Source organism: Camellia sinensis, chromosome 6 (assembly GCF_055761805.1).
Source record: "Camellia sinensis isolate YWXY chromosome 6, ASM5576180v1, whole genome shotgun sequence".
NCBI lineage: Eukaryota > Viridiplantae > Streptophyta > Magnoliopsida > Ericales > Theaceae > Camellia > Camellia sinensis.
In genome coordinates this window covers 160,177,251-160,249,339 of record NC_138966.1, presented here as the reverse complement: position 1 = coordinate 160,249,339, position 72,089 = coordinate 160,177,251, and the positions used below count along the sequence as shown (strand labels likewise).

Sequence of the window (72,089 nt, the reverse complement as noted above, 5' to 3'; positions counted from 1 at the left end):
AGAATAGCCGAGCCTATCGTAGTTACATTTTTGCATGTGTTGCATTAGGCATCCTTAGCATAGTTAGGATTCATGCATGTTTTCTAATTAGCTTCTTTCTTTGGCTCGGAGTACTCGGTAAGTCTTTATGCTTTAGCATCCTTGCATGTGTGTGAGTGACTTCCATGATAGCATGCTTACCATAAGGCTATGTGCTTATGTGATATAACTGCCTGAATGCCTGTGGGTGAAGGTTCGGTTGCTTGAATTGGAATAATTTGTCGAAACCCGTGTTTTAGCCTACTTGCGAGTAGCAAACTTCAATCCATTTTCAAAACAAACGGATATGCGATGCTTTGTTCCAAATTAGGCAATCTAGTCTATACTTGGATACTGTGCGCATCACAAAGTAATTCTAGGTTAATAACTGGAATAAGAGCACATGTGCTTTCAAAAACAAGATATCATGTTTAGTAGTGGCCGATTTTTGATCGGGCGAGCGGGGGTGCTCATGAAATGACCTTCCTCAATCGTACCCAAGTTCCCGAGCCGAGGCAACTTTGGTGATGACAGACACGTGGCCTTAGGCGCGAGTTAGGGTTTCCTAAATTTCCCAAAATAAAATATTTAGGTGGCAACTCTATATCTGGCAAAGCAATCCATGTTTGGCACTTCTTTCTAAAAATCAATTTTTCAAAACGATTTGCCAGATTTGGACTCTTTGGTGATTTATCGATCTTACATTGCACTTTGCGAGATTAGATTCAGAACCGTGATATCGAGTCCGAACTGTAGTGAGACCAATGAACAAAACGGGATTTTCCCTGGACGTTCGGGGACATCTACAGTTTTTGGCGACTCTGCTGGGGATTTAGAAAACTTGACTCGAACTCATGATATGTTGTTTTGATTACACTTATGTGTTTCTTTGCATTGTATGTGCATGGGTGCGCCTAGGACACCGTGTTTGCCATCTGCTATTCCTAAACAATTTGCCGGAGGCTCGCTTTGAGAAGCATGCCATAAGGCTGACCGGTTACGGGCTCTGCCACGATGGGAACACAAACCCCGATTTTTACCGGGGCACCCTTTTTGACCATTCGACCTAGTGCATATTCGGAATCCATAGTGACCATCGCAAACTAGGACAGGTTGCTCACCCGATTATAGGTTGTTTGAAACCGCTGCGTGCGTAGTGAAACCTTAGGTCCTGACAAAATAGGACAGGGAAACCCTATCCCAACATAGGGGTGTTTTGACTCTCATTTGTTTTCTATGTGCTTTTTGAGTGTCTTTACAGGAATGCACGTATCAGTTTGCAAGTTTGGGCATTAGGCCTGCGGGCACCAGTGTTTTGAGAATCAGTATATCCGCGGGTATCAGATTCAAATTTGGGGCAGTGATTTGGGAAATAATGACCAGTATTTGAGAACAGTATATTCAGCTTACACGTGCCAAGTGTGTGTTGTCATGCCAACTGTGTGTTGTGTTTATTTAAGCCGTTATGCTGTCTATTTCTGGTTGTTTATTTCCTTATTATTGCTTTATTTATCTTTTTTGCTAGGTAGTGTAGCACAATTGCTTCCAACCAAGCAGATATTTCCCAAGCACCCTGGACTAGAAGTCGTCGACTCCATCGATCTGAGGATCTGGTAGACGAACAACCAGGATTCTATTCTTTACCCCCGGTTGTCAAGCGGAGGTCAAGAAGACGCAGTGTATCGGTACCAAGATTTCCAGATCAGTGGTCCTTGAGCAATCAGGTTGAGATTTCCGAGTCTACTGCAGAGGTAGATATACCGGTAGTTCAGTTAGAATAAGGCAGTATAGTAGGGATAGAGGAAATGATCCGTCAACTTCAAGAAAGTATGAAAACTATGCAGGAGGACGCTGCTCGTCAAGCAGAATTTGCCAAACAACAGGCCGTTGTCATGGCCCAACAGGCAGAGCTAATTACCTGGCTACAACAGCAAACTGGAGCATCAGCTTCACACCAAGCTCCTCCCCCCACGAAGAGTTCCAATACCTGGGGAGACGGCGAATGACCAGAATGTCCAGGAGGATACAGACATCCCGACAGGGCCGGCTCCACCCCCAATTCTACCTCAACTATCCAAGGCACCCACTCCTATCAATCAACCGGATTCTCCCTTCGAATTCGAGGTGGACCCCACGGCATTAAAAGTGAGCAAGCTTGAAAAGCTATTCAAGAAATCTCAGGGTGTGAAGTCCATCCCGGACATCGAGGACGGGTATACCGACGCAGCCGTGACACTCTCGGACAGATTTAAGATGCCACACATTGACCGATTTGATGGATCTGGGGATTCGATGGTGCATCTGTGGTTGTTCTCAGACATACTAAGGCCGATGGGCCTCACCAGACTACAGAAGCTTTCTTTATTCGGCTGGACCCTGTCGGGTGTGGTGGCCATCTGGTACGCAAAATTGGAAGACGATGTTAAGAGGAATTGGGATAAGATGGCAGAGGCTTTTGTCGCTCTGTACTCCTACAATACACAGATCGAGATCACAACCCGTGATCTCGAGACGACAAGGCAGGAGCCTAAGGAGAGTTTTTCTGAATTCATAACCGCTAGAGGGCCAAGGCCTCGATGATGACCCTTAGGCCAACTGACAAAGATCAAATACGGATGATTGTGCACAATCTCCAGCCTAAGCTCATACAAAAAATGATTGTACTCCCCTTTCCCACCTTTTTAGATTTACATGAGATGGGGGTACAGATCGATGATGCTTTGAAGCAGGGTCTGATCGACAATGACAGAGAACAACCCAGGAGAACCTTCAACCGCAACACAAATGCATGCTCGAGCAGTGCTGCAACTACCAGAGCCTCGAAAGTATGCATGGTCACCCCTCCAAGAGCCCTTGCGGCTACACCATTCACCGATGCATCCGGTAACAACCCACAAACAACCAAATACCAACCTCAAGGCCAAAGAACCTTCACCCCATTATATATGCCCCACACCAAGGCTCTGGGGGTGTTAATCAGGAAAGGGCACTTGAAGCCCCTGGAGTTGCGGCCATTGCCAAATCCACTACCTCCCTCTCATAACCCGGCGAAGTATTGCGCCTTTCACCAACAACATGGTGACGATACTGACCATTGTTTCAGATTGCGTCACGAGACTCAGGATCTCGTTGACAATAGGGTGATTGTGCCCCCAGAAAAACCCAACGTCATAGCCAACCCTCTACCATCACACAACCAAGCTCCACCTCCCAAACGAATCAACTTTATCCAGACCGGGGTCATGTCATACGACCCCAGCATATATATCACCCCATCTCACCTACCCAAGTCAGAGGTGTTCCTTCCTGGCAGCACTAACTTGTGCATGTTGGACATCTCCTGAACCCAACCCGAACCAATGGTGGTGGCTGTCGAAGACAGAATAGGGATGATTTCGGAGGAAAGTGGTACATTGGATTCAGGGACTGAGGAATTGGGGAGCTTTGTTGAGGCGGTGTACAATCCGAGTGGCTACATTGCGTCAGCAGGTCAGATTAGGCCAAATGTGGAATTGCCGGTGGGGGCAGAAATTTGTGTACTACGGGGGGTAGACTTGATCAAAGGATAGATGACTTAGTAGTTCTGGAAGGGGACATTGCTGACCTTCAGATTTTCAACGAACAAGATCCGGGGGACATGACAGTCAACTGGTTCGATTTTGAGGAGTCAGCAGAGGTCATGGGGTGGCTTGACAACCAACCAGATATTGTTGAAAAATCTCAACTGGAAAAGGGCCTGTCAGGGGCAAGGACATCAATTGTGGTCGGAAGGGCTGGGGATTAGAATACATCGTCGGGGAGCGCCGGTGCCAAGAATTTCCTCGGGATTTGGGCATTTTGAATACAGGGAATGTTGAACAGCAAACTGTACTGACGTAGTTAGAACAAGAAGGAATCAAAGATTCTGAGAGAGCCAGAAAAGCCGAGGCCCCTGTGGGGACTGAACCTACTATGTACACAAAGATAGAGCGTGCTGCGAGCACCTGGGCGGAAAGTACTGCGAGTACAGGGATAGTTACAACGGAGCCGGATAGGTGTCTGTTGGCTGCCGATGGAATGTGGTGGGAAGACGATGATCTATGTCTTGCCTACACAGATGAAGATTAGGGGAGCAATCAACCGGACGATACCTGGTATATTGGCGAAGTTGACCATATGACTAGGAGTGGGCAGTATTTCAAGCCCCCGCACCTAGACCAACCAGAGGCGTCTGGAAAGGACAAGGAGTCGGAGAAGCAGAAAGAGAAGCTACTTAAGGATGCGGCTGTGCTGAAACAATTGAAAAAGATACAAGCAGACATCTCCATCTGGGGACTGCTTATGGCTTCACGTGTGCATAGACAAGCTGTCTTATCAGCAATGGACAAGGCCAAACTCTCAATAGACACCACGCCAGAACAACTGGTGGGCTTGGTTTTTCCGGGAGGAGGTTCCCTGACGATGACTTTTTCTGACAAGGAATTACCGCCAGAGGGCTCGGATCACAACAAACCTCTCTACATCTCTGTGGAGTGTAGAAACAAATGGATACCGGTGGTTCTTGTCGACACAGGATCCGCTATTAACGTGTGCTTGTCAAGGATGGCATATGCGATTGGATTGAAGCTCGCAGACTTTGTGCCGACAAACCAGGTAATAAGGGCATATGATAACACAAGCAGAGAGGTGATGGGGACTGTGAAAATTCAGACCTAGGTTGGTCCAGGATAACACGAGATTGACTTTCATGTCTTGGACATTCCCGCAACCTTTAACCTACTTTTGGGGCGGCCGTGGCTGCACCAGGTAAAGGCAGTCTCTTCCACCTTGCACCAGATGTTGAAATACCCCCACGGGAAGGGGGTGGCTATCATTTTCAAGAATTCGTTAATCTATCCGCGGCCAGAAGTGTCTACACTAGTTTTGGAAATCGAGCACGACACGGAGGATGTATTCCTATCGAGGTTTACTCTGGCTGAGGCCTAGGTCGTACAGAACATCTTAGCTGTTAATGAGGGGTTATATGTCAGCGCACAATCAGTGTACCTCATAAACAAACTCCAACACATCCCCGGGATGGGATTGGGGAAGAGTGGCCGGAAGGGCATTGCAGTATCGGCCGAAGTGCTGCACAACCCACATACCTTTGGCTTGGGTTATCTGCCCACCAAAGAGGATTGGGTGATGAAAGGTAAGGAGATGGCTGGGAGAGCCAGAGCGAAGCAGGCGGGGAAGCCTTTTGAGTTGATGCACCAACCGATCCAAGGTACCCTCAACAGACGCTTCGTCCGGGAGGGGGAGGACTTTCCATTTTGTGGCTTCCTAGAGCCATGGCTGAATGCCGAGAGGAGGCGCTTGCCGGGGTTTGAGATCTTCTTTGACCTGCAGTTATCCAGGGAAGATGTTGCCGAGGAGCAGATGGACCCATTAGCTGAGATTGAGCAGAATGAGAAAGTGGATTCTGAGAACACCGAGACTAAAATGGGGGTAGCACTGGCTTGTCTACTTTCAGATCCTCCGATCGTACAGAAGTGCTTGGGGGATAACTTCTCGGTGTCCATGATTGGGAATGAAACGACTGCGAGCCCACCATCAAACATTTTGGATGCATACATCGCACCCTCTCTCATCTGGCAGTACGAGGAGGGATTTTTGTCAAGCAGCACCGGGTCAGGTAGTGAGCCAGAATCTGAGTCCATCGAGTCTGTAGAGTCAGAATCAGGTTCCAGCTCGTCTGAGTCTGAGTCTGAGTCCGGTAATCCAGGGGGTGATAACATGGATACCACAGTCCTGTCTAGGTCGTCTTTTTCTTTCTCTTTTGAGTTTGTTGTAACAGAGGAATCGGACGATTTGGATGTGCTTAATGAGAATGGAATAGCTGTGGTTTCTGAGTACTTTTCTGTGCCTTTGATTTATTGTAATAATCAGGACTTTCAAAATTTCAATGAAAATGACGAGGAAGAAATTCCTCCGATTTTACAACGTCTAATTGATCAAGAGCAGGAGAGATTTGTTAAACCCTTGGTTGATGAAATCACTACAGTTAATGTGGGTATTGAGAAGGACCCGCGGCTGGTCCAGATTAGGTCGACGTTGTCTTAGGAGGAATGCGAGCGCTTAGTCACTTTATTAAAAGATTTCAAAGATGTTTTCGCGTGGCCCTACGAAGACATGCCCGTAATCGATCCTGAGATTGTACAGCACCGGATCCCTCTTGACCTAGAGGCCCGACCCGATAAACAGAAACTCCGAAGGATCCGTCCGGACTGGGCTCTCAAAATTAAAGAAGAGGTCACCAAGCAAATTGATGTAGGGTTCCTGTTGGTATCTGAGTACCCAACTAGGCTGGCCAACATAGTTCCGATGTTGAAGAAGGATGGCAAGATTCGGGTATGCGTGGATTTCAGGGATTTGAATAGAGCCAATCCGAAGGACAACTTTCCTTTACCGCATATCGACGAGTCAGTAGACTTCACAGCGGGGCATGCTTTGCTTTCGCTCATGGATGGATTCTCAGGCTACAATCAGATAGTGATGGCACCTGAAGACTGGGAGAAGACTGTTTTCACCACTCCGTGGGGGATTTATTGTTGTAGGGTGATGCCATTTTGGTTGAAGAACGCTGGAGCTACATATCAACAGGCCGCAACCATGATATTGCATGACATGATCTATAAAGAGGTCGAGGTGTACGTGGACGACATGATTGTCAAGTCCGAAGAAAGAGAGGGCCACTACACCGCCTTGCAAAAGTTTTTTCAAAGGATCAGAGAATTTCGGTTGCGGCTGAATCCTCAGAAGTGTACGTTTGGTGTTACAGCAGGGAAAATGCTGGGGTTCTTGATTACACAGAGAGGTATCAAGGTCGACCCTTCCAAAATCAAGGCCATCTTAGAAATGCCACCACCAAGGACTGAAAAGGAGGTGAGAGGCTTTCTAGGCAAAGTGCAATTCATAAGACGGTTTATCTCAAAATTAACCTTGACTTGTGAACCACTTTTTGGTCTCCTAAAGAAAGGAAAGAAGTTCCGATGGGACGGCCGATGCTAAGCTGCTTTTGAACAGATCAAGGAATACGTACAGAACACACCCGTGTTGTCATTGCCTAAGCCGGTAAAACCGTTAATTTTGTACCTTTCAGTGACTGAAACTATGATGGGCTGCATGCTTGCGCAAGAATCAGAGGATAAAGTAGAGAAAGCTATCTACCATCTGAGCAAGAAGATGTTGGATTACAAGACCCGCTACACTCCACTCGAGAACGCTTGCTTAGCCTTGGTATGGGCCACCAGGAAGCTACGACACTACCTGTTAGCTCACTCTGTAATGTTGGTTTCAAGATTAGATCCCATCAAATATCTCTTCGAGAAACTGGCACTTACAGGTAGGCTAGCTCGTTGGTTGCTTCTGCTTTCCGAATTCGATCTGAAGTATGTGACTCGCAAGTCAGTAAAGAGGAGAGCGGTAGCGGAGTTTTTAGCTAATCACCTAGTGGAGAGGGATGAAACAGTTGAGTACTTATTCCAAGACGATGCTATTTTGCATATCGAAGATGAGTTTTGGATGATGTATTTTGACGGAGCGTCAAACCAGTACGGGTATGGGATAGGGGTGTTGCTGATAGCACCCGACAATTCCCGTATTCCTCTAGCATTTAAGCTCCGGTTCAAAGTCTCGAACAACGAAGTAGAGTATGAAGCATGCATTGTTGGTTTAGAAGCGGCCCTAGAACTAGGGGCAAAACGGTTGGACGTCATCGGGGACTCGAACCTTGTTGTATCCCAAGCTAAGGGAGATTGGAAAGTCAAAGAAGAAAAGATGAGAATGTACCACCAGACTTTGGACCTGCTGATTCCTCGGTTTGAGAAGCTGAACTTTGCTTATCTACTAAGAGAAAACAATAGGTTCGCAGATTCACTAGCAACTCTATCTTCCATGATAGACATCCCTTTTGGAGTCCGGATGCGTCCGATCATCATTGACCAAAAGTTTGCACCGGCCTACGAGTCGATTGCTGGCATAGAAGAAGTTCAAGATGAGAACCCCTGGTATTACGATGTCTGGAACTTCTTGGAGAAAAAAGCATATCCGACAGGGCAAATGCCAAAGATAAGAGGGGAATCCGAAGAATGGCTGCTCAATCCATCATCTGCGGAGGAAATTTGTATAAGAGAGGTCATCTGGGAATGCATAAGCTGTGTGTTGAGGCTAAAGTGTCGAAGCGCCGCATGGAGGCCATCCATGGAGGAGAGTGCGAAGCGTACGTGAACGGGGTGATGCTAGCCCGAAAAATCCTCAGACAGGGTTACTACTGGTCCACCATGGAGGAGGATTGTATCGGCTTTGTTCGGCGATGCCACAAATGTCAGATCCATGCAAACCGCATGAACATCCCGCCGTCGAAGCTGTACAATATGACTTCGCCATGGCCATTTTCAGTTTGGGGAATCGATGTGATCGGGGCTGTCACTCCAAAAGGGTCCAATGGGCATGAGCTCATTCTGGTTGCGATAGACTATTTCACAAAGTGGGTTGAGGCCCAATCTTATGCGGTGTTGAAGGCGTCGCACGTTGCAAAGTTTATCAGGAACAACATCATCTGTCGCTATGGGGTCTCGAACGAAATTATCTCAGATAATGGTTTCCACTTCAAGAAGGAAGTGATTGACTTGTTGGAGAAATACAACGTGGCTTTTCATAAATCATCCACATATAGGCCACAGACCAATGGAGTAGTCGAGGCCACCAATAAGAACATCAAACACATTTTGCAGAAGATGGTGGAAACCTACCGGGACTGGCCAGATAAGCTGCCATTTGCTCTACGGGCTACCAGACTTCGATTAGAACTTCTACTGGAGCAACTCTGTATTCATTGGTTTATGGGGTGGACGTCGTTCTACCTATTGAAATTGAGGTTCCGTCATTGAGAGTGCTGGCTGAGTGTCAGATAGCCGAAACAGATTGGCAGCAGAGCAAATTTGAAGAACGCATGCTCTTTGATGAAAGAAGACTGAAAGCACAGTACCATGTTCAAGGTTATCAACGCATAATTGCTAGGGCTTTTAACAAGAAGGTTAAGACCAGAAATTTGAAGGAAGGAGATTTGGTGCTCAAAGACAACCGAGCTCCCATCCATAACCCTAGGGGCAAGTTCAGACCCAATTGGACCGGTCCCTACATCATCAAGTCTATTTGGTCGGGTGGAGCCGTCGTTCTGATGGACCTAGATGGCCTAGAGTTCTCACAGCCGATCAACATGGACAAGTTGAAGAAATATTACCCCTGAGAGGCTCGCTAGGCTGAAAACCCAAAAGGGCGACCTAGGCAAAAGTTAGAGCACAGAAAATTTGAAATTATAAAAACTGAGCTCACAAGGTTGAAAACCCGCAAAGGGCAGCCTTGGCAAAAGTTAGAGCGTAAAAGGTGAGGGTTAATACACGAGTGAACCTTAGCTAAACTACATAAGGCCTGATTCCCATCTTTGGGATACGTAGGCAACTTCCTCTTGAAGTCCAGCCATAAACTTTTCCCCGATCAACTTTGTCCATTTGATCATCTCGGTCATCTTTGTCTATTCAACATTCAAGAGCTTCGGTTGTGATCTCCGGTGCATTGCTATTTAGACTAGGGGCAACTTTCCAATTGCTGGGATTCGGGATTGTGCATCTCAGTGACAGATCTCAGGCATGCCCAGTTCTGATCCACATCGAAAATGGTTTTGAAAAGTTTTAATAAAAGTTGATTTTACTCAAATTAATCTTTTTACAACTTACATCATTTTTGGACCAAACGGAAAATTTTCAGTACCCACAACTTTCAATTTTATTGATTTCAATACAGAGTTCTCCTGCTCTTGCATGCAAATTGAAGTTGCTTTTCATTACATTCATAAAGAAAACTTGAAAGTTCTGATTAAGGCAAATAAATCTGGGGCATAGTCAGGTGTTTCTGCATCCTCTCCCAGAGCTGGTCGAAGCTTCTGATGCCAAGCTGGGCCCAATCTGTGCCTCTTCATTGAGCCAATCTATGCACTAATTAGACAAAGTGCAACTGAAAGTGGGAGCGGGGGCCAGAAGCTCTCTCGTCCTCATGCCGTGGCATACCGAGCTAGCTGTGCGCCTCGGACCGGAAATGCAGCTGGATACTCTATCCCCTCCACCGGGCAGATCTGATCATGGCCGAACTGGCGCTGGAACCGGAAAGGAAAGTAGAACACGCAGTGTGTCAGGCCAATCAACTGAATCTCGGTCTGCCGGGACATGCTGTAGCTCATTGCCGGCAAATTAAGCCAAGGAGACCGCCAAGCAATACGACCTGCGGACAAATTGCACATCCATTCGAACCACCATCCCTCATCAAGGGCATCGACTAGACGTCGTAGGAAGAAGTAGCTGCGAGCTGAGTATGCCGGGCAAGAGTCCACAACCTGCATTTTGTCCATCAACCACACTTGGGGAGGGATGAAAAATGAGAGATTAAAGAATAGAGAGGTGTATGTTGAGAGAAAAGTGAAAAAGGGTTTTTAGAGAAAAATCGAGCCTGAGGGTTGAGTAATGTGAGCAATATATATGTGAGATGGGGTGGGAAGCATTACCTGCAGCAGTAGTGGACTCCCCGCAAATCTGGTCGTCTCTCGGCAATGGAAAGCATCCAAGCCCATCAATGTCTCGTCCAATGACATGGCAATGCAGCTTTTGCCCTCCCTTAAGCCTTGGGCAACCTCGATCAACTGGACACTAGATCCACCGGAGCCTGAGGCAAGCAAGAAATGAGATAGCATGCACAAACAAAGGGCATGTTGCCGAAAGCCTTGCCAATGATGGTTACCGCGGTCACCGGCATAAAAAAACCGACAAATCAAACTCGGAATATCCAGCATTCCGTCACATATCAAGGATCGGGTGTCATGCATAGTGAGCCCACACATTCGCCCTAAGGCTTGGGCGTGGCCGAAGCGAAGTTGGGGCAAGATTTCTTCGTTACGCTCGGATTCTATCAAAGCTTGGAAATCTTCAAAGGTAGGACACACCTCTTGTCCGCCAAAGCTAAAGACATGTGTTACCGGATCCCAAAACTTTGTCGCGGCTTGGAGGAATGGAAGATGCAGTGGAGTGCGACTCAGCGTGAATAGTGCATTTATGCCGAAGCCCCGGAAGTTTAACTTTTCCGAGTCGTCTATGGTAGCAATCCAAGCTGTGAGATTTTGGATGAGAAACGCCTCCATTTTGATGCAAAACTGAGATGGAATGAAAGAACCACGAAGCTAGAACTTTTATAGAGGATAAGGCACTGTTTGGAGGACATGTGTCAAAAATATGGAGGTCGCCGGGCCAAGTGGTCGGCCGACCACTTTTTCTGGTCGGCCAGCCAGTTTTTCTGGTCGGCCGACCACCCCATTGGTCTCCAAGGCCGGAAGCTGGTTGGCCAGCCTTCTCTGGTGGTCGTCTATGGAGGAAAATTGGTCTTTGGTCTTTCCCTAGTCTCTAGAAGGCAGCTCCTAGTCTTTCCATGCGTTGGGAGTGTTGAAGGTCCGAGTTTATCTCTGTTTCAGATGCATTCCGTCGTCCGGTTTGTCTGAAATGCATTTGCTCATCAAGTTGTTGTTATTTATTTATCGAGTTGTTGTTAAGTTTGTTTATCAAGTTGTTGTTAAGTTTGTTTATCGAGTTGTTAAGTTTGCTTATCAAGTCGTCGAGTTTTGTACATCGAGTTGTTATTCTCTGTTTATCATCATTGTCGTGTTTTGCTTATCTAGTTGTAAACTTGCTGAGGTTTTGTTGTTTCTTAGTAAGTTAAGTTGTGTAGTTTGTTGTATCGGTTAACTACCTGATTTGGCAATGTACCATGCTTAATTTCCATTCAATCTCATTCTTGTGCAAAATGATGCAATGCGATGCTAAGAAAACAACGTACAACACTTTTTGAACAAAAAGCTGTTTCATTCCATCATGATCCTTTTGTTACAACAGGGCATAAGTTTTAAAGAAAATAAAACTCCCTAAAAGCAAATGTGCTACAACTACTAGTAATAAAAGAAAATAAAGCAGGAACATCTGCATCAGTGCTCTCAAGTGCAAGACTGAGAGGCCCTCTTTGTCCTCTTCGGCTGAGCAACCCCTGCGCCATCACCATCCGAGTAGGAGTCGCCGCCCTCGGAATCCTCCTCGGCATCGCCTCCACCCTCGGAACCGGATCCAGAGTCATCCTCTCTGCCTGCAGATCTCTCTGACTGAGGATGTGCAGACTCTTCCTCTGCACTGGACTCCGGATCATCTCTGATAGGTGCTCTACGCCTACCTCGGCTGCGAGTCGAATCCCCTCTCCCAGCTCCTCGAGAAGGCTGGGATGGCCCAGCCTGTAGTGGTGGCATCTGAAAAGAAGACAATTTGAATACATTAGCCAATATGTATACCAGATGCAAAGACAAGAAAGCTACATGGAATGGATGTATGCAGATATGATATATGAATGTGGTGTGTGTCGGATGTGCTCTACACATACAGTCAACCAATGTAGTGAAATGGTCAAATACAGTATGTCATCAGAAGTATGATAAATATAGGGAAATTGAAAAGTACCGAAACACCGACGACGAACAGCTGTGTCTCCCTCCGTAGAACCATGCCCGCGAGCGAGGCCACCACTCCAAGCATCCTATCCATGTACTCTCTGGAAGGCTGCAGATGTAAGTGCAAGTCATCAGTGAATGAATGAATATCTAAATATCTGAGTGATAAATCAAAACTGTAAAGCATACCGGTGGCAAGTTAGGGTCACTGACGTATCGATGATCAGGCAATGGAGGCTCCAATGGAATTGGGTAGGATGTCCCATACCGCCAGCCTGTCAGCGTGGTCGAAGGATCTGGCCACCCAACATGCTGATAAGTCGGGGGAATCTGTCCAGCCCTACCTCTCGATGTACCGGCCCTGCTAGTCGAAGGAGCATCTGTAGCCCGGGCTCGAGCTGACGATGACGCACCAGCAACCCTCCTCGTAGGTGTATGGATACCTATCAGTGGGGGCATCAAGTACGTATGGCGGTAAGTAGCGTACTCCCCTTCCTCCGTGTGCAGAATCGTATCTGTACCCAACATAGCGATGTCGACCTCCTCGGGAGCGAGTCCCTCAGTGGACCGCATGTCCTCTGGAGGTGCTGAGGGGATGCTCTGATCAGGGACACCCATCGTATGACGCATGAAGCGGTCCCCCAGAAACCAGGCCTTGCCAACCGACCCCTTAAATAAAGTCCTGTATAGAGAAGATGGCCACCCCCCAGGGAATCGGAAACGAATATCTCCTTCCAAGGGCGCCAAGGGCTGCCAAGTGATCTGCTAAAAACCAGTGCATGAGCTGATTAGATATCGTAAATATGCAAGATGAATGAAAGATGAAAACATGTAGAACTGAGAGTTCTGAATTACCTCGGTAGCCTGCACCGTATCAAAGAATTGCCGCAGGTAGGGTAGAGTCTCCCGAGCCCTCGGCCGGCACCGACCCTTAAATATGTAAGAGTAAGGAATCACAAGAGGCATCTCCACCTCGAGCTCCAGGGCTAGCGTCGAAAAGTATGCGTAAACCTATAGTTGTGGAAAACAGGGCAATAGCCATTAGGATATAGAATGTACAGAGAATACAGAATGCTGAATGCATAATACGAATACAGAATGAAAAATACAGAATGCTGAGTGCAGAATGTAGAATACCGAATGTAAGGTGTGCCGTGTGCAGTGTACAACTAATAAAAAAAACAGGGATGTAAATCAAGAGGGCAGAAAGTACCTCCCAGGCTCTCTACTAGCCACCAACAATGTTCCCTCGCCCGCAGGAGGTCGCACTCATGTAATAGTAAAGGGTAGCGAGGCCGACGCCACCTAAGTCATACTGGCTGACTTGTGACAAGTCCACTAACGCACTGAGAAGATATAGTCCAACTGTGTTCCCCCTGTTGGAGAACAAAGTGGTCCCAAGGAGGAACATCAAAAACCCTCGAGTGTACTGCTCTATCTCCTCGAGAGTCTCAGGCATAGTCCCCTTGTACTGCATGGGAAACTAGGTGTACCTGACTCTACCCGAGGATCTGTCGATCGGCGGGCGAGCTCCCAGCAAATGAATCCAAGCCGCCTCCCACTTGCCTATGTCTGCGTTGTAGGGGACCGGTCGACTGGCCACATCAAGGCCAGTCAGCATGGTAAAGTCAAACGGGGTCATCGTCATATCCCCGGTAGCCAAAAAGTGGAACGAGTTGGTGGGGTCCCACCATCTCTCCACAAGTGCCCCCATCAAGGTCCTGCTCGCCGGGTAACGTGATAGCCCCGCGCAAAAGGGTCCAAACCCTGCCTCGTCAACCATATGACGAACGGTATCTGGGAGCTCCGCATACCACTCCCTAGCGACGATCGAGCCATAGCCCCTCGTGGAACGGGAAGATACTTGCATTCAGAATGAACAGATGTATTCAGTTTCAGAATGAAATGTATGAGCTGCGTGCAAATGAAGTAGATGAACTGTGTGTTCAGAAATGAAGTAAATATATGGACTGCGTGTTCAGTATGAGCTGTGTGCAAATTAAATCAGATACTGTGTTATGGACTGCATGTTCAGTATGAGCTGTGTGAAAATCAAATCAGATGCTGTGTTATGGACTACTTGTTCAATATGAGTTGTGTGCAAATTAAAAGAATACTGTGTTATGAGCTGTGTGTTTTGATAAAGCAGTGTTCTGTTATGTGTTGCGTGTTCAAAATTGAAATGTGTGAGCTGTGTGTTTAGAATTGAAGTGTGTAAGCTGCGTGTTCAAAATGAAGTGAATGAATTGTGTGTTCGGAAATAAAAATTTATAAGCTGCGTGTTTAGAATTTAGAATGAGGTGCGTGCAAATGAAAATGTATGAGCTGCGTGTTCAGAATTGAAATGTGTGAGCTGCGTGTTCAAAATGAAGTAAATGAACTGTGTGTTCAGTATGAGCTGCGGGCAAATGAAGTAAACGGCCTGTGTGTTCAGTATGATACGTGTTCAGAAGTGAAAAGTTTGGGCCATGTGTTCAGATTTCAAAATTGTGGGCTGCGTGTTCACGACTAAAGTTTGAGCTGCGTGTTCAGATGTAAAAAATGTGAGCTGCGTGTTCAGAAATTCAAGTGCTTGAGCTGTGTGTTCAAAAAAATGCAAACAGAATGTTGTGTTATAGACTGAGTGTTTAGAACAAGCTGTGTGCCAACTCAATAGAATTCTGTGTTGTGAGCTGTGTGCTAAAATGAGCAAAGTCTGGTTATACATGAGCTATGTGCCAAGTGAACCGGATGGTGTGTGAATGTGTTCAGAATGAATAGATGAACATATATAGCGAAAATAGAAAATGCGTAAGGAAAGATAGAATACATTGCAGAAAATGTAAAGGTGAAGTACGTACCTCTCACACCTGATGTGAGAGATGAGACTCTGGATCCCGTAGTAGCAGATTCGCTGGTGCTCGTCGATCAAAGTTAGTGAAGTGATAGAAAGTGGTCGGAGATAGGACGTGCTCTTGAGGATGATACCTCTCGGGGTCGAAAGGCTGAACTCTCGGGTGCAGTGACATGATGTCTGGCTCACCCCTGGCATGCGGAGGACCTCCACCATGATGAAAATGATCTGCCATATGAAGAAATCTGCAAAAATGAGCAAAAATGAGCGAAATGAGCCAAAATTAGAAAAAGTCAACAAAAGTCAACTCTCGGAAAATGAAAAAGTCAACAAAATTCAACTCCCGAGAAAATTCCGAAATTTCGAGACAAACTTACCTCAAGCGATGAAAATGGAAAAAGAAGCTCCGAAATGAAATTTTAATCAGTTCAAAGTGAAGAGAACTGAAAGTTTTCACGAAACAACTTTGCGTGGGGCGTTGGAAAACGCGTATAAAGCGCAGATCTGAGGGAGAAAATGGTCTAGGAAGGAAGAGGAACTGATTTCGGACTTGGAGTTTTGAGCAACAGTGTTTGGGATGTGTGTGCTTAAAGATCTAAGCATGAAAAGACAAAACTGCCTCAGATTTAGCAAAGTGGTCGGCCGACCAGATTTTCTGGCAGGCCGACCACCCCCTTGGCAAAATCTGGTCGGCCACTAGCCTAGGTGGTCGGCGATCCTCCTGGGTGGTTTACCAAGTCCCTTTGTTCTCCCTGTAAATTTTGGTGATGGTTGGAGTCCCCGGCTCTCAAGAAAGTACAAGAAAAGTGCACTTTTTGGCGCGAAATGCCTCCGCCGGAACTTCAACTCAAGTCTTCGACGTATGGCTCGTCGTTACTCGCCAAGGGCAAGGTGTATCCTTTTTGAGTACGTTGCGACCCCTCTGAGAGGTAAATCAAAGGTCGCGTTTGAGTTACTCTCTTTAAAGCTTGCCCTTCTTTACTCAGCATTTTGTTTCAAGCATGCTTTTGAAGTTGTACTTATCTTGCGTTGTTACGCACACCGCTTGCATTGTTGTTCACATTTCACTAGCATTGTCATACATCCATAATTAACATGCGTCGTCACGCACATTTCTCTTGCATTGCTATGCACTTTTCTATCGACATCATACGTATCCGCGTTCGATATAGCGTTGAACATGTGTTGCTAACTATATTGTACCTGTTAAGTTTCTCTCTTTTACAGGCACGATATTGTATGTACAGTTCATTCGAGGCTGGTGCGACCAGACGATATTGTATGTACGGTTCATTTGAAGTTGGTGCGACCAAACGTACTGGACGGTATCGTATTCTCCGTGTGAGATGTAGCGAAAATTGTATAATTCTCTTACATTCTTACTGCATGAAATGTGGTTTGATTTGCATTCTTGCTTAAAACTGTTGCATTTATTGTGCATATTTGCTTCATTACAGCTTTCTTTGCATGATCACTTATGACTTTCGAGTTCTGTCAAAGAGGGGCAACTGTAGACACCTCATTTTTGACCAACCTTAAGACTCAGACGTCATCGATTGAGCGCTCAGTGATGGTGCATGTTGTGCTCGTTTTGAGGTTTCAGAGTTTCGGCTGAGAGCCTTACCCCCGGACCTCGGGACCCTTTTGTGCTTTGCCTCGGTTTACAAACCAGGTCTTGTTTTGCCTTTCCAAAGGGAGGGAGAGGCCTCGTAGACCATCTCTCAGTGGCCGTAGGCTACTTTTCCTGGTCGTAGGCCACTTTTCCTGTTTAGAGACCAGTTTTCGATTTTTGGAGCCGTCGGCCATGCGCCTCGATTCGGGACCGCTTAACATTCTCCGTTTGGCACGATTTTTGGTACACACCTTGTTTCCTCTCTCTAGAGGGACATTGTGGCCTGAGAGACCACCTTTGTGGTCACACGCCACTTTCGATGCTTAAAAGCATGATTTCGGGGCACCCAGCTGCGCGTTTTGACCCCCGAACCCTCGTTTTGCATCCGTCTTGGTTCATTTTTGGCATGGACCTTGTTTTCTTTGTTTGGGAGATGGTACAAGGGTGGGAGACCACCTTTTCTCCTTGGAGACCACTTTTCTCCCGCCAGCCGATTTTCTTGACAGGAAGCCATTCGCTTTGGTTTTTTAGCCACATTTGCTGGTCTCTCACCATACCACTAGCTTGCATTCAATTGGGAGACCACCAAATGGGCTGGCCGACCAACTTTTTTGGGGTTGAACCTTTTGAGCTGGTCGGCTGACCAAGGGAAGTGGTCGGCCAACCACCTGAATTGGTCGACCTGCCTCTCTCAGTCTTGTCTCTGTGAGTGTGTGCCAGCTGTGCTAGCTGGAAAGCACAGACTGGATCCTCCATACACGTGTATGGAGGATCTTGCGCCTTGGTTTTTAGCTTCTTGAGGAAGCCTTGGCTTTGTATCTCTATAAGAGAGGCCCTCCTCTTCCTTATACTAGGTTCTGAAGTAGGTTTGAAGCATACATTATATCCCTCTCTATATCTCACCATTTTGGCTCCAAAAGTGCATAGTTCTTGCCCCTTTTACACTATACCTCATAGCCATAAACTTCCACCATTTTTTTGAGGTCCTTGGAGGTCATTTTCAGAGGTTAAAGGTCTGGTTTTTGGGTCCCGAAGTTGCTGTCTTGCTGAGCTTCAAGGGTGACACACTTTTTCCCTCTTTTAAGCTTTATTTTGATCCATCTCTTAGCCTTATTTGCATGCATATTTGAGATTTGTTTTCAACTGAAAAAATTCTTGTTTTAAGGTCCTTTTGATGTTTGTTTAAGGTCATTTTGTTGTTAGGGGTTATCTACCCTCTTGCATGCTTCATTTTGCCTTGTTTTGAGCCATGCTCTAAGGCCTTTGTGTTGACCTTTGCTTGGCCTTTTAACCACTGAAATCCAGTGGATTTTTAGTGGTTGGTATGTGTTTTTGAGAGCCAAAATCAGAGAGGGGTGACCCTCTCCCTCCTTTTCTTGTTCACTAGCATTTTTGGCCTTACCAAGGAGCCTCCATTTGCACACCTCCAAGCCTTGTTTCAGGCCCTTTTCAGTGACTTTTAGTGCCTGCCTAGGCTCTGTCCAGAGTTGGTTTTGTCACCTTGGGTGTGTCTCTTGCATGTGTAGAATAACCCCTCTTATAGCCTATCAAAGGAGCATGTCATTCTTGCATGCATTGATCATGTTTCAGTGGGTTTTTGGGCTTTATTTGGCATGCCATGTCTCTGACTTTTTCTAGTTTAGTGGCCTCTTGAATGCTTCATATGCTTGCAGTGTAATCCATGTTCACTAGCTCACATTGCATGTTGTTTTGGCCCTTGATTCTAGCATATTTTGGCCATGTTCTAAACTGATTTTATTCATGATTTGGGCTGCCTTAGCTCTGTTTTGAGGTCCCATGGTTGAATGATGCTTTCCATGCATGCTTGTAGTGTAATACCCTTGCCTAGCTTCGAGTTTTGAAGCCTCTTGCATGCTTAACTTGAGTTGTTTCCATGTCTTGGCATTATTGAGCATGTTATTTCAGAGCTTATACTTGTGCCATATTCCCATGTTTTCCACTCTTTAAATGTGTTTGAGAGTTGTGCTTGTATGCCTCATTTTTGGGCTATTGCAAGTGCTTTATTTTTGTGCATTGCAAGCCATCATTTTAGTCCATTTTGCCACTGTTTTGGGTCTGCATAGGGACTGTTTAGGGTTGGTTTGGTCTTTTGGGCATCGCTTTGCATACCTCTAGTGTAATGCACTTCACTAGTTTCGGTAATTGTGCCATCCAACAGGCATCGGGTGAGTTGTTTGCATGATTTGGGACCATCTTGTATGCCATTTCAGAGCTGGAACTTGTGTCATTGTATGCCATATTTCATCCTTGTCATGCTTTGGTAGAGTTGCACTTTATTTCTTAGGTTTGGTCCCTTGCATTTGTGCATGCTTGTGTGTGTGTCATTGCCTTGTTTTCATCATGTTTGGCCACTGATTTGGGTGTGGCCGAGGCCCATCCATCTTGGTTTAAGTCCATCTTGCATTGTGTATGCCCTATAGTCCATGTGATCGCATGTTTGATCATTGCATTGCGTATGCCTCGTTCATAACATTGCGTATGTTAGTGCATTGTGTATGCATGCCCTATAATCCATGTGCATTGAGTATGCCATTGATTAGTTCATAGCATTGTGTATGCCATTTGCAGGCTTGCATATCATTCCGTGCATCTTCACATCACTTAGTTACATTGCATTTAGATCGCATGCTAGAGTTGCATTTGTCCATACATTGTTTGTTGAATTGTGTTTGGAATATGAGTTAGTCCAAACACGGGAAATGAGGAACGTTTCATACTCCAAGTGACGAAACGTGCCTCGATTCTCGGTCGTCGACACTCTTGACCATCCATGATGGAGTTGTTGGTTTTAGTTGCTTATGTGTGCATTCATGTCCCATTGAGTCGTGCAATTCGACTCCTCGGCCATCATGCATGGGGATGCGTGATTGATGGTGCGAGGATCGAGGACTACACTCCCTAGAGCTTATGCAATGACGGGGAGAGTGGTCGGGCACACATATGTTGAAAATACTTTGCCTTCTCTCTCTCTTGCCTTTGTTGCAGAAAAAGCAGAAACCAGGAGAATGAATTGGTCGGCCGACCAGGTTTTCTGGCAGGCCGACCACCTTTTCTGGTCTTCACCACCAAGGGTGGTTGGCAGGTGGTCTCCCCTGTCCATAGCTTGGTCGGCAGCCTTCCCACAACTTCCCTGGGTGGAGGTTCATCTCCTTGGAGCTTTGTGCAAGTTTCTGAATTCAATTGCAAACAGAGGTGAGACGGGGCATCGCGATTGATTTCCTGACGTGGCAACTTGAGCATGGATGCATCCTTATCATTCGGAACAGAGCTAAGGCAGTCCATTTCATGTAGCTTGCATGCTAATTTATTTGCTTCCTTAGTGTAATTTGTTAATTAATTAATGTCTTGTAATTTTTTTAGCTGTAATTCGTTATTCATTTCGGTTGTGTAATAACTAGTTTAATTAGCTTAGATTAGCTAGTTGGTTCTGTATTATTTATTCGGACCCTCCGCGAGAGGGCCAACTGTTGTAATAAGTGTGCGTGTGTGTGATGCATGTCTTCCAACCCCACGTCTTTCTCCCTTTTATTTACCAGCTTATGATGGTTAGTTGTAGGGCACGTTTCAATTAGCATCCTTATGCTCATATGTTTGCATCCATTTATCTGTTTTGCATGCACCGGGCTCGGCGCATCATGCTAACTGCATTATATTTCAATCCCAAGTTGAATACATGTATCGATTGTTGCATCTCATATGCCATTTTAGAATAGCCGAGCCTATCATAGTTACATTTTTGCATGTGTTGCATTAGGCATCCTTAGCATAGTTAGGATTCATGCATGTTTTCTAATTAGCTTCTTTCTTTGGCTCGGAGTACTCGGTAAGTGTTTATGCTTTAGCATCCTTGCATGTGTGTGAGTGACTTCGATGATAGCATGCTTAATATCCCCAATCGTACCCAAGTTCCCGAGCTGAGGCAACATTGGTGATGATGGACACGTGGCTTTAGGTGCGAGTCAAGGTTTCCTAAATTTCCCAAAATAAAATATTTAGGTGGCGACTTTATATCTGGCAAAGCAATCCATGTTTGGCACTTCTTTCTAAAAATCAGTTTTTCAAAACGATTTGCTAGATTTGGATTCTTTGGTGATTTATCGATCTTGCATTGCACTTTGCAAGATTAGATTCAGAGCCGTGACATCGAGTCTGAACTGTAGTGAGCCCAATGAACAAAACTGGATTTTCCCGGGACATTCTGGGACGTCTACAATATGAAGGTTTTGAGACTCGCCGGGAGGGGGGGTTGATTGAGATTACAACTGTGGGGAAGTAGTTCCAAAATACTCTTTGGATCCTATGGGACGCTCGTGATCCTCAGCTAGCCACTTGAAAAGGAATGAGCACTTCGGTCGGGGGTACCAGAATTAGCACTCCGACGGACAAGTCAGTATATACTCTCTTCGTTGCTTGGGTTTTAAGTTAACCATACTAGTTCTCACATACCTCTCTTTGGTTGATGTTTTTTTATTTATATCTCTTCTTGGGCGTTAGGGTTGGGCCCACCTTTAATCCACCGTGTAACTATTTTCTCGGCTCCTTTTGTTGCGAACTGCTCTTTATTCGGCTCCTCGTTCAACTGGTTATGCGGCCGATTAGGATACTTCTGGAATTATATAAGACGGGGCTGAATACAATGTATATATCTCGACTCTCCAAGTTCACTTATTCGGCCTCTTTGTATCCCCTGGTACTCGGCCCCCACAAATTGCCCCCCAAACACTTCACTAACAACAGTTAGCTAGTGTGTTTGGTTTCGAACTCGAAAAGTCAAAGCCGAAATTCGGCGGCTAACCTCATTCCAACGTGAATGTCAGAGCTCACACGACTTTCAGTCATGCTTCTTTCATTTATTGTGATTTAAAATTCTATTGTCTTTTCGAATGCATACACATTTTTGAATACTTGAAGCTCTTGGTGTGCCTTCCGATTCACCTCTGCAACCTTTTTTTATCCCTCATTGTCTTCTCCACCTCTTGTGAGTTCTCTTCCTCTCTACTTCGAATCCCTTTTCCTGGTTTGTTTTTAGTTTAACGTACTCTATAGACTGACGAAAATGGCAAAGCATTTGAAAGACCTCCTTTCTGCGGATCGAGTCTCCGGCTTTCGACGTCATTTTTCCACCCCTGATGACGTCCGTCTGTCACTTGTGACAGACAGCACCCTTGATATGGAGAGGGCTGATGAAAGCACAATCGTCTTCCCTCTCTTATCAATTGTAGAGGGCGGAGTCCGTTTCCCCCTTCACCCATTCCTTAGAGCCGTCCTTCGCCATTGGGGTCTAATCCCTTCCCAACCTAATGTAAATTTTTTTTGAATCATAATGGAAGTTATAGAGTTAAACCGTCGCCTGAGGATTAATCTCGGTATACCTGCTATTCGGCATTGTTATGCCTTGGCCAAGTCTTCTGGCCTGCATGGGCGCTATTTTCTTAGGGCCAAAGACACCGACCATCAATTAGTGACTATGTTTTCCAACTTTGGCAAGCGAGTCGATGATGTCATGGTCGTTGTCCGAGGTAACTGGAAATTCGGCGAAGGTGAGAACCGCCTAGATCCTATTCCTAGACGGAGAGGCAAACCAGGTGGCCACATAGCCCTTTGCGTTAATTTTTCTTATATGTACTCGGCTTTATCTTTGCGGTCTCATGGTCTTACTCGTGCAGGAAACGCTTTGAAGAAAGTTTTGGTTTCAACCGACGACGCTGTTCTTGCGAAAATTAAAGTCACGCTCCAATACTTTGGTTGTCGAAGCCTTTAGAAACAAGGAAGGGCAACCCACATTCTTCTTTGATACGAGCTGACGTATACAACGTTTTCGGCAGCAGAAAACATCCCAGTTCCGAGGGGCGAAGAGTTTCTTACGGCCCTTATCTTAACCAACTTAAAAAACTTGAGGCAAGTTGGTTTGGACGTATTCAATTCGGAGCAGGCGCAGGTAGCTGAGGAGGTCGCTGAGTTGCCAGACCAGTCTGAAGCCGAAGTAGACGAGGCTTTGAAGTTGGCCTTTGAGGAAGCCGACCTCAATTCATCCAAACCTCCGTCCACCTCAGGCCAAGGGGACGTTTCCTTCGACGACATCTTTACAGGTTTAGAAGACCTTCCCAGCACGTAGCTTGAGAACATGGCCAGGTTGTCACTCGCTTAACTTGACAAGAAGAAAAATGTCGAAAGAATGGCCGCCCGGTGGAGAACAAAGGCCATTCAATCAGAAATTCCACCCGCTGCCGATGCTGAGCCCTCCCTACCTGTTGTCGAGGGGGAGATGGCTTAAATCCAAACGGCCGAGTCGGAGCGGGTAAAGCAGGCGAATCAGGAGGTTGAGCCAAAGGGAGAGAAATGCCCCGCCGAGGAAGAAGCCGAGTCCGCTGAAGAGCAGGTCAATAAATGACCACGCATTAAGGAATTGAATTTGGTTTTTCTGTTCACTATTCAACCAAAGATAAGGAACATGCTGATTTCCTCTAACGCCTCAGCTTTAAAAGACCTGGTTGTGGCCTTGAGCATGGCCTCTTCAATCTTCCTGCCAGCTGACAGAGCCGTATTTCGGGCCGAGCCAGATCTGCTGTCGATCACGTTAGCGGCTCAGTCGGTTTTATTGGTACGTTCTTTATATGCATTCTTCTGCCTAAATACATATATTTTTAATATTATTTAACTCTATTTCCTTATTTTACAGACGGTGGGCAGGATAGCCAAAATAGGCCACCGTCAACATGACGCTATAGAACAGATTACCTTACTAAAAACTGAAGTTGAAAATGAAAAGGGCAAGGCTGTGGAAGCTTCTCAAAGAGCCGATTCCGAAGCGGCGAAAGCAGCGGAGGAACGTGCCAGGGCGGACTCTGTGGCCGAGAGTGCGAGAAACTCCAACCAGTTAACGCTGGCTGTTGAGGATAGGGCAAAAGCAAGTGAGACGTGCTCCAGCTAGCCAAGTAGGTGATATCCAAGTTGGAAGCTGACTTGGAAGAATCGAAGAAGGCGAAGGTAAAAGCTGACTCCGAGGTTTCCAAAGCGTTCCAGGCTGGACAAGAAGCCTCCTTGGAGAGCTGTGCGGATGAAGTGCCCAAATTCGAGAACCAGGGCTTCAAACATGGCTGGCTCAAAGCCCTTGCTGTCGCGAATGTGACATTGGTCCAGCCGATTCCATTCGAGTAAGTGGACGTTGAGCCCCTGACGTCTGACCCTGAGGATTGACTAGGGTGACATTTTAATTTTTGCTAGGCATCTTCCATGCAAGGTTGTAGGCTTTTTATTTAATAGATTTCTGTTAGTTGAAGGTAGTTTTCAAGTGTAAAATGGCTACTATCTGTACTCAATTTACTAATGAAAATTCTCTTTGCTTGAAAACTTCCTTTGCTCTTTGCTATTATTTGTGCTTAATTTTTGCTATTTTAGATAAAATAACTGTTGTCTACTGTGCTTGCCAGCTATCGATCCAATAGGATGTAGGATTACGAGGTGAGTGAATTAAACATCCCTGAACACCTGTCGATTGGATAACTATATCTTGGCAATTTAGTAATTTATCCGTCGTTCAATTTATCCGAACAAGTGAAACGGCTCAGGGCTTCGTCGTATGGCCGATTAGCTTCATGAATCTGCCTTGCCCCAGCCAATGTATGAACTGGAAAGGCCGAATACTATTAGTTCATGGAGTGGCTGTGGCACACGTAGATCAGCATCGGGCTTAGATATTTGGCCGATCAGATTAATAAGTCTGCCCTTGCCCCAGCCGATGTATGAACTGGAAAGGCCGAATACTTTTGTTCATGGAGTGGCTATGGCACGCGTAGATCGGCACCGGGTTTAGATATTTGGTTGATCAGATTAATAAATCTGCCCTTGCCCCAACCGATGTATGAACTGGAAAGGCCGAATACTATTAGTTCATGGAGTGGCTGTGGCACCCGTAAATTGGCACCTGGCTTAGACATTTGGCCGATCAGATTAATAAATCTGCCATTGCCCCAGCCGATGTATGAACTACAAACACCGAATACTATTAGTGCATGGAGTGGCTATGGCACACGTAGATCAGCACCGGGCTTAGATATTTGGCCGATTAGATTAATAAATATGCCTTTGCCCCAGCCGATGTATGAACTATAAACGCCGAATACTATTAGTTCATGGAGTGGCTGTGGCACGCGTAGATCGGCACCGGGCTTAGATATTTGGCCAATCAGATTAATAAGTCTGCCCTTGTCCCGGCTGATGTATGAACTAGAAAGGCCGAATACTATTAGTTCATGGAGTGGCTGTGGCACGCGTAGATTGGCACCGGGCTTAGATATTTGGCTGATTAGATTAATAAATTTGCCCTTGCCCCAGCCGATGTATGAACTATAAACGCCGAATACTATTAGTTCATGGAGTGGCTGTGGCACGCATAGATCGGCACCGGGCTTAGATATTTGGCCGATCAGATTAATAAATCTACCCTTGCCCCAGCCGATGTATGAACTATAAACGCCGAATACTATTAGTTCATGGAGTGGCTGTGGCACGTGTAAATCGGCATCGGGCTTAGATATTTGGCCAATCAGATTAATAAGTCTGCCCTTGCCACAGCCGATGTATGAACTGGAAAGGTGGAATACTTTTCGTTCATGGAGTGGCTGTGGCATGCATAGATCGGCACGAGGCTTAGATATTTGGCCGATCAGATTAATAAGTTTGCCCTTGCCCCAGTCGATGTATGAACTAGAAAGGCCGAATACTATTAGTTCATGGAGTGGCTGTGGTACGCGTAGATCGGCACGGGGCTTTTGAAGTTTAACATTAATGAAATCGCCTCGGGGGCACTGCACCCGTTAAGAATAAATGAGGAGAGTTCTTCGTGCCCGTAAATCCTATTATTGTGTTCAGACTCAATTTAAACCAGTCTGTTGAGGAAGGTTAGATAAATGCGAATGTCAAGTAGACTATTCTTCAACAGCAGAGGAGAAGGGAGGACATTGGCTGAGCTAGATACAGAGATGAATCGCAGTGGCGAGCCTATGCGCACAAGAAGTAGGACGTCGAGGGAACGGGAAAAACGTTAGTCCCCATGTCGAAGTAGATCACACAGAAAGGAAAGACAACAACGGGGAAGCTCCCCTCGACCGCAACCGGGAAGTGAATCCGATGCGACAGTATGACCGTTGAGTTTTGCGGTTTTTGTGGGGAATAAACCGATGATGGAAGCGGATTCAATTGTTCATGACCCAGGTGTGGCAGTCAAGTTCGCTCGACAGATTTTTCCACCAGAAGTCCAGCAGTCAATGGTTGGTCAACAGGATTTCAAAGTTTTTCGAGAGGGTATCCATAGAGCAGTGAAAGGGCTGTATACCGCTTATGAAATCAGTATGCGTCTATGCACCGCGTGGCGGGAGATAGAGCAGAAGAACGAACGAATTCGAAACTTGGAGGCTCGCACGGAGAAGGTCAAGCGTGAGCTAAGGAAGGCAAAAACTGCCGAGCCGCGTGCGGCTGGCCAACCTAACCCAGTCGTGGAGGAAAGGGTGACCCAACGACTGATAAGTCATGCGATTGCCGATCGAGATATGGAAAACATGTTTGCAGTAGAGACTAAAAGGTCCAGGGGTTATGAGAAACGTTTCCACGACAGCTGGAAAGTCGGGATAGACAAGACAAAGGAAAAACTCACCAAGGAAGTATGCCGATGTGCGAATCGGGGTTTTAGGCACAGGTGGATTAAGGCTCTCCAAGTAACAGAGGCTCTTCGAGAAACAGGCGTTGAATCGGCATCGCCGTTATACCAACGTCACCACTTTCCCTTTGGCACTTTCAAAATTGAGAAGAGCGATGACGAGGGTGATGCCGAATAAAATTGAACCTATTGTAAATGGTCCAACACAGACTGGCCGCGAATTACGTATTTATTTGTTAATTTAATAAAACACCCTGTTTTAAATGTTTGCATGTTTCAATTTATGTTTATACATTCTGAGTCAATCGGTTAATGTAACAAAACACTTCATTTTGAATGCTTGCATGTTTCAACTTTTGTCAACAATGCGTGCTTTTAATCGTAATATTCATGAGAAGCGTGCCGAATCCAGATTATTATTTGGCCCAAGCGCGTAATGCGCGTATGGGCACTCCGAATTCGAAGTTTTATTAGGCCCAAACGTGATATCCATGAAGGGTGCTCCGAATCCGGAGTCTTATTCAGCCCAAACATGACCTGCACAGATGGGGCTCCGAATTCGGAGGCTTTTTTTATCTTGGCCAATTGTGATATCCACGAAGGGCGCTCCGAATCTAGAGTCTTATTCGGCCCGAATGTGACCTGCATGGATGGGGCTCCGAATTCAGAGCTTTTTTATCTTGGCCAAACATGATATCCACGAAGGGTGCTCCGAATCCGGAGTCTTATTTGGCCCAAATGTGACCTGCACGGATAGGGCTCCGAATTCAAAGGCTTTTTATCTTGGCCAAACATGATATCCACGAAGGGCGCTCCGAATCCTGTGTCTTATTCGTCCCAAATATGACCTGCACGGATGGGGCTCCGAATTTGAAGACTTTTTTATCTTGGCCAATCGTGATATCTATGAAGAGCGCTCCGAATCCGGAGTCTTATTCGGCCCAAACGTGACTTGCACGGATGGGGCTCCGAATTTGGAGGCTTTTTTATCTTGGCCAATCGTGATATCCACGAAGGGCGCTCCGAATTCGGAGTCTTATTCGGCCCAAACGTGACCTGCACGGATGGGGCTTCGAATTCGGAGACTTTTTTTTTTTATCTTGGCCAATCATGATATCCACGAAGGGTGCTCCAAATCCAGAGACTTATTCAGCCCAAACGTGACCTGCACGGATGGGGCTCTGAATTCGGAGGCTTTTTTATGAAGAGCGCTTCGAATCCGGAGGCTTAAACCAGAAGACTTTTGAACTGAATTTCGCAATGAGAAAATAGGAAACTTTGCATTGCAAAAGTGAAATCTGTACATGGTGAACCATTCAAAAAAAGTATCATGCCCAACAGGTCGGGTTTAATGATAGAATTTACGCAAGTGCGTTGAATTCCAAGGTCGTGGCAGACTCTTCCCAGACATGTCTTTGAGCCGATACGCCCCTACTCCCGCGATTGAGTCGATCTGATAGGGGTCGTCCCAGTTAGGACCCAATTTTTCATCAGCTGGATTCCTAGCGGCTGGAAGCACTTTTTTCAGGACCAATTCACCTGGCATATAGCAGCGTAGCTGAACACGTTGATTATACGACTTTTCAAGCTACTGCTGGTACCGTGCCCGGGATGCAAGGCCACTGTCTCTTCATTCTTCAATGAGAGTCAAATCCAAGGCTAGCATTATGTCGTTTCGGCCCATATCAAAAACTTTTGATTTCAAGGTTGGGAGGCCGATCTCCAAGGGGATGAGTGCTTGCGTTCCGAAGCACAAAGCAAACGGCGTTTCCCCAGTGAACTGCCTCGGAGTAGTGCGATGAGCCCATAACACACTTGGCAATTCTTCGACCCATCTGCCTTTAGCTTTCTCCAACCTCTTCTTGATGCCGTCCAAATGGATTTGTTGGAGGCTTCAGCTTGGCGATTACTCTGTAGATAAGCCGGGGTGGAAAAATAGGGCTGAATACCATACTTATTGCACAGTTCTCGGTAGACACCGCAATCAAACTGTGTGCCGTTGTCTGAAATAAGTGCTCTTGGAATGCTGAATTGCGTTATGATATTTCTCCATACAAAACGCTTCACATCAGTATCTCGGATATGCGTTAGTGCCTCTGCTTCTACCCATTTTGTGAAATAATCTGTCGTGACAATAAAAAATCGCTTGTTGCCCGAGCTGCGAGGCAATGGTCCGACGATTACAAGTCCCCATTGGGCGAATGGTCAAGGACTGATTATAGAGCTGAACTCTTTAGCAGGCAGATGGGTTAAAGTAGAAAACTTCTGGCACTGTTCCCATTTCTTCACATAACATTTGCCATCGGCTCTCATTCTCGGCCAATAATACCCCTGTGTCACAGCTCGATGAGCAAAAGAGCACTCCGCCAGAATGGGCACCACAGCTACCTTCATGTATTTCAGTCGGGAATTCCTCAACTTGATCTGGATGAACGCATTCTAGGTATGGACCAGAAAGGGACTTTTTGTAAAGCTTTCCTTGCGGATCCAAGTAGTATCGCAGGGCTTTGTTTCGCAGCTTTTGCGCTTCTTTCTTATCCGACGAGAGCTATTCGGAAGATAGGAATACATCAATGGAGTCCATCCAACTCGGTCTTGACTCTATGACATTGACCTGGACTTCCTCTGAAGAGCCAACGCTCGGCTTAGGGATGAAACCCACTTCAATTGTCCGTTTAATCTTTGAGTTAATGGCGGAGGCTAGGCAGGTCAGGGTGTCTGCATGTGTGTTCTGATCACGGGTTATTTGGTTCAATTTATGTTGGTCAAATTATGCCAGCAAGGAGTTTACCGTTTTCATGTAGGCTGCCATACTGTCGTTTTTGGCCGCATACTCCTCCTTTAGCTGATTGATCATCAGTTTTGAATTGCCAAATATAAGCAAACGCCGAGCACCCAGAAGATGTGCGTTTCGTAAGCTGGTTAGCAAGGCTTCGTATTCGGCCTCATTGTTCGATGCTTCGAAGCCGAGTTTGACGGCCTGCTTGATTATTGCTCCGTCGGGAGCCATGATCACTACTCTAGCCCGACTGCTCTATTGGTTGGATGATCTATCACAATACAATTGCCAAATGTTCCCAACATAAATTCTCCAGTTTGGCTTAGCTTGAATTTGACCAGACTCGAAGCCGGCAAGACCCCTGGTGAATTCGGCCACAAAATCAGCAAGTACTTGCCCCTTGATTGAGGTTCTAGGCAAAAACTGAATGTGGTACTGGCCGAGTTCAAGAGCCCACTTTGAAACGTGCCCTGATGCTTGTGCACTACGGAGTACTGACCGGAGGGGGTAATCCGTTAGTAACCCAATGGTATGCCCCTAGAAGTAATGCATCAGTTTTCTTTCTGCCATGATGAGGGCTAGGATGAATTTTTCCAACGGAAGGTAACGTGTTTCGGTGTCAACCATTGCCTTGCTCACATAATAGACTGGTCGCTACTCTTCAGGCTTTTCCTTTAACAGTACGATGCTGACTGCCCGGTCAGAAACGGCTAGATATAAAATGAGCGGGTCACCTGCCGATGGTGTTGTCAATAGTGGAACTGATCGGAGGCAAGTCTTCAGACCATTGAAAGCGGCTTCACACTCAGAGGTCTATTTGAAAGCTTTACCCTGTCGTAGGGTATGAAAGGATTGTCGGCAGCTATCTGTGGAACGACCGATGAACGTGTTGAGTACGACGGCCATCCCCACAAACTTTTAAACCTCCTTGCCCAATCGAGGGGGGCCGAGTTTCAGGATTGCTGTGATTTGCCTCGGGCTGGCTTCGATTCCTCGGTGGTTGACAATGTAGCCAAGGAATTTTTCGGATACGATCCCAAATGCACATTTGGAAGCGTTCAGTGTCATGAACCAAACCCGTCCCTAAAAGTTTGGTCCACGACCGGTCTGCACATAGGCCTCAAAACAGAATTTTAAAATAATATTTAACCAGATATGGGGCCTTAGGCGAAAGCAATATCAATAAAAGACAACATCCATTGCGCTTGTGCATACATGATGGTTTAATTGGATTTAAGCATTACAAATATACCTATACAATCACAGATTTTATATAGATCTCACACACTCTTACATAAGACTTAATAATTTATAAGACTCCCAACAATAAATTAAGGCCTCCACGTGGAGACATACCCCAGGTGACTTGGCAGACAAGCGAACCCCAGTACAACTTTAGTGTCAATCCCCGATGACTCACCTATAGAAATATACATAAAACAGAATGAGCACGGCTCATTGAATAATAGCCACTTAAAAAAGTTAATTGAATAAGAAAAACCTTAGATAAAATAAATAGACAGATACCAACCATGCACAGGTCTTATCCATAACTACATTTCAATACGGTCTCAGGTTCACATATAATATAGCACGGCCTCGGGCCCATATATAATACAGAACGACTTTAAGCCCACATATATGATATAGATCGGCTTTAAGCCCAGATGTGATACAGAACGACATTAAGCCCACAGATCTTACAAAACGGCCTCTGGCCCACAGATAATACAGAATGGCCTCTGGCCAACACATAATACAGAACGGCCATAGGCCTAACAGATACAGAACGGCCATAGGCCCAGATGTCACAGATTGGCCATAGGCCCAGTTCACATATGTATGGACTCAAGAGGTGTCTCGCACGGATTCTAGAGGTGACTCGCACTGCAGCACTTAGTTCCGTACAACACTTTGTTCCATACCAGAAATCATTAGGTCTTAAAGACTGAACAATTCATATCATGTCATAGCATAAACGGAACGAATAAACAGAACCGAATAACTCCAGATTCATCAGAATACCATCTTGCGAATAATAGAACATTAATAATAACTATTACCGTAAGGCACATGTATCACTACAGTACTATTGATAGAGACAGAACCATTCACATCATAATGGCCTCGGGCCCACTTCTATTAATAGGGACAGAATGACCTTTGGTCCATATCAATGCCATTATTCAAACATATCTATTAATTTAATCGAAGCACAATATCGATGAAATAGGCCATTCACAATCATCAATACATAAATCATAATCATAGAAGTAAGTGAAACGTAACATTACACTACTATTACTCACAGTGATCGGCTCCCGGTAGTAATGGGACGATGTTCTCGTCTCGACCTACAAGTACAGTGCATAACACATAATATGAAATTATACTCAATCCTTTACTTATTCTCTTTGATCATTCAATCAATTATCCATAGTGGTACCAAAGCTCATTATTCCTTAATAAGTTATAATCCATGTCTCTGAAAATAGGAGAAATCGATAGGAAATGGTTGAGGTGAAGAAATGGTACAAAACTGGTTGACAGAAAGTGAACAGTCGTCACTAATTTGGGCATAACTATTTCTGTATTTAGAATTTGGGAGTAGGACCACTGCCATTGGAAACTAGACTTCCGGTGCTTGATTTTAGGCTCAAGAATCACTCAAAACGAAGTCTCGAGGCAAACGATATGCTTATTCAAAGTTGGCGGAACAGAGCTGCCTCCGGCAGGTGCGGGAAACAGAGTCGCACGTGCGGCTCTGGGCAGTTTGCTGTCCGAAAATGGCTGAAAAATGGGGACTTCTCATTTTCAAAATCAAACCTCAATTTCATGTAATTCAAGGCCCAAAACTCTTTAATGCATGATAAGTTTCACATCCTTAGCTTCCATTCCAATTTTTATCTTCAAAATACTACTCAATTTCTCAATCACAAGAACAAGATTATGAATTAGAACACAAAAACATAAAGTAGCCATGGTTTGGGGTTTAAAACTCATTTACATGGGGGAACCCTCTTTAACCTCTTTAAGAGCCATAAAACCCCTACAAGAAATTAAGTTGTAACATAAATTCATGTTATGGACGAGGATTCAACATCTTATTACTTGAAGAAACAAAACCCTTACATATAATCATAAATAACCCAAGAGCTCATTCTTTAGTCTCTAATCTTCAAGTATTGAGAGGGAGGATCTTACCTTAAGCCTTCACCACCACCTATTCTTGTATAACCATGATGAATTCAAGCCAAATCCTTGATTTCTTCATCATCCTCAAGGTTTTTCTTCTTCTCTTGCTTCTCTCTTGCTCTCTCTCTAGATTTTTCTTTCCTTAGATATTTTCTTGGCTCAAAGGTTGAGTTGAACCACTCCTATAGCATACCTATCTATATATATATATAAGCTTCCACAAATAGGAAGGGCCAAACACGCCCTTATGAATCGTACAAAATTAAATTTCAATTAAACTTTCCAGATGACTCTAAAAATTGTGCTGATCATAAATATGTCCTCTGTTCTGGTTTCTGAAGCCTCTAAGGCCTTCAATTTGCAGTATCAAGTTAACCACCCAAACGTGCATTAACGAATCAGACAAATTAGATTTCCAATTAATTTTTTCAAATAGTTCTAAAAATTCCCATTAACATACCCAATTACTCAATTTTGATTTCTGAACCCATAAAGGTCGGTAATTTCAATTTTAAATTTGTAACTCAACAGATAATGCTTCAATTCCAATAGATATAATTAAATTAAAACACATCATCTCATAGTTAAATAAAGATGACTTCTTATACGCATTTTGGGGTCATTACATTCTCCCCACCTTAAAAAGTTTGGTCCTCCAGACTTGATTTACCTTAACACGAGTTCGGTTCATAAATTTCGGTTTCCTATCATAGTTCAGTCTCGTCTTGGAGGTTCAATATCCCTCAATCCTTGAACAGTTCATAATTCCTACACAATCAATTTCAATGAAGTTTGTTCCAAGGACCACAATTAATTCGCCATTACTGGCTAATCCGTAACCCAATCGATAATAATGCTCAAGTAATCAGAATGAGACTTATCAGTTCGGATCAGATTTCTAACAGACTCCAAATAACAACTCAAATCCCATAACAAGGAATTACATGTTCAGAGTAAATTATTAGTAAAATCAAATACGGATCAAACCTTAATGGTCACAATTCCCAAATTACAGTAAGGTGCAATCATTTAAAATCCACGTTTGCTTGGAAGATCTTAAAGTCAACATCACGACATCAAGCACAAAATACATTTACCATAAAGCTATTATATTCTTGTTCCATATTTAGTAAAACGTTCCTATCATGGACAAAAACATTTTCCAAAAATATGTAATACATAAAGTTCATCAAACCTTTCATAATTACACACAATATGTTGTTCAGAGACATTACTCAGAAACTTATCAGACCTTTCAAAGATTATCAGATGATGGAATAATTCCCTAGAGCATTAAACTTATTTAAACTTTGACAGAACAATCTCTGATCCAACTTATAACAGATAAGATAGAATGACGCAAAGTTCAACATAGAGCATTCATCAAGCATGCCACAATAAATTATTAAATGGAAAACTCATTCATGCATAGTAAAATATCTCTTTCAGAAAACTTGTCACATCCTGAACATTCGGAGTTTCGTAGCATATCTAGTCATTTTGGGGAAATTATTCGGAAAGCTTATCATATCATAAATATGTCGGAAGTTGATAGCATTTTTATCATTTCAGAAAATACTTATCATATAAAACATTTCGTAACCAAAATATAGATTTCATTAAACATCGTATAGCATAGCCATTTTCAAAATCATTTATACAAAAGTATCTTTGACAAGGACATTACTCACTTAGGTCTATAGTCAACTCACACAAGGTCACACATTATTCATCTATGTCGGAAATACCGAATTTAATTGATGGTATGACATCTCTAAATAACACGGATCACATAAGTTTCATTCCAATGATCACTCATTTTCAGATCACAATAAAGGAACAAGCCTTGAATTAATTCTCATACAAATATTTCATCCTTAATCAATAATGGTGAGTTTATGATAACAATACGTTAGGTTCAGAACAAAAACGCATCAAAACAAAATTACGTCTTTCAGACAAACGTCACTCCACAAAAGAAACGCAATTTTCTTTTTATTCACATTCATTCACAAGAATATATGTTCAAACTAAAAGGAGGAACAAAACTTCACTTATCATCCCATAAAAAGATTCACAACATGACCTCCTTTTCACCAATGATCCATTTCAATAACCCAAGTAATTTGATTAACAAACATATCATCTCACTACGTTAACAATGCCCATTCGTATTCTTACACGTTGTAAGACAACATAAGCATCACCTCATTCTTACTACCTTTTCCTCAAGCCACTAAATACAAATTAGCTTAATACATAAGCTCATACCAAGTCATTTAACTCCATGGTTCAAGATTTCAGATAATATTTCCATCGCCAGCATACACATCTCAATTCCTTGAACATACACTCTATCTCTACAATGAACGTCCTCAACACCGCCCATATTCTAGTCAAAATTTCAATTTCCCTGCATCAAACTTCCGTAAAATTCCACTGAATACTACGTGATCACAGATCATAATACTTGTATTTATTAACATTCCATTTCATCCCCACTTCTAGAGTCATAAGATGCAGACTGTTAACATATCACATATCATTCATTAATTATTCCATAACACATAGTTTCGCATACCTAGTCATAACACACATAAGCATACAAGGGTATGAGTGGGGCAATCCCTTTATCGCTACTTCTTATATCAAATCATTCTCAAATGCCATTCTCGTTATTAATCATTGTATCTCTCAATTGCCATACACTTCATTGATTCACAACATCCTCAGTTTCCCCAAATTCCGCATGGTCTAATTTCACATATAACACAGATAAAAACTAACTTTAATTTGTTTTCATATTACGTTTCCACGAACATGCTTATAATTATCAATTTGAGTAGCCAAAGAACACCGATAGTCCACACCTTTCAAAACTTTAGCCTTATGTAACCCATTCTCATTTCATAACAAATATTCAATTCTCCTTAAACACAAAACTCAGTCTATGAAACAAAACATATGAATCTTCTTTTATTACCCCAAGGTCTATGAGAATTCTCATTCTTAATCTCAATACCCAACATATTGTACGAGCACACATACATCTTTTAAAATGCACATCATATCCTTTCGTTACTAGAAACATGCAACTTAAATGCATTCTAGACACTCTAATGCTCATGGACGCGTGTGTGAGATCTTAACTCGTGCTCTGATACCACATGTCATGCACCAAACCCGCCCCTAAAAGTTTGGCCCACGACCGGCCTGTATATAGGCCTCAAAACAGAATTTTAAAATAATATTTAATCATATATGGGGCCTTAGGCGGAAGCAATATCAATAAAAGACAACATCCATTGAGCTTGTGCATACATGATGGTTTAATTGGATTTAAGCATTTAAATACATTCCAAATATACCTATACAATCACAGATTTTATATAGATCTCACATACTCTTACATAAGACTTAATAATTTATAAGACTCCCAACAATAAATTAAGGCCTCCATGTGGAGACATACCGCAGGTGACTTGGCAGACAAGTGAACCTCTGTACAACTCTAGTGTCAATCCCCGATGGCTCACCTACAGAAATATACATAAAATAGAATGAGCAAGGCTCAGTGAATAAAAACAACTTAAGAAGGTTAATTGAATAAGAAAAACCTTGGATAAAATAAATAGACAGATACCAACCATATACAAGTCTCATCCATAACTATATTTCAGTACGGTCTCAGGTTCACATATAAATCGGGCCCATATATAATACAGAACGACTTTAAGCCCACAGATATGATATAGATCGACTTTAAGCCCAGATGTGATACAGAACGGCTTTAAGCCCACAGATTTTACAGAACGGCCTCTGGCCCACAGATAACACAGAACGGCCTCTGGCCAACAGATAATACAGAACGGCCATAGGCCTAACAGATACAGAACGACCATAGGCCCAGATGTCACAGATTGGCCATAGGCCCAGTTCACATATGTATGGACTCAAGAGGTGTCTCGCACGGATTCTAGAGGTGACTCGCACTGCAGCACTTAGTTCCGTACAACACTTTGTTCCATACCAGAAATCATTAGGTCTTAAAGACTGAACAATTCATATCATGTCATAGCATAAACGGAACGAATAAACAGAACCGAATAACTCCAGATTCATCAGAATACCATCTTGCGAATAATAGAACATTAATAATAACTATTACCATAAGGCACATGTATCACTACAGTACTATTGATAGAGACAGAACCATTCACATCATAATGGCCTCGGGCCCACTTCTATTAATAGGGACAGAATGACCTTTGGTCCATATCAATGCCATTATTCAAACATATCTATTAATTTAATCGAAGCACAATATCGATGGAATAGGCCATTCACAATCATCAATACATAAATCATAATCATAGAAGTAAGTGAAACGTAACATTACACTACTATTACTCACAGTGATCGGCTCCCGGTAGTAGTGGTACCAAAGCTCATTATTCCTTAATAAGTTATAATCCATTTCTCAGAAAATAGGAGAAATCGATAGGAAATGGTTGAGGTGAAGAAATGGTATAAAACTGGTTGGCAAAAAGTGAACAGTCGTCACTAATTTGGGCATAATTATTTCTGCATTTAGAATTTGGAAGTGGGACTACTGCCATTGGAAACTAGACTTCCAGGGCTTGATTTTAGGCTCAAGAATCACTCAAAACGGAGTCCCGAGGCAAAAGATATGCTTATTCAAAGTTGGCTGCACAGAGCTGCCTCCCGCACGTGCGGGAAACAGAGCCGCACGTGCGGCCCTGGGCAGTTTGCTGTCTGAAAATGGCTGAAAATTGGGGACTTCTCATTTTCAAAATCAAACCTCAATTTCATGTAATTCAAGGCCCAAAACTCTTTAATACATGATAAATTTCACATCCTTAGCTTCCATTCCAATTTATATCTCCAAAATACTACTCAATTTCTCAATCACAAGAACAAGATTATGAATCAGAACACAAAAACATAAAGTAGCCATGGTTTGGGATTTAAAACTCATTTACATGGGGGAACCCTCTTTAACCTCTTTAAGAACCATAAAACCCCTACAAGAAATTAAGTTTTAACATAAATTCATGTTATGGACAAGGATTCAACATCTTATTGCTTGAAGAAACAAAACCCTTACATATAATCATAAATAACCCAAGAGCTCATTCTTTAGTCTCTAATCTTCAAGTATTGAGAGGGAGGATCTTGCCTTAAGCCTTCACCACCACCTATTCTTGTATAACCATGATGAATTCAAGCCAAATCCTTGATTTCTTCATTATCCTCAAGGTTTCTCTTCTTCTCTTGCTTCTCTCTTGCTCTCTCTCTAGATTTTTTTTTTCCTTAGATATTTTCTTGGCTCAAAGGTTGAGTTGAACCACTACTATAGCATACCTATCTATATATATATATATATATAAGCTTCCACAAATAGGAAGGGCCAAACAGGCCCTTACGAATCGCACAAAATTAAATTCAATTAAACTTTCCAAATGACTCTAAAATTTGTGTTGATCATAAATATGTCCCCTGTTCTGGTTTCTGAAGCCTCTAAGGCCTTCAATTTGCAGTATAAAGTTAACCACCCAACTGTGCATTAACGAATCAGAAAAATTTGATTTCCAATTAATTTTCCCAAATAGTTCTAAAAATTCCCATTAACATACCCAATTACTCAATTTTGATTTCTGAACCCATAAAGGTAGGTAATTTCAATTTTAAATCCGTAACTCAACAGATAATGCTTCAATTCCAATAGATATAATTAAATTAAAACACATCATCTCGTAGTTAAATAAAGATGATTTCTTATATGCATTTTGGGGTCATTACATTTAGCTTCATTCCGTACTTGCGTAAAATGCCGAATGCCTCTTCCAGATCGGCTAGATGAGTTTGCTCTTCTTTGGACTTGACCACCATATCGTTAATGTATACTTCCGTGGTACGGTTGAGTTGCTCTTTAAACATGGCAGTGACTAGTCTTCGGTATGTTGCCCCTGCATTCTTCAACCCAAAAGGCATAACCTTATAGCAGTAGGTTCCTCTTGGGGCGAGGAATGCAGTTTTGTCTTGGTCTTCCAAGTGTATGGCAATTTCATGGTAGCCTTTGTAGGCATCGAGAAAGTTCATACGTTGATGACATGCTGTGGCGTCTACGAGTTGGTCTATCCTGGGGAGGGGAAAACAATCCTTGATACAACACCAAATTCATCACATCATGAAGCTCAATTTCATGAATTACTTACATGCATGCCCCAAATTACACCAAACTTGTTTCCAACATAACAATTTCATGTATTCAAAACTCATACTCTTATGAATTGTACATGCATGTGAGATATAGCTCTCATTCTCAATTTAAATGATGAAGAGATGATCAAAAGCATGAACTTCAATCAAGATTCAGCATGGATCATGTATTTCAAGCTCAAACATACAAATTCATGGCAATTACACACATGCATGCATCCTATGACTTCAAACTTATCAATTACAACACAATTCTTGTTCTCGATCACTTATTCTCTTTGAATTTACTTAATTACAAACTGAAACCCATGAGCCAAAGGTTGATTACTCACCTAGGAGCTTTAATTCTCACAATTGTGGTTAAATCTTGAACCTAGCCTTCCCAATTCACAAATCTTAAGCCAAAATGCACGAAGATGTTTTCTCTCTCTCTCAAAGTCGGTTCTCTCTTTCTCTAGAGAGTTGAATTCAGCCAAAATGAATTAAAAGAGAGTAATTAAGTGTATAATGGCCCTTTTTATAGCCCCACTCAATCAAATTTAATCATAGCTAATTAATAGCACTTAATTAATCGTTCTGAATCTAATTATTTTGATCCAAATCAATTTTCAATTAAATTTCACCGTAGGCTCTAAAAATTACGCTAATCACAATGGCGTAGTCAATTTCGATTTCTGTGGCTGATAAGGCCTTTAATTTACATTCCAAAGAAAAAGTCAAACAGATTTTCCTACGGTGAATAGATAGAAATTCAAAACCACATATATTCATATAATGGCACTCAAATCATATCAAACACATAATCACAATCATAATTAAGATTAATCAGCATAATACGGGACGGGGTTATCACAGGCGAAGTGGAAATGAATGAAAGAGAGGTGAACTATTCAAAAAATCTTTAAAATATCTTGTTTAGAGGTTTGGAGTTAAAGAAATGAAGAGGAGAGGGAAGAAACCAAGTTGGAGAAGAAGATGGGCATGAATCGTTGAGAGAGAGTCGACCAGTCCTCGCTAAATCGGGCCTATCCATTTGTATACTTGGATTTAAGCTATGAGGTCACCACCGTTGGAAATAAGACTTCCGGGGCTTCTTTTTACACTAAAAAATCTCCTAAAGCCAAGTTCGGATGAGGGAGATATGGTTGGTTGAAGTTGGGCATCAAACCGGTTAGGACCAAAACTGAGTAGTCTTCACTAAAATAAGAATAAATTTTTTCACACTTGGAATTTTAATGTGAGGCTGCCACCATTGGAAAGCTTACTTCCGGGGCTTCAATTTAGACATAAGAATGATATGAAAAAGAGTCCAGATGAAGGAGTTATGCCCGTTTGAAGTTGGACCTGCAGAGCAGAATTTACAGTCGGCCACGTAAGTGGCTGGTCGGCCAACAAAGTAGCAGGTCGGCCAAAAAGATGGCCGGTCGGCCAGAAATGTCCAGAAAATTCAGATATTTTTCAAATCTTTCTTCTCCAGTTGTTACACGCTGCTCCAGATATTTTTAAATCAGATATTTCGACCAAATGCTCTCTTTTTGCTATATATGGAGCCATATCACTCATTTTGGAAGGGAGAACAAGTTGACAAGTTTGGGAGCTTCTCACACTAAAACTCTTTCTGTCTAGAAGATTTGTGAGCAAATTCTTCCCTCTCTCTAGAATTCTCTCTCTCCCGTCTTGTTTTAGGCTTGAAAGTGAGAATTCCCTACATATTTGCATACACTTCCTTAACCAGAGTTGATCATCTTTGGGCTGAGGTAACTTGGGACTTCGTTTGAGCTCCAAAAGGTGGTTTTAACTCAGGATTAGGGTTGTTTTGGCTGCTGTGCTTCAAGGTAACCTCTTATCCCTTTCAAGCACTTTGTGCACTACTGTTTTGCCACCTTTCTACACTGTTTTTCGAGTGGTGTTGAACTACAAAAACCTCTGTTTTTTATTCCTAAAAATAGTGGTGTAATAACCTGACCCTCGTACATGTTCTCTGTTATATTTTCGGATCCTATTTTGTGATTTTGAATGCTTATTGTGAAATCCTATGAGGAATTAAAGTTAAGTAAGTGAACCATATGTTTATGGATGTCTATCTGTTCAACAAGAAAAGTATCTGTTACATTAGAAGGTTTGAATCAGAAATTGGAGGCCTTAAGGGCTTAATTATCTGAAATAGATTTTATATATGTGATTAGCATAATTTTTGGGTAATATTAGGCATTTTTGGGAAATTTCAATTTCGGATGTTTAAATAATTACTTTTTGTCTTTATTCAATCAATATATCTATATATATCTATAAGCTTCTCATAGAGCTAAAGACTTAAGACCTACCTCATAAAATGTTCTCTCGAAGTAAAGTGTTGAGAGGAAGAACAAGGAAGCCTTGAGAGGGATTGAAGCTAAGGTAAGCTCAATTTCCCCTAGTCCAATCCTCTTCCCCAAGGTGAAATAGGAAGTTTTGATATAGAATGATCTAAATTGTGATGGAGATCTTGGATGTGTGTGTGTGTGTGTGTGTGTGTGTGTGTGTTGAAATTTTGGTATGTTAATCCTATCATCATGTGTTTCCTTCATTATCTAGTTGGAATTCATTATTATGAGCATGATTTTGTGTATCTATGTTATGTTATGTGCATGTGAAGCTAAGAACCTCAAGACATGGAAGTGTGCTTACGAGTTTCAACTTTTGGTCCATTGAATTGAGTTGTGTGCATGGATTTAATTCAAGCTAGAGTGTTGTATATTGTTCCTTAAATTTCATGCTTTTTGAACCATAATTTGGCAATGAAAAGATCCATTTTAGAGCCTTGCAAACACTCCCAAAAGAATGGGATTTTGATGCAAATTTCGGACCAAAACAGGGGAATCGCCGCACGTGCGGGAGTCACTGCCGCACGTGCGGCAAATGCTGAAAATTTTGGGTTTGGTTCTGCTTAAAAGGCACGTGCGGGGGCATTCTGCCACACGTACGGGGGAGTTTGCCGCACGTGCGGGGCTCACAGCCGCACGTGCGGCCCATGCTGAAAAATGTGGATCGCTCCGTTTTACATGTAGAACCCTCTAATGTTGTTAGAATATGTATTTGATGTCTTTTAATATGTATAAATTCCTTCGAAGTAAAACGAAACAAAATGTAATTTGATATGAAAAGGAAACTAAATTGTAAAGGTTGAATGTGTGCAGGGCACACTCCGGGAGGAACAAGCACATCATCGCAACACTGTGAGTAGTAGTATCATTATCCGCTTTACATATGGCTAATGATTTTCATTAGCATTTTGTTTACGCAACTACGTTAATGTTTCAAGTATGCAACTATGTTAATGTTTCAAGTATGTTTCAAGTATGTAAAGAAAGAAATGGGAAAGATAACATACCTTCCTTCTATAAGACTCTGGGCCTACGGCCATTCAATATAAGTTGTTATGATATGAAACAAAGTGCTACACGGAACTAAGTGCTACGACGTGAGCCACCTCTAGAATCCGTGTGAGACACCTCTTGAGTTCGTATAAGTATATTCAAGGGCTTAATGCCAAATTATCCAAGGGCGTAATGCCACTCTATTTAAGGGCTTTATGCCGCCATGTTTAAGGGCTTTGTGCCACCATGATTAAGGGCATCATGCTACCATGTTCAAGGGCATTATGCCACCATGTTCAAGGGCTTCAAGCCATTATGATTTAAAATGTGATATGTCAAGCTGTTATGTTGAAGACTGGGCCTAAGGTCGTTATAAGATGAAAATAGAATCAGGCTAACTATGCGACCTCTGCACTTCCATATGTACTGATATATGTCATGCTTCAAGTTGAGCATTGTTTCATTTATGTATTACTATTCACTGAGCCCGGCTCACTCTCTGCTATGTCTGTTTCTGTAGGCAACCAACCAGGTGGTCAATCCTAACCCATGACGCCCGATTTCTTTTTTCAACCTTCGTGTATCCAGGCACTTACGAGGCCACTTATTTTGTGAAGTTTATTAAGATAATTGGCTTATTTCTTGACTATCCTTCCAAGGTTGAATGTATATAACTTTAATAGTTTTATACATGCCCGATTATAGGGCTGGGTCTGTATATGTGTTTGTGTATAAGTACTGCTAAGGAATATTTTTGGACTTTATCGGCCTATTATGGTGCATGTGATGTATGAGATCCTGGCACAATGGAGTTTGTTTGGTTTAGTATTCTTTTAATATTTTGTGCTTCCGATAAGGCCCCATATGCTATATATACCAGGTTATATGTCTGTTTTTGAATGGGTCATGCCCGAACTTTTAGGGGCAAGTTTGGGGCGTGACAAGTGGTATCAGAGCACGAGTTGCTATCTCACACACGGATCCATTGAGCTTTAGGGTGTTTAGAAAAGCTTTAGGCATCTTGCATGACATCCTGAAAGTATATGAAAGAGCGATGGCAACGTTAAGTCTACTCTGATAATGCTAACACTTTTGAACTATGTCTATTGTATATAAATGATTGTTGTGCAGGCTATGGTGAGGACAAGGACAGAGGATGTAGAAGATGCTACTTCTGCACGATTGGATAGAATGGAGAGAATGATTATGGAAATGGCGGAGACCCTACGGCAACAACAGCAACAGCCACAACAACAACTACCACCACCAGTACCTCCACCTGTAATGCAAGATTTTCATGCTGAAGATCGAACCATTGCTCTGACCAAGGAGTTTAAAAAGATGCAACCCCCATCATTCAAAGGAGGGATAGAACCAATGAAAGCTGAGGCATACGTGTTGGGAATAGAAAAACTATTTGAAGTCTTTCCTTGCACCGAAGCTCAAAAAGTGCAACTGGCTGCCTTCACACTTGAGGATGAGGCGCGGAGATGGTGGATGCTTACAAGGATTACACACCCAGGATTAACATGGGAAAGATTCCTAGAACTGTTTTATGACAAGTATTTCCCTCAAAGCATGCGAGATAAGAAGGTAACAGAATTCGAAACTCTCAGACAAGGGAACAAAACCGTCGCCGAATACGAAGCCCAATTTGCAGAATTAGCTCGGTTTGCACCTCATATGGTGGACACGGATTATAAGAAAGCACGTAAATTTGAAGGGGGATTACGGAGCACTATCCTGGATAAGGTCAACATGTTGAAGTTACCCACTTACGTTGATGTGTTGGAGAGAGCTGTTATAGCGGAAGGGAATCTCGCTACTCAGAGTCGAATTTTAGCATGGAAAGGGAAGAGGCAAAATACTCAATGGTCGAAGGGGTCACCTACTCCACCAAACAAGAAGCAGACTTTGGGGAGTTTAAATACTTCCACCCCTAGTCAGGAATCAATACCGACTTGTCCGGAATGTGGGAAGAAGCATTGTGGGACGTGCTATCAGAAGTTTGGAGCCGGTTTTCAGTGTGGTAAGACAGGTCATTTGATCAAGGATTGCCCTCAAAGAAGTCAACAGAGTAATAATAGGACCACTACAAGTTCAGCGGGGTTTGCACCAACTTCCAACACCAAGACCACTGCCAAACCTACTAACAATAAAGACACTGTGAGGCAAGGCAGGGTGTTCGCACTGGTTCCGGGAGATGTACAAAATGCGGCAACGGTGGTGTCAGGTATATTTATTGTTCACGATCATTTCGCTCATATATTATTTGATTCTGGCTCCACCCACTCTTTTGTGTCGAAACTATTTGCTCCTAATTTAGATAAAACCAAAGAAAAACTGTCTTATATGTTGTGTGTGTCTTCACCCTTGGTAGACCCTATAATTTGTGCTTCTGTATATGCTGCTTGTGAACTCCAACTTGGGGTTATCCGGGTATATGCCAATCTGTTACCTCTTGATATGGCCTATTTTGATATTATTCTGGGAATGGAGTGGTTGGGTGAATATGGTGCAACTATAGATTGTTTGACTAAACAAATTAGTTTCCACCCTCCGGGACAATCAGAGTTTACCTTTCAGGAACATGGAGTGACTTCTCCACCTTATTTAATTTCCGCAGCAAGGGCTTGTAAATTAATTCAGAAAGGGTGTCAGGGGTATTTATGCAGTGTTCTAGAGGGGCAAGTGGTGAATGGGAATATTGACATGATCCCAGTTGTCTGTGAATTTTCGGATGTCTTTCCAGAAGAATTACCAGGGCAGTTAATAGACCGTGAAATTGAGTTTACAATTGAAGTAGCACCGGGAACTCAACCCATTTCTAAGACTCCGTATAGAATGTCGCCAGTTGAGATGAAAGAATTGAAAATGCAGTTGCAAGATTTACTAGACAAAGGATTTATCCGTCCGAGTGTATCTCCGTGGGGTGCACCAGTTTTGTTTGTAAAGAAGAAGGATGGAACACTCCGGCTTTGTATCGATTACAAAGAACTTAACAAAGTCACAATCAAGAATAAGTATCCATTGCCAAGAATCGATGACCTATTTGATTAGCTTCAAGGGGCACAAGTCTTTTCCAAGATTGATCTACGGTTTGGGTACCATCAATTAAAGGTCAAGGCTGACGATGTTAAGAAGACAGCTTTTCGAACCCGGTACGGTCATTATGAATTTTTCGTTATGCCCTTTGGAGTTACTAACGCCCCAACAGCCTTTATGGATTTGATGAACCGCGTCTTTAAGTCCTATTTGGATGAATTTGTGGTGGTCTTTATTGACGGCATCCTCATTTATTCAAAGAATGCGGAAGCTCATGAGACCCATCTTTGCTCAATTCTTCAAACCCTCCGGGAAAAGAAATTGTATGCAAAGCTAAAGAAATGTGAATTCTGGCTACTCGAGGTGGCATTTCTGGGGCATATTATAACAAAGGAAGGAGTTTCTGTTGATCCACACAAAATTGAGGCGATTGTGAAATGGCCGACTCCTACCAATGTGACCGAAGTGTGTAGTTTTATGGGGTTAGCTGGCTATTACAGGAGATTTCTTCAAGATTTTTCCAAAATTGCCGTGCCACTTACACAACTGACTCGAAAGGGAGTCGCGTTCGAATGGTCAGAAGAGCGGGAATCTGCTTTCCAGGAATTGAAGACGAGGTTAACCACGGCTCCAGTTCTGGCTTTACCGTCTGGTACCGAAGGGTTTGTAATTTACAGTGATGCGTCCAATAAAGGATTAGGGTGTGTGCTTATGCAAGGTGGTAGGGTTATCGCCTATGCTTCGCGACAACTTAAACCCCATGAAAAGAATTATCCCACGCATGATCTTGAGCTCGCGGCGGTAGTTTTTGCTTTAAAGATATGGCGGCATTATTTGTATGGCACTACTTGTGAAGTGTACACCGACCACAAAAGTCTCAAGTACCTTTTTACCCAGAAGGAATTGAACATGCGGCAGCGTCGGTGGTTAGAGTTAATTAAAGACTACGATTTACAGATCCATTATCATCCTGGTAAGGCCAACACGGTTGCAGATGCTCTTAGTTGGAAAAATATGGGAGATTTGGCTAACCTGGTTACGGAACAAAAGGAATTGATAAGTGAGTTGGATAAAATGAATGTGGAGCTTGTGATACATGGACAGGAGGTAGTTTTAGCAGCAGTAATGGCCCAACCGATTTTACTTGAAGAAATCAAGTTACATCAAATGGAGGATGATACTCTAAAGAAGGTATGTGATGAGTTAGAGGCAAAACCAAAACTGGGGTTCAGTTTAGTGGATTCGGTCCTCAAATTCCAAAATCGAGTATGTGTCCCCAATGTGTTGAAGCTTAAACAGAAACTGATGGAAGAAGCACACACTTCAAGATTCGCAATACATCCAGGGAGTACCAAAATGTACCGAGATTTGAAACAAAATTTTTGGTGGCCAAGTATGAAGAAAGAGATCGCGGAGTTCGTCTCTAAATGTTTGCAATGTCAGCAAGTGAAAGCGGAGCATCAGAGGCCAGCAGGGTTACTACAGCCCCTTCCAATCCCAGAATGGAAGTGGGAACATTTGACCATGGATTTCGTCGTGGGGTTACCACAGACTCCTCGAGGCATGAATTCAATATGGGTCATTGTGGACCGATTAACTAAGTCCGCCCATTTCTTACCTATGAAGACTCAATATAATACAGACAAATTGGCAGTAATTTATGTGAACGAAATTGTAAGGCTGCATGGTGTACCGGTCTCAATTGTGTCCGACAGAGATCCGAAGTTTGATTCCAGATTTTGGCAGAGTTTACAAGAAGCCATGGGTACCGAGTTAAAGTTCAGCACAACTTTTCATCCTCAGACTGACGGGCAATCTGAAAGAACGATACAGACTCTAGAGGACATGCTCTGAATATGTGTGCTAGAGTTTTAAGAAAGTTGGGAAACCCATTTACCGCTCGTAGAGTTCGCATACAACAATAGTTACCACTCAAGTATTGCAATGGCACCCTATGAAGCTTTGTATGGAAGACCGTGTCATTCTCCCGTATGTTGGGCTGAAGTTGGAAACAAATCCTTGCTAGGGCCTGAAATTGTTCAGTTAACAACTGAAAAAGTTAAAGTTATTCGGGAAAGATTAAAAACGGCTCAAAGTAGACAAAAAAGTTATGCGGATAATCGACAGAGAGATTTGGAATTTGAAGTGGACAGTCACGTCTTTATAAAAGTTACTCCGATGAAAGGCCACCCAAGGTTTGGAAAAAGAGGTAAATTGACACCCCGTTATGTTGGTCCCTTTCAAATTCTGGAAAGAGTAGGTCCAGTAGCTTACCGAGTTGCTCTCCCGCCAAATATGAGTCAAGTACATAATGTGTTTCATGTCTCTATGCTTCGAGGGTATCTTGCGGATCCGTCTCATGTTATTTATTGTCACCAAATTGAGCTAGATGATAAGTTAACTTATGAGGAAAAAGCAATCCGCATTTTGGACTGACAAGTGAAGCAATTACGAAACCGGGAAATTCCAATGGTAAAAGTGGAATGGCAGGAACATTACGGAACCGACGCAACTTGGGAAAGAGAGGAGGAAATGCAACACCAGTATCCGCATTTGTTTCTATCCTAAGGTAAAACAAGTTTGAGGGACCAAACTTATTTAAGGGGGGGAGAGTGTAATAACCCGATCCTCGTACATGGTCTCTGTTATATTTTCGGATCCTATGTTGTGATTTTGAATGCTTATTGTGAAATCCTATGAGGAATTAAAGTTAAGTAAGTGAACCATATGCTTATGGATGTCTATTTGTTCAACAAGAAAAGTATCTGTTACATTAGAAGGTTTGAATCAGAAATTGGAGGCCTTAAGGGCTTAATTATCTGAAATTGATTTTATATATGTGATCAGCATAATTTTTGGGTAATATTAGGCATTTTTGGGAAATTTCAATTTCGGATGTTTAAACGATTACTTTTTGTCTTTATTCAATCAATATATCTATATATATCTATAAGCCTCTCATAGAGCTAAAGACTTAAGACCTACCTCATAAAATGTTCTCTGGGAGTAAAGTGTTGAGAGGAAGAACAAGGAAGCCTTGAGAGGGATTGAAGCTAAGGTAAGTTCAATTTCCCCTAGTCCAATCCTCTTCCCCAAGGTGAAATAGGAAGTTTTGATATAGAATGATCTAAATTGTGATGGAGATCTTGGATGTGTGTGTGTGTGTGTGTGTGTTGAAATTTTGGTATGTTAATCCTATCATCATGTGTTTCCTTCATTATCCAGTTGGAATTCATTATTATGAGCATGATTTTGTGTATCTATGTTATGTTATGTGCATGTGAAACTAAGAACCTCAAGACATGGAAGTGTGTTTATGAGTTTCAACTTTTGGTCCATTGAATTGAGTTGTGTGCATGGATTTAATTCAAGCTAGAGTGTTGTATATTGTTCCTTAAATTTCATGCTTTTTGAACCATAATTTGGCAATGAAAAGATCCATTTTAGAGCCTTGCAAACACTCCCAAAAGAATGGGATTTTGATGCAAATTTCGGACCAAAACAGGGGAATCGCCGCACGTGCGGGAGTCACTGCCGCACGTGCGGCAAATGCTGAAAATTTTGGGTTTGGTTCTGCTTAAAAGGCACGTGCGGGGGCATTCTGCCGCACGTGTGGGGGAGTTTGCCGCACGTGCGGGGCTCACAGCCGCACGTGCGGCCCATGCTGAAAAATGTGGATCGCTCCGTTTTACGTGTAGAACCCTCTAATGTTGTTAGAATATGTATTTGATGCCTTTTAATATGTATAAATTCCTTCGAAGTAAAACGAAACAGAAAGTAATTTGATATGAAAAGGAAACTAAATTGTAAAGGTTGAATGTGTGCAGGGCACACTCCGGGAGGAACAAGCACATCATCGCAACACTGTGAGTAGTAGTATCATTATCTGCTTTACATATGGCTAATGATTTTCATTAGCATTTCGTTTACGCAACTATGTTAATGTTTCAAGTATGCAACTATGTTAATGTTTCAAGTATGTAAAGAAAGAAATGGGAAAGATAAAACACCTTCCTTCTATAAGACTCTGGGCCTACGACCATTCAATATAAGTTGTTATGATATGAAACAAAGTGCTACACGGAACTAAGTGCTACGACGTGAGCCACCTCTAGAATCCGTGTGAGACACCTCTTGAGTTCGTATAAGTATATTCAAGGGCTTAATGCCAAATTATCCAAGGGCGTAATGCCACTCTATTTAAGGGCTTTATGCCGCCATGTTTAAGGGCTTTGTGCCACCATGATTAAGGGCATCATGCCACCATGTTCAAGGGCATTATGCCACCATGTTCAAGGGCTTCAAGACATTATGATTTAAAATGTGATATGTCAAGCTGTTATGTTCAAGACTGGGTCTAAGGCCGTTATAAGATAAACACAGAATCAGGCTAACTATGCTACCTCTGCACTTCCATATGTATTGATATATGTCATGTTTCAAGTTGAGCATTGTTTCATTTATGTATTACTATTCACTGAGCCCGGCTCACTCTCTGTTATGTCTATTTCTGTAGGCAACCAACCAGGTGGTCAATCCTAACCCCTGACGCCCGGTTCCTTTTGTCAACCTTCGTGTATCCAGGCACTTACGAGGCCACTTATTTTGTGAAGTTTATTAAGATAATTGGCTTTCTTCTTGACTATCCTTCCAAGGTTAAATGTATATAACTTTAACAGTTTTATACATGCCCGATTATAGGGCTGGGTCTGTATATGTGTTTGTGTATAAGTACTGCTAAGGAATATTTTTGGACTTTATCGGCCTATTATGGTGCATGTGATGTATGAGATCCTGGCATATTAGAAATAGCTCAATGGAGTTTGTTTGGTTTAGTATTCTTTTAATATTTTGTGCTTCCGATAAGGCCCCATATGCTATATATACCGGGTTATATGTCTGTTTTTGAATGGGTCGTGCCCGAACTTTTAGGGGCAAGTTTGGGGCATGATAGTTTGAGCCTATTTTGTGTTAGGGAGTTGTCTCTCCCTTTTGTTCCTTGGCTTGTGAAGCCATTTGTGCTACTCTTGAGGCTTTTAAAGTCAATTTTTTTTGGCCCTTAAACCACTGAATTCCAGAGGAATTTCAGTGGTAGAAAGCTTGTTTTGAGGTCCAAAATAGAAGGGGTTAGCCTCCCCTCCTTGTCTCTCTATGCCGTGCCTTGTTTGCATTACAAAGTAGCATGTTTTTGTGACTCATGTTAGCTTAGTTCAAGCATGTTTTTGGCCATATTTTAACATGTTTAACCTCTGATTTTGGCTGGTTGGGTCACCCATTGCTTGCTCTTAGTACTTGTAGTGCAATCATGCTTGTTAGCCTAACATGCTTCATGTTCTAGCCTATTGATCTAGCTTGTTTTGGCTTAACTCCAGCATATTTTTGCTATTGTTTTAGCATGCTTTAACTCTGTTTTGAGTGGTCTTGGTCCTTTGAGGCTTGCTTTACATGGCTATAGTGTAGTTGCCTTGACTAGCTTTGTGTTTTGAGGCTTCTAGCATGCTTTGCTTGGGTTGTTTGCATGCCATAACATCATTTTGTATGTAATTTCAGAGCATATAACTTTTTCACACTCTCACATATTCCACTCGTTAAGTGCTTTTGAGAGTTGAGCGTTATGCCTTGCTTGCGAGTCAACAAGAGAGCATGTTTTTCTTGTCTTTTGTGCTTCAATTCCAGCATGTTTAGGCCACTAATTTGGCATGTTTTAGCTCTTTCTGGAGTTGGTTTGGTTGTTTGAGCTTTGTTTTGCATGCTTCTAGTGTAATACACTTCACTAGCTTTGATGCCTTTGCCTTAAACATGTTGTGCATGTGTTGCTTGCACGGTTTAATGTCATTTAGCATCCTATTTCAGTGTTGAAATGTATGCCATATCACTCCATTCTTCAATTGTTACTTTGCTTTGAAAGTGACTTCGGACCCTTTGTTGGTTTGAGAGTGAAATTGAGGCATTTGTGCCTAATGGTTTAATTCCTTCGGGAGTTCATTACCAACGACATGATGTCTCTTTCATGCTCAAAATGCTTGTGGTTCAAGTCTTCTTTCCAATTAGAGAACTATCACTTTGGACTTAATCAATTAAAGGGCTAATCGGTATTTTAAAATGTGTAAACAAGAACCAAATCAAGTAAAACATGCAAGATAAGCATGTTATGTAAACACAAGAAATGAGGGATGTTTCATACTCAAAGTGATGAAACATGTCACATTTCTTAGTCCCTGTCCCCCTTGATTGTGCATGATAGGGTGGAGGCCTTTCGAGTCTTATGTGTGCATTCATCAAGTTTGTACAACCTTGGTTCTTTGGCCACCATGCATTAAAAGTGCTTGGTTGGTGGCTTGAGAGCCAAGTGCTACACTTCTTTGAGCTTAAGATATGATAAAAAGGGTAGTTGCACACACATTTCCTTACAAATACACTGACATGCCTCGATTTGTGCTCTGTTGCAGCAAAAAGAAAAATTTAGGGAATCAATGGCCGACCGGCCACCAAAGCAGCTGACCGGCCATTAGTACTGGCTGATTATCACCAATCATGGCCGATCATTCCTCAGCATGTTCTTGAGATGGGTCAGAAGCAATCTGGAGGATTGGCATAATTTTCAGAGGTCCAAAGATGTGCAAACAGAGGCATCTTGAGGCAAGGCAGTGGATTTTCAGGAGGAAGCAATTGAGCATGCATACCTCCCTCGCACGCGAGGCCATCTTTACCGCTTATCTAGCTAGTTGTAGTTAATTGCATGTGTTGTAATTAATTAGTTTAATCTATATTGTAATATTTTGATTAGCCTAGATTAGCTAGTTATTCAATTCAATTTGGTTTGTAATAATTAATTACCTAGAATAGTTAGTTAATTAGTTGGTTTGTAATAAGTAGCTTAGTGTAGCTAGTTAGCTTATTTATTCAGACCCTCTAGTGAGAGGGCGTAATGTTGTAATAAGGGTGCGTGCGCGTGTGCATGTCTTCCAACCCCATTTCATTCTCCATTTTACTTATCAGCTTTTCAATGGTTAGACTAGGGCATATCTCGATTAGCATACCTTATGCTTTGCATGTTTGCATCATTCATTTGTCTTGCATGCATCAGGCTCGGCGCATCATTCAAGCTGCATCGTATTTCAATACATACATGAATACGTATTTCACAGCATGTTATCAAATGTTGCATTCATATGCCATTTTAGATAGCCGAGCCTATTTAGCTGCATTTTGCATGTGTTGCATTAGGCATCTTAACATAGCTGGGATCATGTATTGATTTCTAACTAGTTTTCTATTTTGGCTTGGAGTACACTATAAGTGCTTACGCTTTAGCATCCTTGCATGTGTGTAAGTGATTGCCATGATAGCATGCTTGCCATAAGGCTGTTTGCTTAATTTCTATAACTGCATGAATGCCTGTGGATGAAGGCTTCATTACTTGAATTGGAACAATTCATCAAAATGTGTGTTTTAAGCCCACTTGGAGTGGCAAATCATCATGTTTTAAGCCCACATTGTTTGGTGGCAAATCCGCATTTCTAAGCCCACTCGAGGGTGGCAAATTCAAACCATTTTTGAAAACAAACATTGAATTATTTTGTTTCAATTTAGGTGATTTAGTCTATACTTGTATGCTGTGCGCATCACATAGTAAATTAGCTAAATAACCGGAACAAGAACACATGTGTTTTCAAAACAACATATCATGTTTAGTAGAGGCCGATCCTTTGATCGGGCGAGCGGGGGTGCTCATTTCAGGACCTTCCCCTCTCGTACCCAAGTTCCCGAGCCGAGGAAACTTTGGTGATGACGGACACGTGGCCTTAGGCACGAGTTAGGATTTCCTAAATTTCCCAAAAACAAAATATTTAGGTGATGACTCTGAAATCTGGCAAAGTAGTCCATGTTTGGTGTTTTTTGATTAAAATTGATTTTCCAAAATGATTGGCTGGATTTGGACTATTTGGTGATTTATCAGTCTTATATTGCACTTTGTGAGATTAGATTCAGAACCATGATAGGAGTCCGAACTGTAGTAGCTATGAACCCAAATCCGCACCCTCTCCGAAAGGGGGGGCGCGCGGAGGAAGTTCGGGCAATCTACAACGAGATGGTTTTACCACGGTCGAATAACAGCACAACCGAGCTAACACTAGCCTTTCTGACACACCCAACGCGGTGTTTTCATGGGCAATGCCTAGCTCGGCCCTCCGTCCACTTATACCTCGGTTCAAAAACACTCAAACCGAGCTAATAGCAGCCATCTTTGACCAAACTAATGGGGCCAAGGTACAAACTTCATAGCCCATTCACCTCGGCCCATAGCTCGGTCCATTCCAATATCTGGACCTAGCTCGGCCCTAGTTCACATAAATCACCCTCTCAATTGCCCCTTAATTCGAGCTAAATGTCCAGGCCTCCAACCGAGCTCATTTGTTACCGGGCTACCGATTTGCCCGGTCCAGAAACGTCTTGTCAATTGCCCTGCATGCCGTTCCACCTCTCAAGCACGTCTAAATCATTATCTATTCTCTTGGACACGTGGTTTGCTCCCACTAGTCAAGGACACCTGCCACAGCCGTCTTTGTACCACGAAAATTTGAACAGTCCCACCTATTCTTGTGCTTATACAAAAACCCAACTTTTGAATCAAACACTCCTACTGTTCATCTTCTCTCCCTCGCCTCCTGAGTCTTCATATTCATGACCATAGCACTTGTAAAGCTCATGTTCTAGCTGGCATCCTTACTATTTTGGTCTTCGTTCTTTCATTTTAAATCTGTAAGTGGCTCAACCCCTTTCTTTTTTGTTTGTTCCGTGAGTATATATATTATACAAATATATATACATATGTTTTTCAAAACGCATTCCTGTAGTTTCACATAAACGGGTAAGGACCACCAAATCCCCAAAAACCACATGCCTAGACCTCAAACATACTTTAGTTGGATTTTCAGTCAATCTAGAATGCGAGCCTTTGATCCAAAATAATACCACGACCGAGTTAGGAACTTGTTTGTGATAGGTGTGCACTCGACCGAACTAGTAAACCCCACCCATTAACTGTGATAACTCTGGTCCGTATTATGCTAATTAATCTTAATTATGATTGTGATTATGTGTTTGATATGATTTTTTTTTTAGGTCTCCCACGGTATCCCCAGGTTTTTTGGACCCAAGACTAATCCGCCGAGGAAGCTGTCGGGCGTATATGCGGGGTCCTCTCTCAAGGGGGTTTGCTGCATCCACAAAGATTTGAACTCGAGACCTTTGGTTAAGTGACCCAAGTCCCTTTCCACTTGGACCAACCTCCATTGGTTGTTTGATATGATTTTGAGTGCCATTTATATGAATATATGTGGTTTTGAATTTCTATCTGTTCACCGTAGGAAAATCTATTTGAATTAGCTATTCTAGAATTTAAATTGAAGGCCATATCGGCCACAGAAGCCAAAATTGACTATGCCATTGTGATTGGCATAATTTTTAGAGCCTACGGTAAAATTTAATTGCAAATTTATTCGGACCAAATTAATTAGATTCAAAACGATTAATTAAGTGCTATTAATTAGCTATAATCAAATGTGATTAAGAGAGCCTATAAATAGGCCAATATACACTCATCTTTCTCATTTTGTTAAACTCAAGATTGAAGTCACACTCTAGAGAGAGAGGGAGAGGCCGACTCTAGAGACAGAAGAAGGAGAATTGTGCAATTTGGCTCAAGGCTTGAGAATTGGAAGTTAAACTCAAAGAACTTGAGTGTTTGAAGCTCCTAGGTGAGTAATCAACCCTTAATTCATGAGTTTGAGTTGTGATTTTGTGAATTGAAGATTAAATGGTAAGTTAGATCATGAATTGAATTGGTTAAGTTGAAATTGAAGTCCATGTGTTCATGCATGAAGAGAATTGCTATGAAATTACATAATCTAGCATGTAATATGTGAATTATGAAAAATTGAACATTGAAGCATACATGCAAGCGTGGTTTTGTTAAGTTTCATGGTTATAAGTATCATTGGTGCTATTTGAAATAGAATTGGGGTCAAAGACTAACATGCATGTTGAAATTGATAGAGATATTGTAATAACCCCGACCCTAGATTAACGTTAATTCGTGCTTAGTTAAGCCTAACAATAATCTAGGAAGGATTTGGAACTAATTTGCATGAGTATTGCATGATTTTTGTGTTTATATCTGTTAGGCGTAGAAATATCTATTCATGCTTTAGTTTTGAATTGCGAATTGAAAGCCTTATCGGTGCCTGATTTCGAAATTGATTAGTGCGATGTGATAGTTAGAATTTATGTGACTTTATGGTAGATTTAATTTAAATTTGATTTGGTATGATTAAATAAAGCTAAATTACATTAGTTGGACATATGTACCATTATGCCACTTAGTGGCTTGATTTGGAGACCAACCTTATTACACTTTGAAACATATTTCCTCAGCCATTTTCCTTGTCAAAACCGACTAGAGAGAGACCGCTAGGAGAAAATAGGATTCATCTAGAGATTTGGCTTGGAGCTTAGGAGAATTGAAGAGGCTTTGCAAATTTGAGCTCCTAGACTTGGAATTCAAGGTTTAAGGTAGGAGATTTCCCCTTTCAATTGTGAATTTAAGATTAATTCTTGCATGGTTCATGGAAGATTAGAGCTTAAATTCAAGAATTGATTGTAAATGTTGAATTAAGGCTTAATTCATGCATGCATGGACATATTCTTGGATTTTGGAGATGTTCTTCATGAATTTCCACATGCATGTCCACATTTTTGTTATAGTCCATGAATTCATCTTATTCTTGAGCTTAATCTTGTTTTGGATCATGTTTTGGAGCATTAGAGGTCATGAGAAATCATGCATGTTACATTTAAGTTATGTTCTTAGAGTTCATGTTGATTTTGCACAAATTGGTTTACTCTTGGGCCATGATTTCTTGAATTGAAGCTTTAAACATATTGTTTTATGGGTTACCGAGTGTTTTCCAAAGTTTTGGCCCAGAAAAATGAGTTTTGGTCAGTTAAGGGTCGAGTTTCATGTTTAGAGGTCAATCCAGATTTTCCAGAAATTTGACCCACGCTCGAGCAGGGACTTTTACGCTCGAGCGTGAAGCCTGAGTACATGCACTTCCGCTCGAGCGGCGAGAGTCACGCTCGAGCGTGAAATGCGTATACCTAGAAGTTTGTGTGTTTTGCAGTCCGCTCGAGCGGGGGAATCAACGCTCGAGCGAGAGTCTGTGTCACACTCTCGAGCGGGGGTCGAGCTTGAATTTCATACATCCAGCACTTTTTCTTAAGTTTACAGTACGCTTGAGCGGGGAAGTCCACGCTTGAGCGAAGCTTCATATCTCCATGTCCGCTCGAGCGGGGTAATCCACGCTCGAGCGTGGACCTTATCTTTAGCAAAATTTACGAAATGTTTTCCAAGGCATCTTTGGATCCTCATTCCATCCTAGGCATTCCTAGGCCACGTTTAAGACTCTATAGTGAGGACTTAAGGTTGGAAACATACTAAGAGCCGACGACGTAAGTTTTGTACAATTAGAATGTGTGTTTTAAGTGTGTATCTGTTATGTGTTATGTAGGTTACGTGCCACGTGCCGTGTGATCAATCTGCTCCGTCTGTCTGTTTCCAGGCCAACTGTGAGTAATAATTTAGTAAAGCTATGTTCAACTGTATCTATTTTCTGTTTGATAAAACAAGATTTGTTTTCCGAAATGATATGTTCTGTACAATGAATGATTGTTCAATTTCTAATATATATTCGTGACATCCTTAGCATCATATGATATCTGTTAGCTATTACCCGGTATCAGAGGTTCCTTTATGGAACTTATTTCTGTTTGCACTCTGTTACCCATACCGGAGGCCTTGTCATGGGGGCTCAGCTTCTGTCCTGTTCTGTTACCCGGATCCGGAGGTTCTTTTATGGAACTGGTTATTCGTAACCCCACGTGTATATGTTCTGTTCTGTTAATGCTAATGGATGTATCACGTAAACTTAATCATGACTTATGATTTCTATCGGTATATGATCTGGATAAACTACGATTTTGATGTGAACTGAATTATGATTTCTGAATCTGTACGAACTCATTCATTGAAACCCTTTACTCTATTATTATTCACTAGGCTTTCGCTCACAGTTTATATTATGTATGTAGGTGAGCCGGCATGTAACCAGGGCCAGAGTTGATGGCCTTCTGTTTCGTTTTTGTTAGCCAACCGCTGTGCCTCCCGAGGAGGTTCCGATCGAGTCAAGCCATGGCTATTTTTGTGATCATGCTAGTCTTTGTATTTGCTCTGTATAGTCAGGTCTTGGGAAGTACAATCTGTAAATACCTTGTGAATATTGTATATCGAGTCTGGCATGTTTATATATATATAAATAAGTTCTGAAATGTTCTGTCCCATGTACATTATCACAGCTCATTGGACCCTGTCTATTTTGTATTATTGCTTCCGCAGCCCCTTATTATTTACTAATCTGTTCAGAGGCCTTTGGTAATCCATGGATTACTGGCCGATTACGGTGCTAAACCTATAGGGGCGGGTTTGGGTCGTGACAGATATGAATTTGGTATGAAGTTTGAATGCATGGGTTTTGATCATACTAAAGAAATGCGGGTTATTTGAGAAATAGATGATGATTTTGAGCAATTTGGTGTCATACTCTTATATTCTCATGTAATATAATGTGTTTACATGTTTTAGAACCGAAATCAAGAGTTTGGAACCTTTGAACATCAAAATTGAACTTCAAGAATAGTTATGAAAAACCCAAAATTTGGCATGTCCGCTCGAGCGGGGAGATTCACACTCGAGCGGGGAGCCATGTAGTGTGACCTTCAGCTCGAGCGTCTGAGTTCATACTCGAGCATAAAAATGAGGCAACCAATACTTTTGCAGACAATGAGGGTCCGCTCAAGCGGCGGAACCCATGCTCGAGCGGGGACCCCTGTATCAAGAATTTTGTAAAGGTGTTCTGTGTTTTGTTTTCCGTTCTCTTTCATTTCTTAGCACTCTTAGGCATGCATTGAACATTGTAAATGGATTAAGAAGATAATAAAGAGGCCTAAGAGGAATGTATGAATTAAGAACGGATTGAATCGTTTGTGACCCATATGTGTTATGTAATGTGTAGGGTCGAGCTCAAGGGAAAATCATCCAGTCGATCACTGTGAGTAATATCTTAGTAAAGATATTTTCGAGTATGTTACTTTCCGAATGCTACTTTTGTATAAGCTTCATGGATTTGTTGATTTGAAATATGAATGAGTATTCTATGTGCCTAATTTTGTATAAGGTCGTTTGATACGTTTAATATATCTAATTAGGCCTAAGGCCGTCAGACATGAACGATTGGGCCAAAGGCCGTTGGACATGAATGATTGGGCCAAAAACCGTCGAACACGAATGATTGGGCCAAAGGCCGTCAGACATGAACGATTGGGCCAAAAGCCGTCAGACATGAATGATTGGGCCAAAGGCCATCGGACATGAACGATTGGGCCAGAGGCCGTTGGACATGAATGATTGGACCAAAGGCCGTCGGATATGAACTATTGGGCCAGAGGCCGTTCGAGATGAATGCAAAGATGGGCCAAAGGCCGTTTGAATATGTCATTTGATATGTTTGAATACCGTGTTGGGCCAAAGGCCGTTGAATGAAATGGATCATGATCATGAGTATGAAGTAAGCATGGATATGAGTGTAAAGAGATGGACCCGAGGTCGTATTGTTTTATATAAGAATTGGACCTGAGGTCGTTTTGCATATGGATATGATATGTTGGACCCAAGGTCATTTTGCGTTGTAGGGATTTGTAAATTTGTTGTGAATGAGAATAGTGGTTCAAATGTGTACATTATAAGTATGATTCATTTATGAGCGAAGCTCATTCATTAACCTCTTTATTTTGATATTATTCACTGGGCGTTAGCTCACTCTTATTTATATGTATGTAGGTGAGCAAAGGGACGTTCAACCACAACCTTAGTGGAGTTTAAGAAAGGAACCCGAGTTTTGTGAAGTCAGCCCAGGTGCCTCACGCAAGAGGCTTTCTTTATGATCTTTTGTACTTCTACTGTTATTTCTTTTGGTCATGATAGACCGTTTATGTGTACAAGCTTTTGGTTTAGTTGACTATGTGTTTGAATGAACCTGGGTACAAGATTTTAACTACTGATATGTTGTGTGAGTTATTAAGTACATGTGAAATTTTTTGATATGCCATGTAAGCATAGCTCATTGGACAAAAATTTTAAGTCGTTTTCGTTTGGCCCCTTGACTCTGATGGAGTATATGCTAATCTGATTTGAGGCCGTAGGTAATCTCATGATTACTGGCCGGTTATGACATTAATCTATGGGGACGGGTTTGGGTCATGACAGAGTAGTATCAGAGCACGAGTTAATAACTCACACACTTGTCCAAATGAGCCATAAGGTGTCTAGAAAAGACTTAAGATGTATCCATTTGATAAGTACATTATGGAAGCATTGAGAACATGTGATTGTTGCACTGAGATATTAATTGTTGCACTAATGTGTACAACGAGTTTTGTTTTGTTATAATGCACGTACATGAACATATGGATCATGAAAAGTTGCTTATGTGCATTCGATTTTGCAAATGGGTGTTTATGTGGAAAATGAATATGGTTTAACTGTACAATTACTTAGTAAGTGTTCAGCACGCGATATCTGATAAGTATGCAATCATCTGTTATGTATGTGATTAATTGTGTCTTGACGACACGTAAAATGAGAATATAACAATGTTCCTATGTGCAAATGTACCTATGTGTGTCTGTGTTTATTTCTATATTGGGCATTCCAGTATTTGGCATGGATTAATAAGAGTTTGTGTAGATTATGGATAAAGTAAGGGCATACAAGTTGGTAGACTCTTTCACAGCCCGACTTGATAGACTGGAAAGAATAGTACAAGAAATGACAGAGATCTTAAGACAACAACATTAGTTGTCGCTACGGCAAGAACCTTTGCCACCACCAGTGCAAGAGCACCAAGTGAATGAGTTGGAAGTCACAAAATTCGTTGAGGTGCTAGACTAGACACTGATAATTGAAGCTAACATGAGCCGATCTTCTGAATGGAAAAGCAAGAGACAAGGCTTCTTCTCAAAGAAGAGGTCATTTAAAAAGCAAAATACGGGATCATTGTACGCTTCAAACTCTACAAGGAATACAACACCGACATTTAATGAATGTAGTAAGAGACACCGAGGGGTTTGCTACCAAATCTCTGGGGCTTGTTATAGATGTGGTGGAATGGACCATCTGGTAAGGAACTGTCCCCGAACTGAACAAAATGTGAATAGATCCTCTGCCTTAGTTAGATTCATACCAATAGTAGGAATTGCTAATCAAGATAGAGTAATTGCACTCGTCCCAGAAAGCACTCAGAATACTGCAACCGTTATCCCAGGTATCTATACTGTTTATAACGAATGCTTATGTGTTGATTGATTCTGAATTAGTGCATGTGTACATCTTTGCTTGGGATATTATTTGATTCGGATCGGCATATTCTTTCATATCTGCTGCATGTGTATCTAGATTGGTTAGACCCACAAGATTGAGACCGTATTCATTGAATCTATATGCTCCAATTGGGAAATTTGTAAAATACGTATTGGGATATTGATTGGCTCTGTATATGCACATATACATCTAAACCTATGCTCAGGGTGATTTATTATATTACTGTCGATGACTAAACCACTGGAATTATGACTCTGTGATTACGTGACTGAGTTGAGCACCCCAAATAATGAACTCTATAATTGCGAGGTCATGTATTTTGATTGGTAGAAAATTGGCTAGACTATGTGACTATATTAAGTTTGACTCGTAAACCTATGCTTTGTGACTGATTTGGAACTTTTGCATAACAAATCCTATAATGTGTGCAACCGAGGAACTTTGTTTAATGTGTTACTGTGCACCATGTACTTGCATATAAAACTTATTTGGGAACTGCTGTATTGATTATGATACATACCTCCTGATATGAACAACTGCATACATATGCAACTACACATGAACTAATGCGGACGATGCCATATTGTATATGACCATAAATACTTTGATCTGAACAGTTGTGATGAATGACTTTGATATGACTTTGAGAACTGATGAACTTAGGACAGTTGTGGAACTATTGACTATGTACCTAAGCAAATGAAATATGCCTTACAGAACCAAATGTGCCCTATTTGAGAAAACTTTTATCTGATTCGATCTGATAGGACTTTTGTTTGATTTGGCCTGATAGAACCCCCATTTGATATAATTTGATGGGACTTTTGTTTGATTTAATTTGACAAGACCTTTGCCTGGATTGATTTAATAAGACCCTCTATTTGAATTGATTTTGTTAAGAGGGATTACGAATTGCTTATGAATGAATAATCAGATTATTCTTGGCAAGAAAACTGATAGACCCAAAACTTTAATCTATTTGGAATACTTGACTTATTTAGAAGACATCATGTGGGCTATCAATGGACCGATCTAACCATGAATAGAATTGTGCAAATCTAGTGATGGGATGTTTAAGGAATGACTGCTTCTGTATTATCATATTCTTATTTGTTTGACGCTATGGGAACCAATGACGGCAGATTGATTTGACTATAAACAGTACTGAACATTTATCTTTGACTGATCAGAATATGTTTTCAATGGGAGAATAGTTGCTTCAGTGTTATCGGATTTTGGGAAATCAGGTTATGGTGACTGCTGACCGTGAACCGCTTTGATTGTAAATACTATTGGAATTAGAAAACCTTGATTATTCGAATGTGTGTGAATTCAGTACGCCTTGTAAATAACTGCTCAGCGCCATTGTATTCTGCAATTGGGGCTCTGAGGATGTGTAAATTCTGTTTAACTTGTGATTGACTACTTTGAAATTATCTTTGACATCATGGGGATTAATTGTCACGCCCCAAGCTTGCCCCTAAAAGTTTGGGCATGACCTATTCAGAAATAGACACTTAACCCGTTATACATAACATATGGGGCCTGAGCGGAAGTATTACCATTATAAAATAACATAAAACATCATCCATTGAGCTACCTCTACCATGCCAGGACCACACTCATTGCATTAGGTACATAATATATAGAAACATACACCCGAACTTCGATTACACACTTATACATTCGTACTTAGACCCACAATTAGGCGTGCAACGAAAATATTAATGAAAGACAACCAAAGCATAAGCCAATAACCTAACAACACTTTACAAAATGCACGGGTTCAGGTAGGTGCCTGGACGCATCAAAGTTGACAAGAGAAAGACGAGCCTTAAAGGTTAGGACTGAACTCCTGGTTGATTACCTACAGAAATAGACAGAAAAATACAGAATTAGCGAACTCAGTGAATAATAGTACATAAATAATGTAATGTTTAACCTGAACAATAAAACATATAACTGCAGCTACATATGATTAACTGCATTCCGTAATTATTTCCAAAACAGCCATAGGTCTTTAGATACAAAACGGCCATAGGCCCAAAAATATACAGAACAGCCTTTCGGCCCAGAAATATATACAGAACAGCCTTTCGGCCCAGAAATATATACAGAACAGCCTTTCGGCCAAGAAATATACAGAACAGCCTTTCGCCCCAGAAATATATAGAACAGCCTTTCGGCCTAGAAATAACTATGTATGGACTCAAGAGGTGGCTCGCACGGATTCTAGAGGTGGCTCCCACCAAGGTGTAGCACTTAGTTCCGTACAGCACTTTGTTCCATACCAGAATATATCATTAGGTCATAAAGACCAAACAATGCATATTATGTCATAACATAACATAACCGAAACAGATAAACAAAAACAGAATAACCTTAGTTCCTTAAGAATTCCATTATGGTATAGCGCACATAAACTTCTCATGACTTAGTTACCGATTAACACAGTTATCTCGTGTATAACAAAATACGAATCATACTATTACAGAGAGCATATAATAACGTTAAACCTTTGCATTCATATTGTAGGTTCTGAATGACCTCGGGTCCAAATGTAACACAGCAGAACTATTTCAGACTCATACGGACGCACATAGCTTATCCAATTGTTTTGATCCCTCAGAAATATCCATACTCGATGATTTATAATTGATCAGCCTCAGGCCCATTAGTAGCAACACGGTATGCTTTCATAGTTACACTCAAACCATTATTCCAGAATGAACAAAAGTTCTCTTTCCTCATTAACAAACGACATAATTTACTTACGAAAAATAGAATGTTCATATCAACTATTAATCAGAGTCATACATAGTTAGTTGGCGTTTGACAGAGTACTACTAATAATTATTAATAATAAGTATAACGTATTTCAAAGCTTGGCCCTCGGCCTAATAGGTTCACAAATTCACAGATTGGCCCTTGGCCTAATAGGTTCACAAATTCACAAATCGGCCCTCGGCCTCATAAATTCATAAGTCGGAGATTCATATTTCACAATTGGCGCTCGGCCTCATCATTTCATATTTCACAATTTGGAGATTCATAGTTCACAATTCTTTCGATGTTTCCATAGGTTCATAGTTCACAATTCCATGATCTCATACCGTTCCTTAATAGCATACATGTTCAACATAACGTTAATAACAATAGTAATTAAGGGGTTCACGAAACATTGAGGGTACTATTACTCACAGTGATCGGCTCCCGGTAGTACTGGGATGATGTCCTCGTCTCGACCTACAAGTACATTGCACAATACATTATATGAGATTATACCCGATCCTTTACTTATTCTCTTTGATCATTCAATCAATTAGCCATGGTGGTACCAAGCTCATTATTCTTTAATAAGTTATAATCCATGTCTCAGAAAACAGGAGAAATCGATGGGAAATGGTTTAGGTGAAGAAATGGTACAAAACTGGTTGACAGAAAGTGAACAGTCGTCACTAATTTGGCATAACTATTTTTTTTATTTAGAATTTGGGTGTGAGACCACTGTCATTAGAAACTAGACTTCCGGGGCTTGATTTTAGGCTCAAGAATCACTCAAAACGGAGTCCGGATACAAAAGATATGCTTATTCAATGTTGGCTGGACAGAGCTGTCTCCGCACGTGCGGGGGAACAGTGCCACACGTGCGGCCTGGACAGTTTGCAGTCCGAAAATGGCTGAAAATTTGGGACTTCTCATTTTCAAAATCAAACCCTAATTACATGTAAATCAAAGCCCAAAACCTTTTAATACATGACCAATTTCACATTATTATTCTTCATCAAACACCATAATCTCAAAATAAACAAATTTAATGATTTTAATTCTTCAATCAAGGAATTCTTAGAAAATCAAGGTTCATGGGTTCAAAGCTTCGTTTATTATCATGATTTCATGAAATTAATGTCTTAAACACAAGGATTCAAGATAATTGATCTTACCTTAGTTCACTCTTTGATTTCCTCATGGTTCTCTTTAATTTCTCCAAGCTTCCATGGTTGCTCTCCTTCTTCTCTCCAATTTCTTCAAGCCACCCTCAAACTCTCAACAATGGTGAACCCTCTCTTTCACTCTCTCTTGGCTCTCTTTCTCATGGGTCTTCCCCTCTCTTTTAGATATTTTGAGCTCCCAAAAGATAAGTCCTCCTCTTATAACTCATATACACCCTATGATTAACTATATAAACTTTATCACAAATACGGAAGGCCAAACACGCCCTTACGAATCGCACAAAATTAAATTTCAATTAAATTTTCCAGATGACTCTAAAAATTATGATGATCATAAAGATGTCCCATGTTCCGATTTCGAAAGTCTCTAAGGCCTTCAATTTGCAGTACCAAGTTAACCACCCAAACGCACATTAACGAACCAAACAAATTAGATTTCCAATTAAGTTTCCCAAATAGTTCTAAAAATTTCCATTAACATATCTAAGTCCTCAATTGTGATTTTTGAACCCATAAAGGTCGGTAATTTCAATTTTAAAGCCGTGGCTCAACAGATAATGCTTCAATTCCAAAGGATATAATTAAATTAAAATACCTCAGCTCATAGTTAAATACAAATGATTTCTTCTCCACGTTTTGGGGTCATTACATTCTCCCCACCAAAAGAAGTTTGGTCCTCCAAACTTGATGCACCTAGTCACAAGTCTAGTTTCGTCTTGGTCATATAACATTCCTCATTCATTTAGCCATTTCCAATCTTAGACAGTCAATTCCAATGGAGGTTGCTCCCAAAATCACAAGTAATTCGTCTTTTCTCTGAAGGTTATACCTTCCAAATACTATAACAACTTAAGCGTATTCAAAAACGGATTCACTTCAAGTATTCAATTACATGTGACTCTCATAAGCTATCAAACATAATTCAAAACTCTCTAAGTTCACAAACAACCCCAATTATCATAATTCCTCAAAGGTTAAGGAGACATTTACTACATACTCACATTTCAAAGGCATATGCTTCTTACAACAATTAAATCTAGAATAACACGTATGTTCTAAATCAACGACTTCGTAACTTCTGTCTTATCTGTTATAAATTATCAGTTCAAATCAAATTTCTAACAGACTCTAAAGAACAGCTCAAATCCCATATCAAGGAATTACATGTTTAGGGTAAATTATTAGTAAAATCAAATACGGATCAAACCTTTATGGTCAATAGGCATTAATAGTTCATATACAAATCTCAGCACTTGGTAATCTCTATAATAGAAGTCACTTAGTGATAAGCTGGTAACCCAAGCTGTACATCATTTCAACAGACATGAATAAGTCGCGTAGGCATGTAGTCTCTAGCTTCACAATTGTTCTTCGTATTCTCCATTTCCGAAAACACAACAAAATCATTTCGTTATATGAATTCAAAACCATATATACTAATTCGTAACAAGATCAGAACGATGGGAAGAAGAATCCCAATCAATATCGTTAATTCTTCACAGCATTACTTCTAAATACAGTAACACAAGGAGAAATCAAATAGTTATGGCTATACCAAAGTAAATAACCTATAGTGTTGTAAATTCATGCAAACATACCATTGTAGACACTTGGTCATACCGTCATAAATTTAAATCAAACAATAAATACAACTATAGCAACCATTATTTTGAGCAAAGGGAGCCACTCAAAACAAAGCCAAAAATCAAATTCAAAATCATGCTTGATTAATCAGTTATAACTGTAAGGTCATAGATTTCCTTAAGTTTACAGTATTCACATCCATCCAGATTCCATATTGCCTTGAAATTCAACAATTTAGCGATGAAATAATTTGACCACTTAATATCAGAGTTAGAACACTTAGCCAGATCAGTTTAATAAAATAATAAATCAATTCGGAATCACGTCGCACATATTATACAAATATATATAAGCACACCGGAGGAGGTAAATGTCCAATACATATCGTTAACTCACCATCAATATAGAATATGCCGATGCCCACTCTTTTTCTTCTTCTCTCTTTTTTTTTTTTCCCCTAAAGTTCACAGTGTCGTGCAGAACAATTGCAATATCTAACATTTGCACATTTACGCAGAAGTATATCACAAAAATGATTTCTTAATCTTAAGTCATTAGTATACAGAAACAGAATTTTTAATTCTTACAGTAACTTATCCGTTTATCAATCATTTAGTTTGATTTCGAAGTAGTCCATAACTGTCTATCTTTTTACAAGTCTCATGTAAACAGACACGTAATGTGGGTAAGGTCCTTCATGTCGTTCAACCATTCTTTATAAGAAATCCTGATTACGGATTACAATTTACACATAACAAAACAGATTACGGATAACAGAGTTAGCTTTCAAATTTCAACTTCAAATTTCATATTACAGATTTCAGATCACAGGTTTCCATAAACAAATTACACAATTCTAACAAGGGTCATCATATGCCTAACTTCTTCTTACAGCCAATCGTACTCAGTACAACTTCAGTTAGCACACAAACACATCTTATCAAAATACTCATGTGTAGTAATTGCTCAAAATCACAGATCTCAACATTGTTGTGGCAAAGAGGACTATATCATTTTCTTTAGTCTTAGAAATATTGTAAGCAACTTCCAATCCACAAATAACAACCGATAACTTACATCTTATTTAATCATTGACAAATGGATTGTCTTACCGATCAGCTCGAACCCTTACCACGCTTCTGCAGTGTAATTCTGTTGATTTAATCCCATCTGCATGTCTTATCATGTTCTGCATAACAATCATTCACAATATACACAAAGAATAAATAATGGACATGGGTTATAATCGTTAGCGTTAACAGAGTACATTTAACGTTGCTATCAATTTTTCCATTTTCATTCAAAATGTCATGCATGATGCCTAAGTCTTTTCTAGACACCCTAAGGCTCAATGGACTCGTGTGTGAGATAGCAACTCGTGCTCTGATACCACTTGTCATGCCGCAAACTTGCCCCTAAAAGTTTGGGCATGACATATTCAGAAATAGACACTTAACCTGTTATATATAACATATGGGGCCTGAGCGGAAGTATTACCATTATAAAATAACATAAAACATCATCCATTGAGCTACCTCTACCATGCCAGGACCGCACTCATTGCATTAGGTACATAATATATAGAAACATACACCCGAACTTCGGTTACACACTTATACATTCATACTTAGACCCACAATTAGGCGTGTAACGAAAATATTAATGAAACACAACCAAAGCATAAGCCAATAACCTAACAACACTTTACAAAATGCACGGGTTCAGGTAGGTGCCTGGACGCATCAAAGTTGACAAGAGAAAGACGAGCCTTAAAGGTTAGGACTGAACTCCCGGTTGATTACCTACAGAAATAGACAGACAAAATACAGAATTAGCGAACTCAGTGAATAATAGTACATAAATAATGTAATGTTTAACTTGAATAATAAAACATATAACTGCAGATACACATGATTAACTACATTCCGTAATTATTTCCAAAACAGCCATAGGCCTTTAGATACAAAACGGCCATAGGCCCAGAAATAACGGAACAGCCTTTCAGCCCAGAAATATATACAGAACAGCCTTCCGGCCCAGAAATATATACAGAACAGCCTTTCGTCCCAGAAATATATACAGGACAGCCTTTCGGCCAAGAAATATACAGAACAGCCTTTCGGCCCAGAAATATACAGAACAACCTTTCGGCCTAGAAATAACTATGTACGGACTCAAGAGGTGGCTCGCACGGATTCTAGAGGTGGCTCCCACCAAGGTGTAGCACTTAGTTCCGTACAACACTTTGTTCCATACCAGAATATATCATTAGGTCATAAAGACCAAACAATGCATATTATGTCATAACATAACATAACCGAAACGGATAAACAAAAACAGAATAACCTTAGTTCCTTAAGAATTCCATTATGGTATAGCGCACATAAACTTCTCATGACTTAGTTACCGATTAACACAGTTATCTCGTGTATAACAAAATACGAATCATACTATTACAGAGAGCATATAATAACGTTAAACCTTTGCATTCATATTGTAGGTTCTGAATGACCTCGGGTCCATATGTAACACAGCAGAACTATTTCAGACTCATACGGATGCACATAGCTTATCCAATTATTTTGATCCCTCAGAAATATCCATACTCGATGATTTATAATTGATCGGCCTTAGGCCCATTCGTAGCAACACGGTATGCTTTCATAGTTACACTCAAACCATTATTCCAAAATGAACATAAGTTCTCTCTCCTCATTAATAAACGACATAATTTACTGACGAAAAATAGAATGTTCATATCAACTATTAATCAGAGTCATACATAGTTAGTTGGCGTTTGACAGAGTACTACTAATAATTATTAATAATAAGTACAACGTATTTCACAGCTTGGCCCTCGGCCTAATAGGTTCACAAATTCACAGATTGGCCCTTGGCCTAATAGGTTCACAAATTCACAAATTGGCCGTTGGCCTAATAGGTTCACAAATTCACAAATCGGCCCTCGGCCTCATAAATTCACAAGTTGGCCCTCGGCCTCTTCAATTCACAAGTCGGAGATTCTTATTTCACAATTGGCGCTCGGCCTCATCATTTCATATTTCACAAGTTGGAGATTCATAGTTCACAATTCTTTCGATGTTTCCATAGGTTCATAGTTCACAATTCCATGATCTCATACCGTTCCTTAATGGCATACATGTTCAACATAACGTTAATAACAATAGTAATTAACGGGGTCACAAAACATTGAGGGTACTATTACTCATAGTGATCGGCTCCCGGTAGTACTGGGATTATGTCCTCGTCTCGACCTACAAGTACATTGCACAACACATTATATGAGATTATACTCGATCCTTTACTTATTCTCTTTGATCATTCAATCAATTAGCCATGGTGGCACCAAGCTCATTATTCTTTAATAAGTTATAATCCATGTCTCAGGAAATAGCAGAAATCGATGGGAAATGGTTTAGGTGAAGAAATGGTACAAAACTGGTTGACAGAAAGTGAACAGTCGTCACTAATTTGGGCATAACTATTTCTGTATTTAGAATTTGGACGTTAGACCACTTCCATTAGAAACTAGACTTCCGGGGCTTGATTTTAGGCTTAAGAATCACTCAAAACGGAGTCCGGATACAAAAGATATGCTTGTTCAAAGTTGGCTGGACAGAGCTGTCTCCGCACGTGCGGGGGAACAGTGCCGCACGTGCGGCCTGGACAGTTTGCAGTCCGAAAATGGCTGAAAATTTGGGACTTCTCATTTTCAAAATTAAACCTTAATTACATGTAAATCAAAGCCCAAAACCCTTTAATACATGACCAATTTCACATTATTATTCTTCATCAAACACCAAAATCTCAAAATAAACAAATTTAATGGTTTTAATTCTTCAATCAAGGAATTCTTAGAAAATCAAGGTTCATGGGTTCAAAGCTTCCTTTATTATCATGATTTCATGAAATTAATGTCTTAAACACAAGGATTCAAGATAATTGATCTTACCTTAGTTCACTCTTTGATTTCCTCATGGTTCTCTTTAATTTCTCCAAGCTTCCATGGTTGCTCTCCTTCTTCTCTCCAATTTCTTCAAGCCACCCTCAAACTCTCAACAATGGTGAACCCTCTCTTTCACCCACTCTTGGCTCTCTTTCTCACGGGTCTTCCCCTCTCTTTTAGATATTTTGAGCTCCCAAAAGATAAGTCCTCCTCTTATAACTCATATACACCCTATGATTAACTATATAAACTTTATCACAAATACGGAGGGCCAAACACGCCCTTACGAATCGCATAAAATTAAATTTCAATTAAATTTTTCAGATGACTCTAAAAATTATGATGATCATAAATATGTCCCCTGTTTCGATTTCGGAAGTCTCTAAGGCCTTCAATTTGCAGTACCAAGTTAACCACCCAAAAGCACATTAACGAGCCAAACAAATTAGATTTCCAATTAAGTTTCCCAAATAGTTCTAAAAATTTCCATTAACACATCTGAGTCCTCAATTGTGATTTCTGAACCCATAAAGGTTGGTAATTTCAATTTTAAAGCCGTGGTTCAACAGATAATGCTTCAATTCCAAAGGATATAATTAAATTAAAATACCTCAGCTCATAGTTAAATACAAATGATTTCTTGTCCACGTTTTGGGGTCATTACATTAATATATGAATTGCCTTATGCTTTTGACGACTATAAGATAATGTGGAAAGACTCAATGGAATGGGGAATTGAATATTAAATTGAATTGTAAACTGTTGAATGAATTGAGAACATGTACATTATGTTAGAAATTGACCGCTTTCATGTTATTGTACTTTATAATCGATACTATGGGGATATATGAGTTATGTACATCGTGTGGCTGATTGCTTTGCTGTTACCTTTGTTGACTCGGGAATTAGTATTTAGATCCACTTTATATTCCTGAAGACTTTTGATTGACCTTGGGTAACTGTGATGAGTCACTAAACTAAATACCGAATTGAATTGTGAATTGAAGAATTATTAAAGAATGAATTGAACTTCTATGACAAGGGAATAGACCAAACTTCTATGGTAAAGTTAGCTTTCATTTGAAATAAATATGTTGGTGACCTATTGTGAAGAAGGAAATTGTTGAATTTGTGTCTAAATATTTTCAGTGCCAACGAGTCAAAGTCGAATGTCAGATATAGACAGAACTACTTCAACCTCTCTCTATTTCGGAAGGGAAACAGCAATATATGACTACGAATTTCATTGTGGGGCTGCCTTGAGCACCCAAGGTATAAGTCCCGTTTGGGTTATTGTATATAGAATTACTAAGTCTGCTCATTTCCTTCCCGTAAAATTTTCGTATGATGCTTATAGACTAGCCACTGTTTACATCGATAAGATTGCCCGTTTGCATGGGGTCCCAGTATCTATTATTTTAGACAGGAATCCTAAAATGTGTCTAAATTCTGACAAGCCTTCAAGAGGCAATGGGAACTGAATTGTAATTCGATGCTGCTTTCCATCCGCAAATCAATGAGTAACCAGAAAGAACTTTTTAGATTCTGGGAGAAATGCTCCAAATGTATGCATTAGATTTTCAGGGAAGTTGGAAAAATCTATCCATCATTGGTAGACTTTGCTTACGACAACAACTTACACTCTAGTTTCGGTGTGACCCCACACAAGCCTTGTATGGAGGAAAAGGTAACTCTCTGACTGATTGAGAACTGAGTGTTGCTTGATTTTGAGACTAAACAAATAACTATCAAAAGGATTGGAACTGTTGAATAAAAAGTATTCCG

At 41.4% G+C, this 72,089-nt stretch overlaps 1 protein-coding gene across 1 annotated transcript; it reads left to right on the top strand.

The window, feature by feature from the left end:
* The first annotated feature begins 43,546 nt into the window (after nucleotides 1-43,546).
* Nucleotides 43,547-47,161, top strand: LOC145793750 (uncharacterized). The gene is made up of 2 exons (XM_082876619.1): nucleotides 43,547-45,051; nucleotides 45,808-47,161. The coding sequence occupies exons 1-2, from the start codon at nucleotides 43,547-43,549 to the stop codon at nucleotides 47,159-47,161; spliced, it is 2,859 nt and encodes a 952-aa protein (XP_082732745.1).
* The last annotated feature ends 24,928 nt before the right edge of the window (nucleotides 47,162-72,089 follow it).

What these genes read in the sequence shown, in the direction of transcription:
- LOC145793750 (XM_082876619.1), top strand. Translation starts at nt 43,547, where the DNA reads ATGCAAGATTTTCATGCTGAAGATCGAACCATTGCTCTGACCAAGGAG. An exon ending in TTAATAGACCGTGAAATTGA is followed by an intron (nt 45,052 to 45,807) that starts GTTTACAATTGA and finishes TGGCTATTACAG; the next exon opens with GAGATTTCTTCAAGATTTTT.